Below are 72,089 nucleotides of genomic sequence, written 5' to 3' on the forward strand. Positions count from 1 at the left end.
TGTTTGCTGCATGTGCGACGACTCCACCAGTCCTACCGATGATATCATTTTAGAAGATTATACCTTTTTTAAACATTCTGTCAAAAAATAAAGTTTTTTTGTCAATTAGTATATTTGAATTTAACCACAATATTTGTTGCATTATTCGTTCTGTCGTTTCTGAAGGATTAAATTGAAATTGCAACCAACTTTCTATGGCTTGTTTTAGAAATAGTGATATTTGGGAGATGATTTCCTTTTCAAATAACTGCAAATGAGTTGTTGTAATCTGAATAAAGGGAAAAAGGCCTTTCTTGAACATTGGGTGAGACAATCTTACTAATTTGCTTGAGAACCAGTTCGGATTTAAGTATAACTTTTGTATGACTGAAGCTTTTAGTGATAGGTCTAATGCTTTAATATTTAATAATTTCTGTCCTCCGAATTCATATTCATTATATAAATATGCCCTTTTAATTTTGTCTGGCTTGCCGTTCCAAATAAATTGAATATTTTTTTCTCATATAATTTAAAAAACTGTTCGCTAGGCGTAGGCAAGACCATAAGCAAATAGGTAAACTGGGATAATACTAAACAGTTAATCAGGGTGATTTTTCCACAAATTGACAGGTATTTTCCTTTCCATGGTAGTAAGATCTTATCTATTTTTGCTAATTTTCTATTAAAATGTGTTGAAGTGAGATCATTTATTTCCTTTGGGATATGTATTCCGAGTATATCCACATCACCATCAGACCATTTTATTGGTAAACTACATGGTAATGTAAAAATTGTATTTTTTAGTGATCCAATATGTAATATAGTACATTTGTCATAATTTGGTTGTAATCCAGAGAGGTTAGAAAATGTATCTAGATCCTCTATGAGGCTGTGGAGGGATTCTAGTTGTGGATTTAAAAGAAAACATGAATCATCAGCGTACAATGACACCTTTGTTTTTAAGCCCTGGATTTCTAATCCTCTGATATTATTATTGGATCTGATTTTAATAGCTAACATCTCGATGGCCACAATAAATAGATATGCCGATAGTGGACAACCTTGTTTCACTCCTCTTGACAGTTTAAAACTTTCTGAGAAATAGCCATTATTTACTATCTTACACCTAGGGTTACTATACATTATTTTGACCCATTTTATAAGAGATTCTCCAAAATTGAAATCCTCCAGGCATTTATATATCAACCCCAGTCGAACTTGATCAAATGCCTTTTCGAAGTCTGCTATGAATAGCAGGCCTGGTTTCCCATATTTTCCATAGTGTTCTATTGTTTCCAATACTTGCCTTATATCATCTCCAATGTATCTTCCATGTAAAAAACCTGTCTGATTAGAATGAATAATATCCGACAATACCTTTTTAATTCTATGCGCTATACATTTTGCTAGGATTTTTGCATCACAACACTGAAGTGTAAGGGGCCTCCAATTTTGTCAATGGACTGGATCTTTATATTTTCCACTTGTATCCTGTTTCAGTAATAATGAGATCAGACCTTCTTCTTGAGTGTCAGATAATCTACCATTTACATAGGAGTGGTTAAAACATGCTAATAACGGTCCTCTTAGTATATCAAAAAAGGTTTGGTATACCTCGACTGGTATGCCATCCAACCCTGGAGTTTTCCCAGACTTAAAGTCTTTAATTGTATCCAGAAGTTCCTCCTCTGTAATTTCACCTTCACATGAGTCTTTCTGTGTGGGTGTTAATTTGACATTATCAATAGAAAAAAAATCTCTACAATTAGCTTCAGTTAGAGGAGATGGAGGCGACTGAAAAGAAAACATATGCTTAAAGTACTTTGTTTCTTCCTTCAAAATATCATTTGGTGAATTATGGGTGACTCCGTCAATTGTAACCAGTTTCATTAAGTTATTTTTGGTAGCATTCCTATGTTGAAGATTAAAAAAGAATTTTCTTGAGTGGTTTAACAAAGAGGCAGTGTGTGTGTGTGTGTCACAAGTCTATCTCAGCCTCCGCCCTAACGGTTCCTCACATTAGTCACAGCTTGTTATGTTAAACAATCTATATCAGTACAGCACAAACCTATTATGTTTAATCATTAATGTATTCTTTTTAAGCTAGGCATCACTTCTAGTTGTAAGAGAATAGACCCCCACAGAACACAGCCATTTTAAAAGAGCAGGGCTAGTGCAACGTGACATGCCTTCATTTTTCGTCTTACAGGCATGGGCGGTGTGTTCAATAGGGCGATATGGGCGACGCACTGCCAAACGGGAAAAGGAAGGGATTTTTTTTCTAATCAATTATATCATGGCAACAGTAGTTCAGTGTTCACGTCTGATCTGCCAGCCACTAAATGTCCAATCAGGCTAAAGTCGTGCTTCAAATGTCCCCGCCCGTTTTGGGGCGATTTCAGTCAGGTTGAAAATCGCCCAGAAGTCTCTCATAGCCTCTAATGTAAAATATTTTTTTTTCAAATTTCTGAGCTTTCAATACATTCTCTATGGGTGTCTGAGGGCTTGCACTTACGCGCTTTCGTCATACGTAACGTAACGTAACCATGAACGGCAGACAGCAACGCTTGGACAGCGACTGGTGTAACCGACATGCACCATCTTTCAGAAAAGATTAAGAAAAATGAGCTGTCAAAGACCCACATTGATAGCTGTTTGAGATTGTCTGCTTTGGTGAGAGTGAATATTGCCACTCAACTGGATGAGGGATACAGGCTAGCTGTCCGCCGCCACAACGATGAGGTTAGCAACAGCAGAGTCGTGAACACTGTCTACGAGAATCGAGACGACCTCATAGAATGTTTTGAAGCCATCCGGACGGGTTCATTGGGTTCATTTGACCAGCCCACCGTACCAGAAGCTACAGAATAAGGACATCGATGCTGTCTTTATCAAACGTGCCCTCGACAGCTTCGCAAGCAGTGTGCAGGCCATAAGGTAAGATAAAGATTAAACAATATCATTCGATCTTTCTCAAAGCAGAGCTTTATTTGAAAATGTATGCATGAAAGGAGACTGCATTTGTGTTTGAAATTACATTATTGTCATTATATATGGCCAGTGGTGTAATCTATCTTATTTTATATACTATGTGTACTGTACAGTGGTGCTCATAAGTGTATGAACACATTCTAAAGCTGACTAAAAAGAGGAATAAAAAAATCATCTTTTGGAAATTGATCTTAATGACTTAATTAAAAAAGTTGGAAAATCCAACCTTTAAGGACACCAATTTTCTTTTCTTTTTTATTCCTCTTTTTAGTCAACTTTAGCATGGGATCATAAGCTTATGAGCACCACTGTATACTGTGCTGAACATCCAGGCTATGTGAGACACAAAGGCTAACTTAAACACTAAAGACTTTATGCATCCCTGCCCATTTTAAGTGGAACTGAAGTATTTGTACTATACATGGATACATTGCATATACCTGTGCATCACATAGACAACAATACTGTACAAAGCCAACAAACACATTGGTCTGTTTGCCTTCAGGGACTCCTCTCAACAGCAGCTGCAAGAAGCAACAGGAGCCAAAAGACCCAGAACAGCTTTGAGAGAAGAGGAGAAGCAGAGGCTGTCTGAAGAGGTCTGCAACACCATCCTGGATCACACCAAAGAAAGGTTCTCTTTCTCTGGCCACCTTGTGAGTGCTACCTTACTGCAAGCAGACATGTTTGAAAGGTACTGCCATTCAAAAAAATAAAAAATCTGTTCATGTTCATTTTTACAAATCTATACAATTGGCCAGAATATGGTTGTTCATATTTACAAATCTATACAATTGGCCAGAATATGGTTGTTCATTTTTACAAAGCCATACATATTGTTTATGCAGTGTTGAGGAATGTGAAAGAACACCCTTGATTATTTTTACTGTGATAACTTATTTTGCTTTTGTAAGCCAACACTTTTGAGATCAGTCAATAAATGCTTCTGGTATTGACTTATATGCTGCCCCTGTCTTCATGTTGTTGCTGGACATATCTTTTTAAAAATGTGTGTAGGTCACCTAAATCATCAGAAAAATTGCCCCTCCTGAGAATTTTTTCAGGAGCCGCCACTGCTTACAGGAATGATATACATGAGGAGAAAGCTGAAGTCTACCTATCCATTGGTGTAAATGTCTGATTCCCAGTTCGTCCACTAGGAGCAGTATAAGATCACATGACATCTCTTGGCCACTTGAAACCAGTTGCCTGGTTTGGGTAGGGTTGCAAAATTCCGGGAACGTTCAATAAATTCCCTGGTTTTCCCGAAATCCTGGTTGGAGTATTCCCGGAATCAGGAGTGAGTAAGAAGGAAATCCGGAAACCTCCAACCAGGATTTCTGGAAAACCAGGGAATTTATTGAAAGTTCCCGGAATTTTGCAACCCTAGGTTTGAGTTGTGAGTCACTAGCTAGGTTTCCATCCAATTGGCAACAGATTTTCATGGCAATATTCTAAAATCCACATTAAAAACTATGCATATTTTCCCGCCAGAGATGTTTGCATCAAATTTCCTTCTTGCAAATAAAAAGTTGTGCGTGATGAGGTAGTGTACATTAAAATAACTTTTGCAGTTAAATTCCCATGTACTCAATAAAAAAATACAAGTTCAATGGGTTTCCATCACATTTTCAACTCTACTGATGGTTTTCTCACAAAAAATATTGCGTTATATAGCGAGTGTGCCCACTCTGGTATTGGCACATGCTTTCTACTAACAGCGCGCAGATAGGCCTACAGTATTGTATCTGCTCGATGGTGGCTAGAGCGCACATATAGCCTACATGATTTTATTATTTTGTGAGTATTTTTTTGTCAAACAGCAGCCAAGCATCGATGATCATGTCACCAGAATAAGACCTTTTGATATTTATTGGAAAGGAGCATCAAGCTCATCACCTTTCACTTTCACCCCCTGGGAAGTTCATCATAATTTATTTAATCTGTAGCCTAATAAACGGCATGCTTTCCTGAAGAGTTGTAGTGGGGAGGACTACACAACATGCCATCGCGTGACTCTAAAGCCCCGTTTCCATTGGCACTTAAAATGAGGGCAAATTAGGGCCAAATTAGAGCTGGAATTCTATTCTGAAATTTGAGCTGGGTTGAGGGAAACCCGGGCCAGCGCAGCCCAGTTTCACAACTGTTGCCAGCTCAATTAGAATTTGGGCTGGTGACGCCGTTACTATACAACCACCAAGCAGATCACTGCTGGATGCTGACACAACGTTAGCTAGCTCGTCTGGGCTTGTTGTTGTTAGCTAGCACATAGACAAGCGGTACTGCAGTAATCAGACATGACACGAATTATCACCATAGCTTGATCCTTCATTCATTTTTGCACTACACAATAAACTTTTATGAGAACAGTCAGCACTCAAATGCTAGCTACATAACGTTAGCTAGCAAATCAGAGTTGAAACAAGCTAGCTAGCTAGCTAGCTAACGTGAGCGAGCAGGAATTTTAGCTGGCCAGGTTGTATTGAAAACTAGCTAGCTACATCATATCAAACCTGTCGTCTGGTTTGCTTGGTAAGCTAGCTAGCTAATAGCCAATGCCATGGTAAGCAAGGTAGGAATTAGGGGGGGGGGGACATTGCCAGCAGTATGTCTCATGACATTGCCAGCAGTAAGATTTGAGTTCGATTTCCAAAAAGACAAGGAATGTAGCTTTCGAATAATGTCACTTTTCCCCCAAACTCACCTGAGTTTAACAGGTTAATGTGAGGTTCAGAAATAGTTGTGTAACATTACTCACATTTTTATGGAGGGCAGGTGCTAGCATCGACCTTACACAACCAGGTCAGAAGGAACAGAGTTGCCCCACTGGACTTAATTGGCCATTCTGATCCTCAGCTGGTCAATTTCCTTATGTGACACCTCCCCTCCCACCCCCAAGAGACAGACCATGTGTCTCAAGTCCCAGGCCAGAGGTCAGATAAACTAACTAGCCTAAATTTGTAAGGGACTTGGCAACATCATATAAGATAGCAGTCAATGAAATGGTGCAAAACAATAAAGTCTCCAACTCACCGTTAGTTTTTATTTTGTTGTCTGCCAGTTTCAGGCTCTCTGATCTTCACACTCTCTGTGTCTGCAGGATGAACAGCAGTGGTCAGTCATACCCGTTGTCCTCCCTGTACGTTGGGGACCTGCACCCTGACGTCACAGAGTCCATACTCTACCAGAAGTTCTCTCCTGCTGGGCCCATCATGTCCATCCGCGTCTGCCGTGATGTCATCACTCGCAGGTCCCCTAGGATACGCCTACATCAACTTCCAGCAGCTTTGATGGTAACATTTTTACTACGTATCAATCATGGACAAATAGACATAAGCTGATGGTAACTCACACCATATGAGAGCTTTGTCTCTCTTAATTAGAGCCACTCCAAAGGTCAACTACATTGAAGTAGATTTTGCTATTTGCTTTGATCAACTGGATGGCAAGATTAATCCTGCTAATTGATTAATATTCCAATGATTAAACCAATTAAATATTATATTAATTTATTCATGGACGTGTGTATGATGAGCAGATGTCTGATGTAGTGTATGTCTTTAGTCTTTTTCAGCGGAATGTGTTCTGGATACGATAAACTATGAGGTCCTCAAGGGTCGACCAATCAGAATAATGTGGTCTCAGCGCGACCCAGGGCTACGGAAGTCTGGAGCTGGAAACATTTTTATCAAGAACATGGACGAGTCCATTGACAACAATGCCCTGTATGACACATTCTCAGCCTTCAGGAATATTCTGTCTTGTAAGGTAGACATTAGACATTCTATTCTTGTCTGAGTGTCAGGGCATCATTTTTCTGCACCAACATGAACTTTTCAATTTCAGGTTGTGTGTGATGAGAATGGCTCCAAAGGCTACGGCTTTGTTCACTTTGACACTCAAGAGGCAGCCAATCGAGCCATTGATACCATGAATGGAATGCTGTTGAATGACCGGAAGTGTGAGTGAACAAATTCCTACCAAGAGCTATTTATTCTATCCATATGGTATTTGTATTTTATTTTATTTTTTACATTTCTTTCAACCAGTCTATAAACCACCTGGAATTGAATGAGATGTAAGTGGGGAAAGTGCAAAGAAAATCTGTAATGGTTTGGGAGGAGGAGGGAATATTGATTTGTTCAACGTTTATTCAGACCGTGATAAACGTTTTAGCAGATAATATTTTCATGTTCTTTGCTCAGGCTAGAGACATGTAGTGACTCTGGCAATGCACACCCAAAGGCCCATTTCCTGGGGGAAAAATGTCAGTTGTCCACGATTAGGTGAGGGGAAATAGTAGACAGTTGTTCCTGTCCTTTTTTTTTATTTGAATAAGGTTTGGTCTGATGGCCAAGTTGAGACTTGCAGGACTTTCTAAATCAAGCATTGAAAACATGCTTATGCTGAATGATAATCAACTGCCTGTCAAGAATGTGTAAAATCAAAGGTTGATATCAGAATCAATGTAAGTCTCCACACTTAAAACTACTCCACATCCCAGCATATGAGTTTGTTCTTTTGTATATATACATCATCCTCTGTTTTCTATTAAAGGATTTCTTTTTCTATATTTCTATCTCTCAACTGTCCCTGGTGATGGGTGTGGTGTTCAGTTTTGTTGGCCACTTTAAGTCCCGAAAGGAGCGACAGGCTGAGTTTGGGGCCAAAGCCATGAAGTTCACAAACGTGTACATCAAGAACTTTGGCGAAGACTATAGCGATGACAAACTCAAGGATGTCTTCTCAGCATTTGGTAAGAACATCCTGAAAGTAGGACATATGACTAGACTAGCTTTGACATGACTTAATATCCCTTTCTTTGGGCACTAGTATAAAGTGCTGGTTGATGTTGTATTTTATTGAAATGAACATTCTGGAACATCCATGTAATCAGATGTAGGGGGTGAATTGGCATGAAAGCTTATAATATATAGGCTCCTTGTCTTTTCTTGGTCTCCCAGGCAGGTCCCTCAGTGTGCGGTTGATGATGGACGAAAGGGTCTCGTGGATTTGGCTTTGTAAACTATGGAAACCACGAGGATGCACAAAGGGTTTGTATATGGGTTTTATGGGACTACTCTGAAGTTGCTCCCTTATGTGTCATCTCCTCATCAACCATTATAATGTGAAAATTGGGAACATGACATTTAAAATTGGGCTTTTTTAGTTGACCTTGACTGCTTTTAGGCAGTTGAGCAGATGAATGGGAAAAAACTCATTCCTGGTCGAGTTCTGTATGTGGGACATGCTCAGAAGAGGATCGAGCGACAGGGGAAGCTGAAACGCAAGTTTGAGCTGATGAAACAAGAACGCATCCACCGCTATCAGGTACTGTGGGGAAGTGCGCACACCTGTGGTATGAAGAAAAATGGCTTTAACGTAAGTTAATTGGAAGAAGTGTCTTGTGTTGATTCAGGGGGTCAATTTGTACGTCAAGAACTTGGATGATGGGTTAGACGACGAGAAACTCAGGAAGGAGTTTGCACCTTACGGCACCATCACCAGTGCCAAGGTGGTAATACCCAACTTTTTCATGAGTAGTCACATCTGCTATCCAATGATGTATCACAAAGGATCTGTGTACTATCTCTGTACCTCGTAACTTCTTGATCTTCCCTAACTCTTGCCTTCACTCAGGTGATGACGGACGGGGTCCACAGCAAGGGCTTTGGCTTTGTCTGTTTCTCATCGCCCGAGGAAGCCACCAAAGCGGTGACTGAGATGAACGGCCGCATCGTGGTCACCAAACCGCTGTACGTGGCTATAGCCCAGCGCAAGGAGGAACGTAATGCCATCCTCACCCCAACAAGTACATGCAGAGGCTGGGCACCGTCGGGACCAGACCACAGGGTGAGTTGGAGGCAGCGCTCACATAGAAAGCTTTTTAGATGAGATACTGGAGCTAAAGGCAAAGAATTAGAATTAAACGACTAAAGCGTTACTGCAACTCTAACATGTTTATTTGTTACACTAATGTGTTTGTTTGTGATGCCCTATTGACATGGCATGTGTTGTTTTGCTATCAGCCCCCTACTCAGGCCAGTTTGTTAGGTCTGCTGTTCCCCGACAAGCCTCCACCACCGTCAGAAAGGCCTCCACCCAGGGTCCACTCATCAACTACACACAGAGGATGGGTATGGGCTACATCCAAAAGCTTACTCAAAACACTTACTTACTAAACCAGTGTGTGCAAAAACCAAATAGTAACCAAGCGACACCCACCTCTCCAGCTAACATTGGCACACAGACAGCAGGAGGTCGTGCAGGCATGTCTGGTGATATGGTCTGAGGCATCCAGTATAAGCACTCCTCAGGGGTGCAGGACATTTCTAAGTTGCATCCTTTCCCCAATGAAATACAATGTAAAATAACTGCAGAATTGAATATGTATTTGTGTAGTTTATTGTTTTGACACAGAACATAATGATGCATACATTGTGGTGACTGATTGCTGGTATTTTACATCTGCCTTTAAGAGTTACATCCCAGTGGTAATTTGTATTGCATTGTGTTTAATATTTCCTGTTGTAAGGTTGTTACCCAGATGATGGCGCTAGCGGTGCACGTCAGTGGCCAGGAACCCCTCACTGCCTCCATGCTGGCTACAGCCCCTCTCATGGAGCAGAAAAAGCTGCTGGGTTGTGACTGGAATGGTATTGGTGAGTGTTCATTAATTGTGATGGCAGTCTCTCAATCTAATCTCATTCTCTCTTTCCCTTGGTTTGCAGGTGAGCGACTGTACCCGCCGATCCAGGGCCTTCACCCCAACCTGGCTGGTAAAATCACTGGGATGCTGCTGGAGATTGACAACTCTGAGCTGCTGCACATGCCGGAGTCACCAGAGTCCCTTCGCTCTAAGGTATGACATGCTTCCACTCTGTCCTTTCAGGTCAGCGAAGAGGAAGAAATTCTAAATGCATAAAGGAGGCCACTTATGAGCCCTGGGAGTTCCTTGGTGGTGGGTTATCATGGTTGTTATTGTGCTCTCTCTTCACTGTTCTCTCCAGGTGAAGGAGGTGGTGGCTGTGCTGCAAGCCCACCAGGCTAAGGAAAACTCTCCTAAGAAGTAAAGAACATAGTGAGTTAACAGTAGTTACTATGCCACAATTGACCACACAATTATTGTCTCAATGTGACTAAAGCAGTTCAGTTGCTGAATGTAATATTACTTGTGTTCCAGGACACTGCAAAGAATCGCTGAAGGACAAAGTTCAAACTAACACAAACATTTTTGAAAAGTGGGCAAAAAATAGATTTTTTTGGTAAATGGCACATTTGATTGAAATCTGTGAATTTGATAAATATATATCTGTGAAAATAAAACCATGCTTTTTGCAGTGGGTTGTTTATTCTACTTTTGTTTTTTTTAAAGAAAATGGCTTAGTATTTTTGTGCTTTAAACCTGTGTATCACGTCTCATTTGTTGTGGATCTGTGGAATGAAACCCCCTTCAATTTTTCTGTTACAGATCAGTGATTAGTTCAGAACTATAGAATATGCAGAGAGTGAAATAGTGGTAAAGATTTTGATGTAACTGTAATTCCTTGGAGAAGTATACAGTGTTGATAATACCCCAATGGGATCTTTAAAAGGTGAAAACAAACTAGAGGCAAGAGGGGATCATATTGAGATGGGAATAGTTTCTGGATGTTCCAATAATGGAGACATTCAAACTAACCGGTAGGTACAGGTACCAATCGAAACATCTTGGCTCATACTGAATCTAAAAGTAATACCTAGTACATTCATGGTCAGTAACACAATTTAATCAAATGTTCTGTATGTAAGCAATAAGCATGACCTGCTGTGCTTGAGTAAAGGCCAGTACCAGCTTGCAGAGCAGATGGTTTATTACTTAGGTGTGCAGTATAGCAACAATTGCTGTTATTGTACACGTTTAAGCTCAGACTACATTATTTCACTGTTGGCCCTTTCAGCTACAGGTATCATGCAACAAGTGTAGCACTGCACCCGACAACATTCATGTGCAGTTGAAGTCGGAAGTTTACATACACTTAGGTAATTAAAACTCATTTTTCAACCACTCCACAAATTTCTTGTTAACAAACTATAGTTTTGGCAAGTCGGTTAGGACATCTACTTTGTGCATGACACAAGTAAATTGTTTACAGATTATGTCACTTAATCACAATTCCAGTGGGTCAGAAGTTTACATACACTAAGTTGACTGTGCCTTTAAACAGCTTGGAAAATTCCAGAAAATGTCATGGCTTTAGAGGCTTCTGATTGGCTAATTGACATGAGTCAATTGGAGGTGTACCTGTGGATGTATTTCAAGGCCTACCTTCAAACTCAGTGCCTCTTTGCTTGACATCATGGGAAAATCAAAATAAATCAGCAAAGACCTCAGAAAAACAATTGTAGACCTCCACAAGTCTGGTTCATCCTTGGGAGCAATTTCCAAACGCCTGAAGGTACCATATTCATCCATACAAACAATAGTATGCAAGTATAAACACCATGGGACCACGCAGCCATCATACCGCTCAGGAAGGAGACGCGTTCTGTCTCCTAGAGATGAACTGGTGCGAATCAATCCCAGAACAACAGCAAAGGACCTTGTGAAGATGCTGGAGGAAACCGGTACAAAAGTATCTATATACACAGTAAAACGAGTCCTATATCGACATAACCTGAAAGGCCGCAAGGAAGAAGCCACCGCTCCAAAACCGCCATAAAAAAGCCAGACTACGGTTTGCAACTGCACATAGGGACAAAGATCATACTTTTTGGAGAAATGTCCTCTGGTCTGATGAAACAAAAATAGAACTGTTTGGCCATAATGACCATTGTTATGTTTGGAGGAAAAAGGGGGTTATTTGCAAGCCGAAGAACACCATCCCAACCGTGAAGCACAGGGGTGGCATTATCATGCTGTGGGGGTGCTTTGCTGCAGGAGGGACTGGTGCACTTCACAAAATAGATGGCATCATGAGGAAGGAAAATGATATATTTATATTGAAGCAACATCTCAAGACATCAGTCAGGAAGTTAAAGCTTGGCCACAAATGGGTCTTCGAAATGGACAATGACCCCAAGCATACTTCCAAAGTTGTGTCAAAATGGCTTAAGGACAACAAAGTCAAGAGTGGCCATCACAAAGCCTTGACCTCAATCCTATATAAAATGTGTGGGCAGAACTGAAAAAGCGTGTGCGAGCAAGGAGGCCTACAAACCTGACTCAGTTACACCAGCCCTGTCAGGAGGAACAGGCAAAAAGTCACCCAATTTATTGTGGGAAGCTTGTGGAAGGCTACCCGAAACATTTGACCCAAGTTAAACAATTTAAAGGCAATGCTACCAAATACTAATTGAGTTGGAGAAAAATTGTTCCAAGCACAAAACGTCTAACTCTATTGACCAGTTATGTACTGCTAAATGTATTGACTTATCAATCAGTACCATACCCGTGGTGTAAATAGTAGCAATACCATTTCTAATGGTACAATGAATACCTTGAAGTTGTAAAAAAAATTATCTGTTTGTAGGCATCGTTCTTTTAATTTAACACATTAACTGACAAAAACGTACATGGCAAATGAACATTTCTAAAAGCACAACTGACTGACTAAATGTACAATATAAATGTGGTAATGGGATGAGGACAGCATAGGGCAGACTGCAATTTGAGTCACAGGTTCATTTGTTTGGGCTGTCCCAAAAATTGGTTGTTCTTCTGGGGTCAGTTTCAACAGAAATATACGCAGTTCCCACTTCCCACTGTAAAACATCTGTATAACAACTCTGTACCCAGCGCGCCCCTACCCCCACCAAAACCCCCAACTGTAGTCTTACAATACAGGTTGAAACACACAACGTAATTTGCTCAAGTGCAGCTACAGAAATGTGTGGTTACAGAAGAACTCAAGCTTCTGATGGCTGTCAGACTGAACAATAAAACATTTTAAATCTCCTTCAAAACCTTTGTATTTCTAGATTAAGGTAGGGTGTACTGGTACAGTAATTCACTACTCTGTTCAATAAGAGCCCAACATATTAGCAAAAAAGTATGTACATTCTTGAAGCCAACAAGCGTTGTGACATCTACTCCATGCATGGCAGGCTCATCGCCGCACAGGCATCAATAACTGGGCGGCCGTTACCGAATCAGGGAATAGGTTGTGGTAGGTTGGGAGGGGTACGTACGCTGCAGTGATCATTTTACCTACGGAGAGAGAGAGAAAAAAAAAAACATCAATACTTGTCAAATACATATGAATTAGTCATTTATTAAATGTAGAAACCTGAGAGTTCTAAAGAACATAATCGAGCTATAGATTACAAATCAGCAGCAGAAATTCCCTAAACATGGTACTATTTAATTTTGGTTAGTTCCCACCATCCCTAGCCACAAACATAACTGATCTAAATGCAAGGTATATAAATATCAAAGAATGACCATACATAATCCATTGGTACAAGGATACCCACCTGCAAACCACCGCCCATGTAGCGCATTCACTGCAGCCAGTGCTGTTGGGATTGTGGGGCATTTTACGTACACGTTGCCCTATAAAGGAAAGAAGTAATGAGGTAAGGGCAATAAGACAACGTTCAATTTGCAACAGACTATTTGATGGGTAAAATGGTATAATTGACAATAAAGAAATGGTGAATGCATTTATAATTTATTTACAAAGTGCGCAATTTGCTGGACCACCTTAGACCTATTCACTTCTTTAAAGTGCATTTCAAAAGCGGTTTACCTGAGGGGAGTTCTTGTCGACGTATATGTGGACAATTCCACCGTGTTTGTTGCACTCCTCAATGACGTCATCTTGAATCTCGACGTCCCAGCCGGGTTCATTTTCCCTGGAAAAGAGGCTGGTAATTTCAAGCCATTCATCAAACTCATCTGACCTAACCCAGCTTCAGGAAATGACCAGTTACATTTACATTGAAAGTAAATACTTTTTGGCTCCCAGAAACAAATTAATTAGTTTACAATCGTTCAGTATCTTCTAATTCTATCCTAATCTTATATTTGGGGATGCATTTGTGAACTTAGTTCAGTGAATTTTATTAAAACTCTAAAACAATGCTTCCTTTCATCATGAAATGAAAAGGTTAAAGTAGTGTCTTACGACTGTGGGTTGAACATGTTGGACAGCTGTAGGCAGTGAGTAGCCAGTGGCTGCGTTGTGAGGTTCATGGCCTGGTTCATGCTTGGAGCCAGGTTCAGTGAAGGGGTCCAGGCAGGAGCTGTAAAAGGAGATGACAGTATCATTAACAGAGGTCCTTCTCACCAGAGCTGGAGTCAAGTGCAGATCAATTCCTGTCTGAGGAATTGATCAGTTCCTTAACTGACTGGAATTTCAATGGCATTAACTGACCCCAACCCTGCTTCTAACTGAGAACATCAAGCTGACCATCCTTTCCATTCCCTGCCCCCTTTACCAAGACAATCAATGAATACATCTCAAAGTACAGGACTGGTTTTTCCTCTGTGTTGTTTCAATGCACGTTTGGACACAATGTAGTTACACACAAGAAAACCAGAGATAATAACAGACAGCTTGAGAATCTTATAATGTGGCTTAAACAAAAATAAATGTGGGTATGCATGACCGCAATGATTTCAGACCAATACAAGAAAAAATGACCATGGGGGATTTCTCTCCGGTTTGAAACATGAGAACTTGAAACGAAATGATTTATTTTAGATGAGCATTAAATCATGTGCAGATTTGAGAAGCTGTACACTTTCTTTCACATTCACCTTCAGGGGGTGGGTTCAGCCTGGCTTGTATGTCTAAAAGATTAGAAGAAGAGAAATTAAAGACTTGCACTTCAGTTAGAAAAGGTTGTGAGGATGGAACGATGCACAATGGATGAAGACCATGGACTTACTACGCTGCACATCAAACCATTAGGCCTAGGTGCTAGAAGAGGACAGCCATAGCATATGGCAAACAATGTGAGAGAAGCAAAGGTTATCCTGTTTCTGCATGCTACTTCAATATCAGCATTCACATCTAACATGGTACTGTGATATTGTAGTGTGTTACATAAGTTTGAAGAGTCCCTTCACTTAGCAAGACAAACTGCTGGCTTTGGCAAGTCAAAACAACACACGGGTTGACTTGAATGATGTAAACTCATTCTGGGTTTCATACCAGTTGCCCATGATATTCAATGTGCTCTTTTCAAGCAGGGCCACGGTGAGTGAAAAAACAGCTTTCACATAGACATCTCAGAGACCAACTCTTTCATCAGAGGCTGACAACGTCATGGCAGGTTGTTGCAGGGATGTGATCAGAAGTGATTAACATACCTCATAATGAGTGTTGGTGGCAATGCCGGATTGGCCTTTAGTGTTTACATGTGGATCTATTGGATAAATGTGGAAGAGATCATTAAAGGAGAAATGATAGTGAGAAAAGATGAGAAGTCTTATGGCGGTTCATTTGAGATGATCATATACAGTGGTTCCTCAATCAAAAGTTTTGAGCTTATGCCGCTACCATTTGTGGCAGATTGTGCTAAATTGCGTAATTCTGTCATTGCACCACACTATCACAAGGGGGAGTTAGAACGCTGATCTATCGGTAGTCTGAACTGTGGCACAAATTGACAATCTTTTCCTAAATTAATGGAGGTGTGAATGTTTCAGTCCAAGAGTCTCCTCTTTGGCACTTGAGTCCTGCATCAGGCAACAACAACAACAAAGAAGCTGACGGGTGGTTCCAGAGTTGAGAGAACTTGGGTAAATACAATAGCGTAATTACACTTGTGGACTGACTTTTTATTTTTTTACAAAAGGATAGTCTAATTGCTTGGCTAGGTGTGAAAAATCCCCCAATTTGTGCCACAGTTTAGACTACCGATAGATGCTGCGGTCAGTCAGAGTTGAGTCTTATTTAACCCTGCATTATAACTTCTTTTGAACGAAAGCCAGGAATGAGTGAGTCATTCAGCCCTATGCTGTTCCTGCTTCTATTGCCTATTTGAGTGTTTGTTTTATATCCTACTGATTCTGTGATCACCAAGCCTCATGCAACCGCAAAATGTAGGATAAAGCAATTTCATAAATCCGTCTGTTTTTAAAATTTGCTATGCTGTATTAAAGGCTTTACACATTTTTCATTAGAACAGACTCTCTGGTATTACTTATACTTTATTTAGTATTGTTTACACTGTTCCAAACTGGCAGATAAATTATTGTAATCTAACAGCACCTGTTTGTCATGCAATAGTATCTCTTGCACCTTTGACAATGATTTTACATGAGGCCTAATTCACAATATGCCTAAAATACTTATATCCACTAGGCTAATAAATAAATCACATTTTTCCTTTTGATTATTTAATTAACCTATATCATATTATTTCAAGTTATCCCTTTAGAGCACATGCAAAATCAATTTGGAGTTGTTGAACAGGAGTGACAAAATGTATTACAATTCTATTTGAATTAATGGAATGATGAGGATGAAGAAGAGTTATTGAATTTAGAACAATAGTGTAAGATTTGCTCTTCCTTTGTTTCTACTTTGTCAGAAGAAGCTTTAACTGGACTGTAGCTTATTACTTATTAAAATGGTTGTTACACTGTAAGGTTTTTATTCTAAGAGAAACAAAAATGGTCTGTTAAATACCATTATTTCTTAAAATATGTGTTGACTGAGGGTGTGGAAATTGTAGGATTATTTTGCTCTTCACTCGCAGTCGCTTAGAAGCCTAGGTCTACTCCTGACCAGTCACGTTGTACAGCGCCATATTTTCCTAACGGAAACACTGAGGCCTACATAGCCTACTGTAAAATGCATTTTCGTTTTTCTTGGAATAGAAACACCATAATATTAATCCATTTAATTAAGCTACATTTCTAACAGTATAAAAAGCACAACAAATACAATAATAATTTACAAACAAATTATCAATCCCATATAGTCTGTTCTAAAAAAAAAAAAAAAAGGTTTTAAAGTCTCTAGTACAGCCAATATTAAAAACAGTCAAATGCATTTGTGAATTCAATCGCTTTAGCCGACATGTTGCAGTTTATTAATTGTTTAATTATTCAAGGCTCCCTTTGTTATTTCATTTTATAACTAAAACGCATGACTGTATTTAAAGACATGGATGACTTGTATGCTGTGTGATGACATGCACAAATGAATTAATGATAACCTGTATATTGAAGTAGGCCTTTATGCCAATAAGTAAGTTACGCTAAAACAGCTACAGTAAACAGGACTCTTAGGCCTACAGCTCCATGTCATTTCAATAACTTAGCTTCTCAAAGATGCCCTCTGGTGGTCAAACTAACATTAAATGGCAACAATGGCTGACAGTAAAATATTATGACGTCATGCTCTCCAACAGTGCCATACCATTCCGCAGCACACCGCAAGCTGTGCTGCAGTATGACACAACTTTTAAAGGAAGAACCGCTGTACTGGTGGTCATGGATGCAGATAATGTTAACACATTTAGTCTCCAGATAATGTTAACCCTCTTTGCATGTTTTTATAGATTTATAAATAAACCCCAAATCCCTGCCGATGAAAAACATCCCCACAGCATGATGCTGCCACCACCATGCTTCACTGTGGGGATGGTGTTCTCGGGGTGATGAGAGGTGTTGGGTTTGCGCCAGACATAGTGTTTTCTTTGATGGCCAAAAAGCACAATTTGAGTCTCATCTGACCGGAGTACCTTCTTCCATATGTTTGGGGAGTCTCCCACATGCCTTTTGGCGAACACCAAACGTGTTTGCTTATTTTTTTCTTTAAGCAATGGCTTTTTTCTGGCCACTCTTCTATAAAGCCCAGCTTTGTGGAGTGTACGGCTTAAAGTGGTCCTATGGACAGATACTCCAATCTCCGCGGTGGAGCTTTGCAGCACCTTCAGGGTTATCTTTGGTCTCTTTGTTGCCCTCTGATTAATGCCCTCCTTGCCTGGTCCGTGAGTTTTGGTGGGCGGCCATCTCTTGGCAGGTTTGTTGTGGTGCCATATTCTTTCAATTTTTTAATAATGGATTTAATGGTGCTCCGTGGGATGTTCAAAGTTACGGATATTTTTTTGTAACCCAACCCTGATCTGTACTTCTCCACAACTTTGTCCCTAACCTGTTTGGAGAGCTCCTTGGTCTTCATGGTGCCGCTTGCTTAGTGGTGTTGCAGACTCTGGGGCCTTTCAGAACAGGTGTATATATACACACACTGAGATCATGTGACACTTAAATAAAGTCCACCTGTGTGCAATCTAACTAATTATGTGACTTCTGAAGGTAATTGGTTGCACCAGATCTTATTTAGGAGCTTCATAGCAAAGGGGGTGAATACATATGCATTCACCACTTTTCCGTTATTTATTATTTCAAATTTTTTGAAACAAGTTATTTCTTTCATTTTACTTCACAAATCTGGACTATTTTGTGTATGTCCATTACATGAAATCCAAAGAAAAATATATTTAAATTACAGGTTGTTATGTAACAAAATAGGAAAAACGCCAAAGGGGATGAATACTTTTGCAAGGCTTCTTAACACCCGCCCGCTTATCCCGTAAGCCAGCTGCACCAATGTGTCGGAGGTTTGGCGGGTCATGTTTCAGAGGACGCATGACTCGACCTTCGCCTCTCCCGAGCCCGTTGGGGAGTTGCAGCGATGAGACAAGATCGCAATTAGATATCACGAAATTGGGGAGAAAAAGGGGGCATAAAAAAAAGACAACTTGCAAAGAGGGTTCACATTATCTGGAGACTAAATGGGTTAACATTATGTGCATCCATGACCGCCAGTACAGGCGCCCGGCCCACCACAAGGAGTCGCTAGAACGTGATGAGCCAAGTAAAGCCCACCCGGCCAAACCCTCCCCTAACCCGGACGACGCTGGGCCAATTGTGTGCCGCCCTATGGGACTCCCGGTCACGGCCGATTGTGACACAGCCTGGGATCGAACCCGGGTCTGCAGTGCCTTAGACCACTGCGATGCAGTGCCTTAGACCGCTGCGCCACTCGGGAGGCTTTGCATCGTTTTCTGATACATCACAGACCAAATTAAGGGAGGAGCAAAAAGGTCACTGGAAATCATACTGCCAAAGCATGTCTGACAGCTTTCCTTTGCTACCTACCTTTAGAATGAGTTTTATGATTAATAGCCAAAGCAAACTTAGTGGTGCATTTTGACATTTGCATGAGGTATCAATAAGCTCAAACTTCAAATGTCCTTAGATGAGTAGTTCCTTCCACAATATGCAGTATGATACGTTCCACATGGATAACGAGCCTACCTGTACCAGCTGCCATGTTGCTGAAGTGGATTGGAGTAGAGTGGCTGGAACCACTCATCTGTAGAGCCTGCTGTGCAGCTGGAGGGATCTGAAGACCAGTACCTGAGGGAAACAAACTATTCATTAGCATCAAGTCTGTTCAATGCTATTCAAAACAACTTGAGCACACATACTGGAACGATTATAGAAGTCAACTGGGGTATCAACACCTTGGTTGACCAATTAGTTTTACATTTAAGCACAACAGGTAGAGATATCGAATACTAAGCTCAACTTTCACTTACGGCTGACAAATAAACCTAATGGCAATTATGAGCGCCAAAAAGACCAAATCTCACCCTCAGCCAGCCGGGCCATGAGCTGCAGGCGCCCAGTGGTGCCCAGGTCGATGCCCGTCCTCTCCAGCTCGTCGTTGTCCAGGAAGGAGCTGGCGGTGGAGGAGTCGGTGCGTTCCGTCACGTGACCAACCTTCATGGGCCGTCCGGCCAGCTCAAAGCCATTCAGCTGCTCCAGGGCCTTCTTAGCGCACTCTGCATCTGCAAACTACAATAACACAGTGTGAATCAGCTAACTAAAATGGCACACAGCCCAATCTATTGTAAGTCTAAATCAGGAACTTACTGAGATGAAACCATATCCTTTGGATCGTCCAGTTTCACTGTCATTCATCAGTTGTATGCTCTCAATCTGTTTATGAAAACAGTTATATATATAAAGAGAGTTAGTGTAGATGGAGGTTAAAATGTAATTGATAAGTAATGGTGTTTCCTCCTTACCCTTCCGAAAGGGTCAAAGACGCCTCGCAGCATCTCCTCTGTGATGTTGAAGTGCAGAGAGCCCACATACAGCCGCATGGGGCCAGCATTACCCTTCTGAAGGTTGTTGGCCATTGCTGCAGCTCTGTTCTTCTCAGCCTGCACACACACAAAATGGTGAGTCTATGCCATCTGCCAAGTAAGCGGTGAAAGGTGACATCACATTTACTAATTCCATCAATGCTAAATGTTATAGTTAAATCAACTACCTGAGAGGCCTGCACGATGATGGGCACTCCTAGAAGTCTCTGACCAGTCAAGCCAATAGCCAGCGGGACTGAATTCACTTCCAGAAACTCAATGTAGGCAATGCCCTTTGACCTCCTGGAGTTTCTGTCGGAGATCATCCTCACGTCTCTCACCTACAGGGGATAAAATAGTAATCGTGTATCAAGAGTGAGCACCTTCCTAAAGACCAGTAGTTAAATAAAGTCTTGATGTTGAATTATTTCATGCGTCAAAGAGATAATGCAATATACTTTTAAGTTTGTAAACTGCGAATACTGACTTTCCCCACGGCTGAGAAGAAGTCCTCTAGGTCTCGTGGTCTGATTCTGGCTGCCAGCTGCATACAAAAAACAGTACGGGCATCCCTCTCCTCTGGGGTCAGGTTGTCAATTGGTTGCCTTGAAAAAGAGAAAAAACTGAGTAACATAGATCATTTTCATGAATGGTGAGCAAAGAGTCCTGTTCACAAAACTTGTCTGAAACCATGATAGCGCTTCTAAATCACATCAAAGTTTATTGGTCGCGTACACAGATTTGATCGTAGGTGCAGCGAAATGCTTACGTCTAGCTCCAACAAAGCAGGAATATCTAGCAATACAACAACACACACAATCTCAAAATTAAAAAAACGAAATAAATTAAGACGTCTCAGTACGATGTCCAGAATATAAATATGTATATAAATGGTGTATATAGCAGTAGTTATATAGGATAAGTCATGACTAGAATACAGTATATACACATTTAAAGTGGGTAAAACAGTATGTAAACATTTAAAGTGACCAGTGTTCAATTACTATGTACATAGGGCAGCAGTCTAAGGTTCAGGGCAGGGTACCAGCTTGCTTGTGATAGCTGTTTAACAGTCTGATGGACTGGAGATAGAAACTGTTTATCAGTCTCTCGGTCCCAGCTTTGATGCACCTGTACGGTCTCCATCTTCTTAATGATCTTATTGGCCTTCCTGTGACACTGGGTGCTGTAGATGTCCTGGCGGGCAGGCAGTGTGCCCCCGATAATGCGCTGGCTGACCGCACCACCCTCTGGAGAGCCCTGTGGTTGCGGCCGGTGAAGTTGCCGCACCAGGCGGTGATACAGCCTGACAAAATGCTCTCGATGGTGCATCTGTAGAAGTTTGTGAGGGTCTTGGGGGCCAAGACAAATTTCTTCAGCCTCCGGAGGTTGAAGAGGCGCTGTTGCAACCTCTTCACCACGCTGTCGGTGTGGAGGGACCATTTCAGGTCCTCCGTGATGTGCATGCTAAGGAACTTGAAGCTTTTTACCCTCTCCACTGCGGCTTCTACCTAGACAATCCGGCTGTGTATCTCACCTTACTGGACTCTTGTCTTTCTTGAAGGGGCTATGACTTCTTGAGCGTCTCCAACTGAAAAAAAGTACAATCACAACGTTTAGTTCTTACCCAGACTTCACATACATACTTTATTGACAAGACATCCAAAAGGCAACCACCAACAATTCACAAAGAATTTAATCATAAAAACCTTAGTTTGTTGGCATGTGGTGGACCAATCTTCCCTCCCGGACCACCATAAAATTTCAGCCCTAAACTAGGGTGTAAAACAAGGTTCAGCTCAGTATGTATGCCTCCTACTGATTAAGGTTATATGCCAAACTGTATAGGTTTTTAATAGATAAGTATTATTCTATTCAACTTAGTTCCCCCCCCTCATTTGGGCCTACTTTGTGTACTCTACTTCTCTTGAAACACATCAGCCCGGTCACATAAACAGGGAGGGGGTTGACCTGAGGACACAAACCCCAGGGCTATGGCTTCAGTTATCCGTCTCATGCGTGAACTTCAACATAGAAGGCAACAAACTACACCGCTTTTAAATACAAAACCCGGTTTCATTTCATCATCATCACCACAAAGTTTCTATAGACAACAGCTTTCACGGTGGAAACCACAAATTACGTCCAACGAGGAGATATAGCAGATTAATCCAACCCATTTTTGTCTGCAGACAACACAGACAGAACACAAGACATAAGGAAGCCCAAAAATTGTGACACAGGAAAAATACTCTATACATAAGCATTTCCCAAACTCGGTCCTCAGGAACCCAAGGGGTGCCCGTTTTGGTTTTTTGACCTTACACTACACAGCTGACTCAAATGATCAAAGCATGATGATCAGTTGATTCTTTGAAATCAGCTGTGTAGTGCTAGGGCAAAAACCAAAACGTGCACTGAGTTTGGAAAACCATGCTATACATACAAGGGGCTCCGGTGTCCTCTGTAGCATACAGCATGTTCGCTGCTACGGGAGCCACTGCGGCGCCGCTCTTTACTGCGGCTCCGTTTCTTCTCCCGACTCTTGCTCCTCTTCCGATCCCGGCTCTTCTTCCCGTCTTTGCTCTTGCTTCTGCGCTTGTCAGAGCTCGGGCTCCTCTTTTTCCTGGAACACAGGATGACATTATCAGGGTGCAGTCACCGAATACAATTGTAAACAGACACTTCAGACATCTCCTATCCATCACTGATGCAGTTTCCAAAAGGTTACATGATTGAAGCATGACTAGTAGCAACTAACTGACACGATAATGTGGAGATGGTTTAGCAAAGAGTTTAAAATCAGTACTTACTTCTTCCTACTGCGCTCTTCATGTCCGTTAGCACTAGAGGACTTTCTCTCATCCTAAGCAGGGTTGATAGAAGAACATCATGAGGATGTAGAGGAAACATTGCAAGTCGTCAGGGGTAAGGGAACAAGAAAATACAGAATATATTAATATAGTAAAAATACTGTTAACATTATTAATATGTTTGGACAAGTATCTAAGGCGGTACTTCTACAGCCCCGGTAGAGTTCCACTCCCATTACTCCCCCCGCTGTTATAACTACATATTGTACAGTCGTGGTCAAAAGGTTTTGAGAATGACACAAGTATTGGTCTTCACAAAGTTCGCTGCTTCAGTGTTATGAGATATTTTTGTCAGATGTTACTATGGTATACTGAAGTATAATTACAAGCATTCCATAAGTGTCAAAGGCTTTTATTGACAATTACATTAAGTTTACGCAAAGAGTCAATATTTGCAGTGTTGTTCTTTTTCAAGACCTCTGCAATCCGCCCTGGCATGCTGTCAATTAACTTCTGGGCCACATCCTGACTGATGGCAGCCCATTCTTGCATAATCAATGCTTGAAGTTTGTCAGAATTTGTGGGGTTTTGTTTGTCCACCCGCCTCTTGAGGATCGACCACAAGTTCTCAATGGGATTAAGGTCTGGGGAGTTTCCTGGCCATGGACCCAAAATGTAGACGTTTTGTTCCCCGAGCCACTTAGTTATCACTTTTGCCTCATGGCAAGGTGCTCCATCATGCTGGAAAAGGCATTGGTCATCACCAACCTGTTCTTGGATGGTTGGGAGAAGTTGCTCTCTGAGGATGTGTTGGTACCATTCTTTATTCATGGCTGTGTTCTTAGGCAAAATTGTGAGTGAGCCCACTCCCTTGGCTGAGAAGCAATCCCACACATGAATGGTCTCAGGATGCTTTACCGTTGGCATGACACAGGACTGATGGTAGCGCTCACCTTGTCTTCTCCGGACAAGGTGTTTTCCGGATGCCCCAAACAATCGGAAAGGGGATTAATCAGAGAAAATGACTTTACAGCAGTCCAATCCCTGTACCTTTTGCAGAATATCAGTCTGTCCCTGATGTTTTTCCTGGAGATAAGTGGCTTCTTTGCTGCCCTTCTTGACACCAGGCCATCCTCCAAAAGTCTTCGCCTCACTGTGCGTGCAGATGCACTCACACCTGCCTGCTGCCATTCGTGAGCAAGCTCTGCACTGGTGGTGCCCCGATCCCGCAGCTGAATCAACTTTAGGAGACGGTCCTGGCGCTTGCTGAACTTTCTTGGGCGCCCCGACGCCTTCTTCACAACAATTGAACCTCTCTCCTTGAAGTTCTTGATTATCCGATAAATGGTTGATTTAGGTGCAATCTTACTAGCAGCAATATTTGTGCAAAGCAATGATGACGGCACGTGTTTCCTTGCAGGCAACCATGGTTAACAGAGGAAGAACAATGATTTCAAGCACCACCCTCCTTTTAAAGCTTCCAGTCTGTTATTCTAACTCAATCAGCACTCTCACCTGTGTTAACAAGAGAATCACTGACATGATGTCAGCTGGTCCTTTTGTGGCAGGGCTGAAATGCAGTGGAAATGCTTTTTTAAAATTAAGATCATTTTCATGGCAAAGAAGGACTTTGCAATTAATTGCAATTCATCTGACCACTCTTCATGACATTCTGGAGTATATGCAAATTGCCATAATCAAAACTGAGGCAGCAGACTTTGTGAAAAATAGTATGTGTCATTCTCAAAACTTTTGACCACGACTGTACAGTACTCAATCCAACCAAAAGTCTAGGTCTATGGGGAAATAAGACTATTTTGGAATGCTACAGTAAGCCATGGGAACAGTTTGGTCACCTCAACCCCACCCCTCCTTTGTCGTACCAATACCACTATCTGTTCCTAAGCCCACTGAGGCCATGCTTGGCCCACAGCCGCTAAAAAGAGATCCTGTGGTTGATGTCAGTCCAGTGATCTTCACCCATTTTCGTTCTTGGACTGTAAGAGTTCGATGCCACCTCTGTCACACATCTCGCTCGGAAGCAAACAGGGATTCACACTGCTTAGTAATATGGACTCCCAAGTAAAACTGAAGAAAAAAAATATCCACTAGTTCAGCCTCATGTTAAATGTCCTATTTATTTATTTGTATTTTGTGCCAGCTGAATGGATGTGTTTGTATTTGAATGGCTTGTATTTATTAGGGGGGAAATACTCATACTGGTGAAATCATTAACTACATTTATAATAGAAATGAAATTTTTAAATAAATCTTACAAATAAATTGTAGTAAGAAAATAAACGAAAATTACTGGTGTTAAAAGGCATGCAAAGTCAAGATGCTGATTTACAAAATCGGAAACCATCACAATAGACTTGGGCAGGGAGACACTATTCATATTTTAAAATAATCAATAGCTTGTTTTGTTGACCTTGGTAAAATCGTGACTACACATTTAAGCCTTATCAATGATTTGTTAAAGTGTACTATAGAGTAGACGAATCTACTAAAGCCAAATGTAAGGGTAAAATAGGTACTAATACATGTAAGGCCTATTTCAGGTCAGACTTACTTGACTGACACTGATGCATAACAAAGTCAATGCATATAAATAGAACATGTGCCAGAACTACTGGTGTCACAGTAATTATATTTCTATGGGTCAATCAAACTGTAACGTTAGGTGTAAACATGGTGAAAATGCCTTTAGCTACCATGTCAACAGAAAATGTGAATACTGTCTCCTTTGCATGCGAGGTAAAAATGATTATCACTCCTTTGCATTCACCTTGTTGTAACCAAACAGGTGATAGGATGTTCAAAGATGAGGCTCTTTTTGTCCTAGGGGGATCACAGTACATCAATACATTGCGCAATTACTACCTTACTTTTTTTCCACAGTTCACACTTGAATCAAAAGGTGAGAGAAGAGGTGAGATATCATTAGGCAAGTCTACAAAGAGAGATAGATGGGCGTTTATTCCGAATTTTGGAGTTGTCTGAATGAATCACACACACCACATTCAAACATTTTGAGAGAAGCACACACAATCCTTTAACCATAAATAATAGCTACACATCTGAGCAGCAGAGATGATACAAGACCAGCAAATAGTGAATGCACAAAAAAACATTGCTACAAGCCTGGCAATTCTAGCTACCCACCTTTCTGTATGGAGCCTCTAGCATAGCCTCAATGTCAAAGTCGTCTGACATGGTCTCCTGAAAGAGAAAACATGATACAATCAAGTCAAAACATCAGTCATGCGATAAAAGCAAGACATTTGAGAAGAAATATGTCTAGCTAGATAGCTAGTTACTACAACCGGCACAGAATAGATGGGTTACAATGCATTTCTCATCCCTGGATTGAGGTTAATTTTCTGAATGTGCCGGCTCTGCGGTGTCTTAATCTAAACAAGAAGCCTAAGGTGTTAGGTGACACGACAAACAATGGACGCTATGCGAGAATTCAAAAAAAATATGCAGTAAACAAATCTATTTTCACTAAATGTCAATCATGTGGTCAAAATACATAAATCCTTTGAAAACATGAATGTGGCAGTTGTTACCTATGTCTTAATATTCCAATACTGTACGTTAATATATATATGCGATATGAGCCCAAATGTAAAGCAAGTGCTGTGTTAAGAACGTTCAAATCTGAGGGACAGCCTTTTTTGTGAAACCCGCAAAATCACGTGTTCATATTTGCTCTTTATGATGGGTATTCCTCAGAGTAAGATCGATGTTACATTGTATCGCCAAGTATGTATGGGAAATCCTGAGGGTGTTTCACGGTCATCTGACAACTTTTGACTGAAATATAAGGTAAGAAGTTGATTTTGCTTCTGTCACAAGAAAAAAAAACAGCAGGCTACAAAGTAGAGCTTCGTAGCTACATTTTGATGTATGGGTTATCAGGGATTGGTCCAAATTGATGTTTTGCCACACCCATTTCCACGATGAGTGCTAGCTGTGTGGGAGTGCCTGATGCAGTTCGCTGAGGTAACAAGCCGGGCAAGAGGCAGCGTTGCATGGCATTGGCTGTATTGTGCCAGCGTCAAATTCAGTGTAAAATCCCAGTTTTGCATAAATATGTCAACAATATAACCACCTTACTTTAAATGAATGGGCGTAACATGCTGTATATTTTTTTTATTCCGTAGACTAATTACCATATTAAGTATCTAATTTACATAAAGTAGTATAACAAGTTTTATTCTAATTTCATAAATTGTTTCAAATTGTTATAAACTCAGTTTTGCATAAAGCATTTTGATTTGTTAATAATATCACCACCCTACCTTAAATGATTGGTCTTAAATTACTGTAATTGTGTATTAATGTGCATATTACGTGCATACTTTGAATAATATTGCATTTTACATTTATTTGAATCATCTGTGTTCTACATCAGTTCTGAAAATGGCAAAACAATATGACCACCCTATCTTGAGATATTGGACAAAACGTGTTGAATTTTTGAGTCGAGAGCGGTGATTTGGTGCCATTATTGACTAGGGATTAACATTGACCTGCCCGCAACCTTTTCTGATAACTTCAAAATAAGATCTCAGCAATGGTAAATCCTATCCTCATGAAATAAACTGTTATGTGATACTATAACATGGAATACAACTTTTACCATCAGAACCAAAGTTTCATTTTGTCCCCTTACACCCTAGGAAGCCTGTCCGACCCCAGTGCAGCTGTAAACAAGCGTAGGGTCGGAATCTATTCTGGATAAAATTATACCAAAAAGTACGAAAAACAGTACAGTTTGAAGATAGGCCCAAACTGCTTCTCCAATAGAAATCCCCGATCACACTTATAGGCGAGGTAATGGCGACGTCGTTGGCTAGCTAAACTCATACGTAGTAACACGTCATGTGCAAGCCGGCACTCTTTCGATATAAAGTTGCTTTTGACGAAAATTAAAACGTGTCAGTATGTCACTTTCACGAGGCTGGAGAAATAACATGTTCAACTACTTAAGACATTGGCTCGAATCTAGGTTGTGCCTTTAGATTTTGAGAAGACTAACAACTAAGGAAGAATATCATTGCCTTCTCAAACCCCGGCCTGGTCTGTGTCGCAAGCGTTCTCGGAAGTCTCGCCTCTAGGTTTAGAAACTCTGACAGTCCTGAGCGTCACATAAGCTCTTTACAATCTGCTAGCTAGCGCATTACTGTCCCTTTTTTTGACCAACACTCCTGCAGCTTCCAACAAGCTAGAGCAAGAACCACATGGAACTTGACTTGCGTAAAATTAGCTAGCTACCTGGCTTACTACCAATATGTTTACTAGTAACGTAGCTAGCCTAGTTAGACAACGTTAGCCAAAACCCATCTGAGGAAGATGTGCCTGTGGCGATTTGTAATAGTAGTCGCTAACTTACCGCAGGGATTTGTCCCAACGTCTGCTTCTTCTGTGCGCAGAAACAATTCAGTTAGCTAGCAAACTTATCAATCAGCCAGTGAGCTAGCCAGCTAACGTTCCTTCAGGATAAAATTGGCCCAATTTGACCTTCCCAACAGCTTGAAAAGAAAAAAAAAGCTCCCGTTCCGCTCTAACGTAATGTATTAGCTAGCTAACGAAATTATTAATAGCAGCCCGTAAGGTATTTAGCCTTATAATAGCTAGCTATAATGTGTATCACCTTTTTTAGCGATTGAAGTTGTTTCACAAAACAACTTAATTAGCTTCTCTAAAATTGCGTTCTCTCGTCTGATCAACACGCGACTTGCGATGAGGGTGGTCCTATCTAAAACGGTGCAATGCTGGGTCCTTAGGACGTCCCTAACCTTAACCCCTACTACTACTTCTTCTTCTATGGTATATTGGTGATCACACAATTTAATGTGCATCCCGCCACCTACGATGCAGGATGGAAACAGGACCCCCCCCCCAAAACGGAACTACCAAAAAAATACTAGAAAAAAATAAAATAAAACAACTGTTCTCTTAAAAATAAATAAATAAAACAGATCTGATCCCTACACAGGCTCAAGTTGAACCTGGGAGGGCGGGTCTTCCGATGTAAAATCCCTGAGTCCCAAAAACGTTTCTGCTGCAGCCACAATAATGTCTAGTTTCTTTGAGACTTGTGGTCTACAGTTTATAACTATGGAAATGAACGCAACAAAATCCACAGGGTATCTTTTGTCTGGCAGCAAACATTTATACAGGCTGTGGTGTATCCACTACCATCTCTTCACTAGCATCACTTGTTTTCTCAATTATTTTAATCGCCTCTGCATCGGAGATTTGATTGACCACTAACTTTTGCAACTGCAATTTCCTTCACCCTTACAAGATCATGATACCCACCACAATTGCAACACCGTCGTCCTTCTACACACCTTTCTTCAGTATACTCTGTTCGTCAGCACACACTTGAAACATGGCCAAATCCTTTACAATTCTTACACTGTAATGGTTTGGAAACGAAAGCTCTTAAGGCGTATCTTATATAACCAAGCTTCACATGCGTGGGTATTTGTACTTTATCAAAAAACAACAGGACAGACTTTCTTATTTTTCTCTATTCACCCAGCGGGTCAGACGCCGGGCACCAACCACGCAAGGAATTATCTTCAGGTATTCAACCTGAACTTCCGTCGTCACCCCTGAGATTACTTATTTGACGGGTGGTCTACTCCGATGTTCAAAACACAAAACTTCTGTTGTCCGGATTGTTTTGAGGCCCACTGCAATCTTCCTCTGCTCTTCAGAAATACAATTAATCAAAGTAAGACCACTCTTGGTCACTCTGGCAGACTCCACTTTTCAAAGCGCATACTTCACAATTTTCAACACCTCAAACGGGATTCCCACATATGCATCCTTACTCAACAAACGCATCCAAACAAGAAGCGATTCATTTTCATTTACACATGTATCCACCAATCCAATTTTAGACAATTTCCTTGTTGTTCCAGTTTTCGATATTACTGTTGTCCACTCAGAACATTGTTCTTCACCAAATTTACTAGACGCGCTGCTTAATTCGAACTCATCAACCACTTCTGCCATCTTCCTCCCTTAACCCAACCCCTACGCTAACCATAACCACCTTTAACCCTCACCATTTTACATGTCAACTTCAATAGGGTAGGGACATCCCAAGGATCCCTGATAGCAAGGATCTGATAAAACAGGGTACTCCACCGCCTCACTCTATGCTCATTTACATTTTAGTCATTTAGCAGAAGCTCTTATCCAGAGCGACTTACAGTTAGTGAATGCATAGGTTTTATTTTTTTTATTTTTTTCATACTGGCCCCCGGTGGAAAACGAACCCACATCCCTGCCGGCCAAACCCTCCCCTACCTTGGAAGACGCTGGACCAATTGGCACTGCATCACCGCCCTTGGGTCTCCCGGTTGCGACAGAGCCTGGACTCGAACCAGGATCTCTAGTGGCACAGCTAGCACTGCGATGCAGTGCCTTAGACCACTGCGCCACTCAGGAATCAAATAAAATTATATTGCCACATGTGCCGAATACAACAGGTGTAGATGTTACAGTGAAATGCTTACTTACAAGCCCTTAACCAACCATGCAGTTTTAAGAAAAATAAGATTTTTTTTTATTTTTATTTTTAATCATCTTTGAAATGCAAGAGAAAGGCCACAATATAATATTGCAGTTTAGGCGCAATTTAGATTTTGGCCACTAGATGGAAGGAGTGTGTGTGCAAAGTTTCAGATTGATCCAGTGAAGCATTGCAATACTGGACTATTTTGTATCAAGTCTGCCCAAATGTGCCAAATTGGTCAATTGATACAATTTCAAGTACGTAACTGTAGAGAACATACAAAAAAGATATGGTAATACAAAATGTAAGTTTACACACTCCCAGGAATGTCATACATGATGGATCATTAGCTTATACTCTAACTTTCACACATCTAGATGGCCGGGCGGGGTGGGTGTGGAGCCAGAGGCAGCAGGGGTTCAAACTGTAGAACCCAGTTCCTACATTTGAATATAAAAATGGATTTTATGAAACAAAACTATACTACGTTTTGTCTCTGGGGCTCTTAGGATGACAAATCAGAGCAAGACTAGTGAAGTAAGTACATTATTTACCTTCAGAGGTGAATGTATCAAACCAGTTGCCGTGACAGGTTTTTTGTTGTTGTGCACTCTCCTCAAACAATAGCATGGTATTTTCTCACTGTAATAGCTACTGTAAATTGGACAGTGCAGAAAAGACTAACAATAATTTAAGCTTTCTGCCCATATAAGACATGTCTATGTCCTGGAAAGTTTGCTGTTACTTACAGCAGTCATGCTAATCACATTAGCACACGTTAGCTCAACCGTCACGTATACAGGACACCGATCTCGTAGAGGTTAAACAGCAGTAAAATTAAATAACAGTAGGGAGGCTATATACAGGGGGTACCGGTACAGAATCAATGTGTCAATAGGTTGGTCGAGGAAATTAGGTAATACAGTTGAAGTCGGAAGTTTACATACACCTTAGCCAAATACATTTAAACTCAGTCTTTCACAATTCCTGACATTTAATCCTAGTAAAAATGCCCTGTCAGGTCAGTTAGGGTCACCACTTTATTTTAAGAATGTGAAATGTCAGAATAATAGTAGAGAGAATGATTTATTTCAGCTTTTATTTATTTCATCACATTCCCAGTGGGTCAGAAGTTTAAATACACTCAATTAGTATTTGGTAGCATTTCCTTTAAATTGTTTAACTTGGGTCAAACGTTTCGGGTAGCCTTCCACAAGCTTCCCACAATAAGTTGGGTGAATTTTGGCCCATTCCTCCTGACAGAGCTGGTGTAACTGAGTCAGGTTTGTAGGCCTCATTGCTCTCACGCGCTTTTTCAGTTCTGCCCCCACATTTTCTATAGGATTGAGGTCAGGGCTTTGTGATGGCCACTCCAATACCTTGACTTTGTTGTCCTTAAACCATTTTGCCACAACTTTGGCTGTATGCTTGGGGTCATTGTCCATTTGGAAGACCCATTTGCGACCAAGCTTTAACTTCCTGACTGATGTCTTGAGATGTTGGTTCAAAATATCCACACAATTTTCCTTCCTCATGATGCCATCTATTTTCTGAAGTGCACCAGTCCCTCCTGCAGCAAAGCACCCCCACAGCATGATGCTGCCACCTCCGTGCTTCACGGTTGGGATGGTGTTCTTCGGCTTGCAAGCGTTCCCCCTTTTTCCTGCAAACATAACGATGGTCATTATGGCCAAACAGTTTTATTTTTGATTCATCAGACCAGAGGACATTTCTCCAAAAAGTAAGATCTTTGTCCCCATGTGCAGTTGCAAACCGTAGTCTGGCTTTTTTATGGCGGTTTTGGAGCAGTGGTTTCTTCCTTGTTGAGCGGCCTTTCAGGTTATGTCGATATAGGACTTGTTTTACTGTGGATATAGATACTTTTGTACCGGTTTCCTCCAGCATCTTCACAAGGTCCTTTGCTGTTGTTCTGGGATTGATTTGCACTTTTCGCACCAAAGTACGTTAATCTCTAGGAGATAGAACGCGTCTCCTTCCTGAGCGGTATGATGGCTGCGTGGTCCCATGGTGTTTATACTTGCATACTATTGTTTGTACAGATGAACGTACCTTCAGGCGTTTGGAAATTGCTCCCAAGGATGAACCAGACTTGTGGAGGTCTACAATATTTTTTCTGAGGTCTTGGCTGATTTCTTTTGATTTTCCCATGATGTTAAGCAAAGAGGCACTGAATTTGAAGGTAGGCCTTGAAATACATCTACAGGTACACATCCAATTGACTAAAATGATGTCAATTAGCCCATCAAAAGCTTCTAAAGCCATGACATCATTTTCTGGAATTTCCTAAGCTGTTTAAAGGCACAGTCAACTTAGTGTATGTAAACTTCTGACCCACTGGAATTGTGATACAGTGAATTATAAGTGATATAATCTGTCTGTAAACAATTGTTGGAAAAACTACTTGTGTCATGCACAAAGTAGATGTCCTAACCGGCTTGCCAAAACTATAGTTTGTTAACAATACATTTGTGGAGTGGTTGAAAAACAAGTTTTAATGACTCCAACCTAAGTGTATGTAAACTTCCGACTTCAACTGTATATTGTCGGGCGCATTAAGTGATGCTATGTTTTCTGTTATTTTCTAGATATTTTTGTTTGATACAACGTATTGGAAGATTTTGGGTCCCTTTGAAGGCCCAGGTCCTATAGTCACGATTCGCCACTGTGACTACCTCATCTCTGTACCCCACACATACAATTATCTGTAAGGTCCCTCAGTCGAGCAGTGAATTTCAAACACAGATTCAACCACAAAGACCAAGGAGGTTTTCCAATGCCTCACAAAGAAGGGCACCAATTGGTAGATGGGTAAAAAAATTAAAAGAAGGGCTGATTTCAAATGATAGCCATGTGATCAATAATCAGTTTAAAATGTTTACTTTGATTTATATCACACTGAAGCCTCTGGAGATTCCCCATTGACAGACACTTTCCTCTCAAGTTTACCAATACCGAAGCGAAACGACAAAGTGAGAATGGATCTTGATAAACCACTTATAACTTCAGAAATTTTACAAGCCATAAAGTCCTTAAAGAATGGCAAAACACCGGGACCAGACAGGTTCTCAGCTGAATTTTTTAAGACATTTGCTAAAGAACTCGTACCGCTTTTAGCCTCAGCCTTCTCCCACTCGTTTGATACGAAATTTCTACCCCAGACTTTTTACCAAGTCACTATATCAATAATTCTAAAGAAAGATAAGGATCCCCCCCGAGTGTGCCTCCAATAGTCCTATTTCGCTTCTGGATGTAGACTATAAAATATTAGCTAAAACCCTTCTCCTTGAGACTGCCTTACGTTCTATAATCAACCCCGAACAAACAGGGTTTATTAAAAACAGACATTCTTTAAAAAAAATTGAGACGCCTGTTTAATATTATATATACTCCACCCTCTGCAAACTTAGAAATAGTTATTTTGATGGATGCAAAAAAAGCATTTGACCATATAGAATGGGATTATTTATTCCAAGCATTAAAAGGCTTTGGTTTTGGAGATGCATTTATTTCATGCGTTAAAATAATCTACAAATCTCCACTGGCTTCAGTTCGAACTAATGCCATCCTTTCTGAATACTTTCCTTTACAACATTCCACTAGGTAGGGTTATTCGATGTCTCCATTCCTTTTTTCTATAGCCAAAGAGCCACTAGCCATCGCTCTACGTAGCAGTGAGGTAGTGAAAGGGGTGATAAGAGGAGGTCTCGAACACAAAATCTCACTTCATGCTGATGATATACTTTTATTTATCTCTAATCCAATGTTATCTGCACCAATGGTTTTGAATACTCTTGAAACCTTTGGGAAAATATCTGGCTATAAACTAAATCTGCATAAATGTGAAATGTTTTCTATTCTCCTGCATGATGGGTCCACCAGTTTGGCTACACTTCCATCCATCCATTTTAAAGACTTCCTAAAGGCAAACTTTACAAAGCTACTAGAACATACTAAATTTGACTTTGAGCGTTGGTTTCTTCTCCCCCTTTCGTTATCTGGAGGCATAAATACTGTGAAAATGAATGTCTTGCCAAGGTTTACCCACCTATTTCAATGTGTTTTCTGAGATCTTTTTTTTCTGCTCATGAAATATGGGACCAACACTTTACATGTTGCGTTTATATATATATATTTTCTATCTATCTATCTATCTATCTATCTATCTATCTATCTATCTATCTATCTATCTATCTATCTATCTATCTATCTATCTATCTATCTATCTATCTATCTATCTATCTATCTATCTATCTATCTATCTATCTATCTATCTATCTATCTATCTATCTATCTATCTATCTATCTATCTATCTATCTATCTATCTATTGTAGTATCTAGACAATTTATGACTTTGCTGACGTTTGCAAATGGTGTCTTAGAGGATGTTGACTCAGCTTGAGGAAGCATCTGGAGAGCATTTCTATAGGGGAACCCTAAAACAGAGGAAGTCTGTTATGTGGCGTCCTGGGATTGGTCTGTAGGGGAAAACACCCATTTCAGGTTACATAGGATATATATACCTTGGTTGGGACAAAGGACTGGGAGAACAACATATTAAGAGATTGGGACGGTTGTTCTCCAGATGTCTGCAGAAGTCTGTAAATTGGCGCTGAAATCTTCAATGTAATAAATTATTATAATCAAGGACAGTGTCAGAGGATTCCTTGTCATCACAGCATCTCAGCATCGTTCTCGACACTATATTAATGGCGACGAGGGTGCCCACCCAAGGACGCTACATTAATGGCGACGAGGTATTTGGGCCGTGTTGCGTCTTTTCTCAGCGTTCCATTCATGTGCGCCGAGCTGACTCTCGCTCCAGAGTCCGGCAGATAAGGGTGAGTTTTCTCACCACTTTGGGCACTGGTCAGTTCGTGTGTCCGTGTGTGTGCGTTGAATGAATGCACCGTTAAGAACTTGCGTGTGCGCTTTGCTGTTATTTGCTGCCGTTCTAAATTTCTACATTTGTTTGCGTTGAAAACAACGCAAACAGGGGGGAGTGTCTATAAGAACTGATAATATTGGACACAGGGATATTTTTGCTTGAATAAAATTAAAAAAGAATAGAAGGAAGGAGAAAGGCCAGGAACTAAGGAAAAATGTATACAAATTAGGACGTCGTTGATCTATGGTAAGCCCTCAAACGAGGCGATCATTAGGATGGGCCGAAAATCCTGAAAACTCACTAGGTTGTTTTTAGGTCAGTTCCGGGGACTGGAGTTTGTGGTAGATACATTCGGTTGCAAGTTACCGCTCGACTTATAGTTGACGAGGTATATGTTCGATGTAACCTCTCATTTGGATATCTGCAAACTTGAGGTAGCATAAATTTAGGAAGGAATAATGAGAAATAAGGAGCGACGGTAGCATGCTTTAGAGGTCCGTAGGAACGGATACAAGCCTCTTGAATTGTGTGTGTGTGAGGAAAAAATGGAGGTCTCTGCAGTGTGTCGACTAGGGCTATGAGAACAGGGGTTTTTGTTTTTGTAAAGAAATATGTAAGTTAAAGTTAAAATCTTATGAGTCTCTATAAAAAGAGAACGTTTAATAACTGTTAGAAGACTAGGAGCCTACATGGAGGATTTTAAGAGTGTATAGAGATGTTTTGTAATGGATAAGAAAATAACTATAAATCTGCAGATCAGGATAAGTGAAGTTAAGAAACTTCAAAGTAGGATTTGTGTTCTATGTTTTGTGTTGGTTTGTGAGTTCTGTTAAGTGTTACTGTTTGTCTGTGTTGGGGAAATAACGGAGGGACAGCTGGTCTGTCTACTTTCTGTTGTTTAGCTTGGAGAGAGCTGCTTGGGAGCTCTTACTCTGAAATCGCATTGGTGAATGAACTGCGCATGTGTGGGATTTTATGAGTTTAGAGTTACGTAGAGCATATATGCCACTCCCCTGCCTGCACTGAGCTGCTGGGAGACGCAGACTCAGAGCTGAAAGAGAAGAAGGGGGAGACTTACACACGAATAAAGTATTCTGTTTGTTAAATCGGCTGTTGCTTAATGATGAAACTATTTGATTGAGATCTATTGAATTGATAAATGAGAGATATGTTGACGGAATAAAAATAAATAAAATAAAATGTTATTGAGCTATTTATAATATTCCTGAGTTAAGCTGTTTGCTTATTTCTTAGCGCGAATGTGAACAGAGGAGTATTGAATGGTTGAAATAACCCAGTGAGTGCATAAAATACTAAATTCTTGTCTGTTCTTTGTTCTTCTGTGATATGAGAGACGATAAGGAGGAGACAGAGAGAGAGAGGAGGTGCTGACGAGTGCATCACGCGACAGGGTGTGCTGCAACGGATCAAGTCAAATCAAGGCTAGTACTGTTCTATTCACAAAACTTACCTTCCATAGAGGATATTTTGTGTGCCTAGCATATTTCATGTTGTGACAACTTGACAAGGACTTGGCAACAGACTGATCAATTGATGTAATTAAAGAATTGCACATTTGAGTTTTTGTGAATGAGTTGGTTTGATTAGAGTTGTGTTGGAAATCCAGCACTGACATTATTCTGTAAAATTAAGGTAATTGGGTGCTTATTAGGCGATTGGTTTGTGGGTGCTGTAGTGTTGCTGGATTAGAGGTCTTTCTTTTTTGGATTGCTTTGAAGTTGACTACTTTCATTTACTTTCCCTGATCGGATGTGGTAAGACTGCCACTAATCAATCATTTGGTAAAAAAAAAAAAAAAAAAATGAATAAATAAATACATTGATGAATAAATAAATAAATCAATTGATTAATTAATTAATTTTTAAAAAAAATTGGGGGGGGGAAGAAAAAAAAGGAAGGGAACCATAAGCTACATAGTCTAAAATAAAAATAAAAATTCACAATAAAGGAATATAAAAGAGTTGTTACAATGGGGAAAAAGGACATCAAAACTATGAAAGTAATTACTCCTGTTAATGTAGTAGAAAATAGTAATCCTCTAGTTAATGGTATTGCAAGGTTATCTGGAAAATGGAATAAACGTTGGCCTGACATTGAACAACCATGGCCAGTGGAAGGGACGCTTAACCCAGACGTCATCAACATAATGAAAGTGCTTGAATAATAGAGAGAGGACAAGCAGAAACGACCATAAAGATGAATCCAAACTCCAAAAGTAAGAAGAAAACGAGATGTCTGGAAACTAAGGGTGGAGTGAGGTTCAGGAGGATGGAACTTGAAGATGATGATGATGATGATCAGAGTGATTCAGAAGAGATCATGGGTGGATATGACCCTGTGATCAGAAGGAGGTTGGCCAGAGTGGAAAGAAGGGGTGATGGATGTTTGAAGGAGAAGGATACAAGATATTCGAGTTCTGATGAAAGTAAAGATGAAGACAGCGATAAAGATTTGGAGATTAAAGGTGCTTCATATTCATGAGGATTTTATCCTACAATGATTAGCACAAAATAAATAGAAAGAGATATAGACCGATGCATATCATGCCTGGATAAAGCGAATAATTTAGAAGAAGTAAGAGAACTGGAAGAACAACTCAAGAAGCTGAAGATACAGGAGAAAAAACTGCTGAGAAAAGGATCCCAAGAATTGGAGAAGAAGTATACATTGAGGCCAAGGAAAGAGAGCACAAGTAAGAAGATGATGCCAGTGATAATTCGAGGACAGAACCTAGAGTATAAGCCTTTGCAGAATACCGATATGTCAGATATATTTGAGAAGCTGCCTACTCTTCAAGATGGAGCATATCCTTGGATTTCAAAATTGGAAGAAATTACGGTGGGAACACAGTCTGCCATAGGAGATATTAAGAGACTTTTGGCTAATCTCCTTGGGATTCCAGATATGGAAGACATTTTTCAGAGAGCTGGACTTGATAGATATGTGGGGACTGCGGTGAATGACCCTGAATTGTTGGCTGCAAGTAGAAATCGGCTGTGGAGAGCACTGAAAGATACGTTTCCAACAAATGTGCATCCTGACAACATTCTGATTGACCCACTAGGACAACAAGAAAATCCGAGAGCCTATGTGTCAAGAGTTCATCAAGTGTGGAGAAATTTTACCGGAAATGATCCAGATGTGAGTCAAATTGAGCAATCAATTTTGAGAGCTAAACTGCAGATGGGACTGCCCTCACCAGTAAGGAGCAAACTGGCAGATGTGGTTGGACTTGGAAGCATGACAAAAGGTGTCTATATAGATCATATAGCCCATCAAGTGGATCTGTACAGGAAAAGGGAACACAACCAGAAAGAACAGGACCAACTCTCAGAAAACTCAATGAAATACAACTGGTGGAGAATAAGAAGGAGAAGAAACAAGCTTTCGTTATGAAGAATCAGTGTGCACCAAATCAACAATCACTGCCACAGCTTCAACTGGACCAGTTCCAACCGCAATTGTACCAGCCACCAATAGCGGTACCAGTTGTTTCATATCCACAGCCAGTCGCTGGACAGACACAGAATTGGAGAGGAAGAGGACGAGAAGACTTAGGAAGAGGAAGAGGAGGAAGATTTAAGCCATACTTCCAGCAATCTTCAGAAGTGTGTTATGATTGTGGACAGGTTGGTGACTTTGCTGTGAGTGTAATGGGCCAGAAGGAAACACAAGAGGGAATTTCAGAGGAAGATACAGGGGCAAGTCAAGATCATCTGGAGGACAGATGAACCCTTATAGGGGCCAGGAGGAAGGATTCTAGGGGTGCCCAGAAGATCCGAAAGGGGGGTGTCAGCTGGTAGCATCAGGACCGGAAAAAGATCCAACAATTGAGGTGAAAATAAACAACCGACCATTGGAAGTGATGGTGGATAGCGGAGTTGCTTTTATCTGTGTTCAGCCTGAAGATGTTACACATCTCACTATGTCCAATCAACTAATTAGGACAGGGATTTGAGGGAGTGAAACAGTTGATTCCTCTTATGGAACCAATTGAGCTCTGCTATGAAAATCAGAAAATTATAATACCCATACTGGTATCAGAACTTACACCTATTGCATTGTTGGGAAGAGATGCATTGTGTAAGTTGAACTATAAAATAAAATGTACACCAGACGGCTGTCTGGTAGAAGTGCCAAAGGAAAAGGTTTACCAATTGTTGATGATGACAGAGATGGATTCGTCTTTAGTATTCTGGATTGGAAATCTCAGTGAAGATTTTTTGAAGCAGGCTAAGATATGGGAGAAATTCATTGGGGAAAAATATGCCAGATGCGAGGCTTCTGGAATATCCATTTCAACTCAGCTAAAGTATTTCAAGAATGCTTCCCAATCGAATTCAGAGGAATGGTTGAGTAATCAACCAAAGAAAGTTCAACTCAGCTTTTGTTGAATAATTTTAGGACCACAAGGAGCAGCTATGAAGATAAACACAGACGATTATCTGGATAAAGAATTGGAGATTGAGAAGAGTGTGCCACATGTGACCTTGTTGGTTTCTGAAGGCTATGAGCAGAAGCAAATAGGAGAAATGAAGACAGAAGCAGAGAAAGCTGTTTTTGTACCGATGAAAGAGAATTTGGGTATTTGGAGGAGTGAAGTTCAGCGATTTCTTAAAAATAATGATTTTGGCTCAAGGACAAGGAGAGTCATAAGCTGTACGGATGACACATGAATCTATTTGCAGTGTGAAGATGGATTAAGACCCTATGAAAGAGGAGATGTTGCAAAAAGTTCAAGAATGTTTGTGGTCTCAAAGTAGTACCGATATTGGACTTGTGAAATCAGCCCAATTGAGGTGAAAGTTGAACTTCGACGAGGAGCCAGACCTCCTTGGAAGAATCAGTATCCATTGAAAGATGAAGCAATCCAAGGGATTGAACCATAAATTGAAGGACTTTCGAAAGCAGGTGTTTTAAGGACAAGAAAAAATCCTCAGACTAACAATCCTTTGTTGTCTTTGGAGAAACCATGAGGGGTTGATAGTAGCGCCTCTAGACCTAATAGGTCTGATGATTCAGGAAGCTATGGGTTAGCTAATGTTGAAAGGGGGGAGGTTAGGAGAAAGATCACAAAGGAGTATGGTTTTTGGGAACCATATTTGCTTGAACAGGTTGACTATGTCATAGGAAGGTGCACAATCTGTCTGAAAAATAATGTTCGCAGGGGTGTGTCTGTTATTCTTGGTTACATTCCTACACCAAGAGGTGCATAGGATGTCCAACTAAGCTAAAATATGCTCAATCGTTTGCCAAGTTTTTGTGTAAAGAAGTCATAAGCAGGTGGGGACTTCCCGATCAAATATCCTCAAATTAGTGGGAAAGGAATTTGTGGATAAATCAGTGAAATGGTTTTTGAAAAAATAGGAGACAAGTCAGACTAAAACGTTACGAAAACTAGGGTTGAAGTAACTTTAGGACAGTCAGCTCAGCTTCAATGTAAGTACACGAGAGAGAGAACAGTGATGAAGGGAAATTTAGAGTTCAGTGGGAAGATAGATATGGCAGGAGTTTAGATCTGTTAGGAGCAGTTGCATTGAGAAAGTATGCGTTGCTGAATGATAAGAGAAGACTGAAGATTGAGGGTGATTGTAGTCTATGTGTATAATTCCCAGCAGGAGGATCAAGGTGATTATAAATGTATTTTTTATAATCAACAGTTTGAAAGTGAGGGATTAGAGTTGGGACTGAGAGTTAATGTAGTGACACTAGTGGTGATAGATGGAAATATAAGTAAAGAGTTCAAAGCTTTAGGGAAAATAGATGAATCAACAACAATGACATCAACACTTCAGCCTATTACAACAACAGTGAGAAGCAATTCAACTCTTTCAACATTGACAGTTATTAAAGCTATAAATGTATCACATTTGATTACAATGGAGCCAATCGCTCCAACACCAATTTTAGAGGAAAAGACTGTCATTAGGGTTAGGATGGGTGGTACAGCTCATCTTCCTTGTAGATGTGAGAGAAGGAGTGGGGGTGGTGACATTCCTCCCATGTGGAGAGATAATTATGGAGAAGAAGTGTTGTTATCAGGACCAGAAGTAGAAGCTGTTTCACCTAGTCAAAGGAAGTATATTTTGTACAACGATATGAAGTGGAAGAGGGTTATGAGTGATTGCTCACTTATTTTGGGTAATGTTACATGGGGTTCAATCTTAGAGACGGTGGCTCAACCTCTATCAAGTATGTGTCAATCTTATGCTTTATCATTGCTGTTGTATCAGCAACAATAATTAACAGATATAATAATGTCATTGTAGAAGCATTTGTTTAGGCCTAGGTTTAAGTGTTCTTGGTTAAATGAATTACCCTATGTGAATTTGTTAGATAGGAAGGAAAATCAGTTAACAGCACTTCATGAAGCATTGGAGGTGAAACCCGTGAGGGCTAAAAGCTGTTTTTGTTAAAATAACACATATGATGGAAAGAGTATGTTTAGGGGAATATCAGATTGTGATGATTATATGATGACTTTGGGTAAGCATGAACATAAGGTTAGTAATGATGAATATAATGTAACTTTTTATGTTCCAGCTAGTAAGAAGAGCATGACTTTGATGGTGAAAGATCAGCTTTTGCATGGTAATGTGACTATTGGGAATTTTAGAGATATTTAGGGGGTTTGTGGTGAGAGAGCATACAGTGGGGAAAAAAAGTATTTAGTCAGCCACCAATTGTGCAAGTTCTCCCACTTAAAAAGATGACAGAGGCCTGTAATTTTCATCATAGGTACACGTCAACTATGACAGACAAAATGAGAAAAAAAATTCCAGAAAATCACATTGTAGGATTTTTTATGGATTTATTGGCATATGATGGTGGAAAATAAGTATTTGGTCAATAACAAAAGTTTCTCAATACTTTGTTATATACCCTTTGTTGGCAATGACACAGGTCAAACGTTTTCTGTAAGTCTTCACAAGGTTTTCACACACTGTTGCTGGTGTTTTGGCCCATTCCTCCATGCAGATCTCCTCTAGAGCAGTGATGTTTTGGGGCTGTCGCTGGGCAACACAGACTTTCAACTCCCTCCAAAGATTTTCTATGGGGTTGAGATCTGGAGACTGGCTAGGCCACTCCAGGACCTTGAAATGCTTCTTACGAAGCCACTCCTTCGTTGCCCGGGCGGTGTGTTTGGGATCATTGTCATGCTGAAAGACCCAGCCACGTTTCATCTTCAATGCCCTTGCTGATGGAAGGAGGATTTCACTCAAAATCTCACGATACATGGCCCCATTCATTCTTTCCTTTACACGGATTAGTCGTCCTGGTCCCTTTGCAGAAAAACAGCCCCAAAGCATGATGTTTGCAACGCCATGCTTCACAGTAGGTATGGTGTTCTTTGGATGCAACTCAGCATTCTTTGTCCTCCAAACATGACGAGTTGAGTTTTTACCAAAAAGTTATATTTTGGTTTCATCTGACCGTATGACATTCTCCCAATCCTCTTCTGGATCATCCAAATGCACTTCAGACGGGCCTGGACATGTACTGGCTTAAGCAGGGGGACACGTCTCGCACTGCAGGATTTGAGTCCCTGGCGGCGTAGTGTGTTACTGATGGTAGGCTTTGTTACTTTGGTCCCAGCTCTCTGCAGGTCATTCACTAGGTCCCCCCGTGTGGTTCTGGGATTTTTGCTCACCGTTCTTGTGATCATTTTGACCCCACGGGGTGAGATCTTGCGTGGAGCCCCAGATCGAGGGAGATTATCAGTGGTCTTGTATGTCTTCCATTTCCTAATAATTGCTCCCACAGTTGATTTCTTCAAACCAAGCTGCTTACCTATTGCAGATTCAGTCTTCCCAGCCTGGTGCAGGTCTACAATTTTGTTTTTGGTGTCCTTTGACAGCTCTTTGGTCTTGGCCATTGTGGAGTTTGGAGTGTGACTGTTTGAGGTTGTGGACAGGTATCTTTTATACTGATAACAAGTTCAAACAGGTGCCATTAATACAGGTAACGAGTGGAGGACAGAGGAGCCTCTTAAAGAAGAAGTTACAGGTCTGTGAGAGCCAGAAATCTTGCTTGTTTGTAGGTGACCAAATACTTATTTTCCACCATAATTTGCAAATAAATTCATTAAAAATCCTACAATGGGATTTTCTGGATTTTTTTTTCTCAATTTGTCTGTCATAGTTGACGTGTACCTATGATGAAAATTACAGGCCTCTCTCATCTTTTTAAGTGGGAGAACTTGCACAATTGGTGGCCGACTAAATACTTTTTTCCCCCACTGTATATATTCTTACCCTATGGATGGACAGGATGTTGTTATATGTCGACGTTGAAGCTTCCATATTAGGTTTTTACCATTAAAAGAGGGGAAGCACCGGAAACAGATAAATCTGATTCTAGGTTTGGAAATAGGGTGAAAAGAGACATGGTGAAATTTCATAGTCTGGAAGCCTACCATTGGAAGATAAGTCTAGGAGAGAAGTGGGGACTTGGACTTTTTCCATGGTATGGTGTAACATTTTTGGTAGATCACATTGATAATATTACCTATACTTTGCAGGGTTTTGCAAATGAAATGATAAGAGGGTTTAACCTTCTGTCAATACTCAAAGGAGTATTGATGGATAGACAGTGGCGGCTCCTGAAAAAATTCTCAGGAGGGGCAATTTTTCTGATGATTTAGGTGACCTACACACGTGCACGAGTCCGTGCACGCGATTCCAGATATCTTTACCTCTGAATAAACTGCCTTTATTATACCATATCCACCCTGTCCAAAGTCTCTACTTGGTCTCAGTTCTCCAGTAAACTTGTGATTATCAACAGTACACAATGGTAACAAACAATTGGGGGAACTCACGGGGCAGATAGTAACCACTTAAAAGGAAGCGATTCCCAAACCTTCCATAACAAAGCCATCACCTACAGAGAGATGAACTTGGAGAAGAGTCCCCTAAGTAAGCTTGTCCTGGGCCTCTGTTCACAAACACAAACAGACCCCACACAGCCCCAGGACAACAACAACAACAACAACACAATTAGACCCAACCAAATCATGAGAAAACAAAAAGAGAATTACTTGACACATTGGAAAGAACAAACAAAAAAACAGAGCAAACTAGAATGCTATTTGGCCCTAAACAGAGAGTACACAGTGGCAGAATACCTGACCACTGTGACTGACCCAAACTTAATGAAAGCTTTGACTATGTACAGACTCAGTGACCATAGCCTTGCTATTGAGAAAGGCCGCCGTAGGCAGACCTGGCTCTCAAGAGAAGACAGGCTATGTGCACACTGCCCACAAAATGAGGTGGAAACTGAGCTGCACTTCCTAACCTCCTGCCAAATGTATGACCATATTAGAGACACATATTTCCCTCAGATTACAGCGATCCACAAAGAATTCGAAAACAAACCCAATTTTGATAAACTCCCTTATCTACTGGGTGAAAAACCACAGTGTGCCATCACAGCTGCAAGATTTGTGACCTGTTGCCACAAGAAAAGGGCAACCAGTGAAGAACAAACACCATTGTAAATACAACCCATATTTATGTTTATTTATTTTCCCATTTGTACTTTAACTATTTGCACATTGTAACAACACTGTATATATACATAATATGACATTTGAAATGTCTTTATTCTTTTGAAACTTCTGAGTGTAATGTTTACTGTTAATATTTATTGTTTATTTCACTTTTGTTTACTATCTACTTCCCTTGCTTTGGCAATGTTAACACACGTTTCCCATGCCAATAAAGCCCTTAAATTGAATTGAATTGATAGTAAGGTCGCAATGACACAGAAAGCAGTTCAATGTCGGGGTACAGAGTCGCTCTCTTACCAGGATCGCGGTCCGCTCTGACCAGGGTGAAGGTGGCCGGCTCCACTTCTCTGTCCGGGACTCATCCAGCCAAGTCTCCCAGCTGTATTGGGATTCAGCTGCCAGCAGCGTTTTCATTATTTAGTCCGTTCGTAGCGGGTATGTACACGATCAACAAGATCAGTCCAAAACCAACCACTGGAAATCCATGGTTGGCAGAATGTTTGTAAACTAAGTCTACAAATTAAAAACATAAAATAACGCCGCACTGCAGGTCGCAACAGAGACGCTTCTAGCCGCCATTGTCTTAGTTACGTTCAACGTTACGTCACGTATGACGAAAGCGCGTAAGTGCAAGCCCACAGACACCCATAGAGAATGTATTGAAAGCTTTGAAATGTGAAAAAAATTGATTTTACATGACAGGCTATGAGAGACTTCTGGGCGATTTTCAACTTGACTGAAATCGCCCCAAAAACGGGCGGGGCCATTTGAAGCACGACTTTAGCCTGATTTGACATTTAGTGGCTGGCAGATCAGACGTGAACACTGATAACTGCTGTTGCCGTGATATAATTGATTAGAAAAAAAATCCCTTCCTTTTCCCGTTTGGCAGTGCGTCGCCCATATCGCCCTATTGAACAAGCCGTCCCTGTGGATAGATATCAATTTTGAATATCCGATCAATTTCCACATGTTTTTACATATTATTGTGATATTTAGTATTTTGTGATGAATCAAAGGGGGGAAATGTATTGTGATTCATTTTATATATCATTTTTATATTATTGTTGATATTGATGTTTTAATTTGCATGTGTTGTTTTGCAAAAGATACTGTTTGGTCTTTTCTTTTCTTCCAGAAGCATATGGGGGAATGTGTAGAGGGGATTCAAATACTCAAACATGGACAATATGAATGGACAATATGAATGGACTGGAGGAAGTGGAACAAGGAAGGTGTGGAAATGTTCAGATTCCATCATCGACGTTTCATTGAAAGTCGACACTGCTGAGGAGATTAAGTGTAGTGGACTACATTCCAGTGTCTGCAATGATATATAGACATATTTGCATGTGTAATACATAATTTGTGTCATATTCTTTCTGTATAAATGTTTGAAGAATGATATTTTCTGTAGTTGGGTACATGTGGGGATCTCAGATGTTTTTGTTTATTTTGTGGATGCTTAGGGATATTGGGTCTAGGCAGGGACAGAGAGAATCCACAGGAGGGTCCGATGGGTCGACTAGCCTGAATGTGGACAAATTTGATTGTATTTTGTTTTCTGAGGCTTTCAGGTGTATTCAATTGTATCATAGTTTAATTTAAAATGCATTGATAAAGATTTATGAATTGATCTGGAGTACTTAAGTGGTTGCCTGGGGCAGAGGGGCCGTGAGAGAATTTTACTGTCTTGATTGATTGATGGATATTTGGAAAGAAAGCTGCCAGACAGGTTTTTCGCTCTCACACTCCATAAAGATTTGTTCATATTTCATAGAAATTTATTTACACTCCATAGAAAAAGGTGTTTACTCTCCATACATTTTGGTTTATTGCTAAAGTTACTCAATAAGATTAATTGTTATTTGTCATAATCCTATTCTTTTTGTTTTTAAGACTTAGTTAGTCTCGAAGGGGGGAAATATGTAGTATCTAGACAATTTATGACTTTGCTGACGTTAGCAAATGGTGTCTTAGAGGATGTTGACTCAGCTTGAGGAAGCATCTGGAGAGCATTTCTATAGGGGCACCCTAAAACAGAGGAAGTCTGTTATGTGGCGTCCTGAGATTGGTCTGTAGGGGAAAACACCCATATCAGGTTACATAGGATATATATACCTTGGTTGGGACAAAGGACTGGGAGAACAACATATTAAGAGATTGGGCCGGTTGTTCTCCAGATGTCTGCAGAAGTCTGTAAATTGGCGCTGAAATCTTCAATGTAATAAATTATTATAATCGAGGACAGTGTCAGCGGATTCCTTGTCATCACAGCATCTCAGCATCGTTCTCGACACTACACTATCTATCTATAAAGCAGACATTGAATATCCCTTTGAGCATATCGAAGTTATTAATTACACTTTGGATGGTGTATCAATACACCCAGTCACTACAAAGATACATACATGCTTCCTAACTCAGTTGCCGGAGAGGAAGGAAACAACTCAGGGATTTCAGCATGAGGCCAATGGTGACTTTAAAACAGTTACATAGTTTAATGGCTGTAATAGGAGAAAACTGAGGATGGATCAACAACATTGTAATTACTCCACAATACTAACTTAATTGACAGAGTGAAAAGAAGGAAGCTTGTACAGAATACACATTTTCCAAAATATGCATCCTGTTTGTAATAAGGCACTAAAGTAGAAATGAACTTTATGTCCTTAATACAAAGCTTTATGTTTGGGGGCAAATCCAACACAACTCATCACTCTTCATATTTTAGCAATGATCAACAACCAACTTGACAGAGCTTGAAGTATTAATAAAAGAATGATGTGCAAATATTGTACAATCCAGGTGTGCAAAGCTCTTAGAAAGACACAGCTTACTCAGAAAGACTCAAAGCTGTAATTGCTGCCAAAGGTGATTCTAACACTCAGGAGTGTGAATATTATCTACATTTCATTTTCAATACATTTGCATTAATTTCTAAAAACATGTTTTCACTTTGTCGTTATGAGGTATTGTGTGTAGATGGGTGAGAGAAATCAATTTTTGAATTCAGGCTGTAACAACAATGTGCAATAAGTCAAAGGGTATAAATACTTTCTGAAGGCACTGTAGCTTAATTACTCGTTGAATTACATGTAGTGGAACTTCTCCTCACTATCAGCATATTTGTTGCAATTTTACAACCCAATGCAGGCTCCAATAAAATTATATCATATCATGAGAACAGTGTATACACCTGACTTCAGGATGATCATTCAACTTCAGAGAAGACGGGTCTCGTTGTTGGATCTCAGTGTGTGTATGTTTGCATTCTTACTGTCCATGGGAGCGAGGGGCGTCATGCACCCCAAAAATCTGAGGGGACACAAAGTTGGCTGGGGGGGTGGAAGTTGGAGAATTTTGCATTTTCAAACACCTGAAACAGCTTTTCCCTGCAATCTAGAGCCATAATCATTATGCCTAATTCTATGTAAAAATAATAATATAACATGTTTATTTTTCTGAATATCTAAGCATACCCCTTCTTTGCATCTCTGCTAAAATCTGGGTAAAAGATTGAAAGGAATGTGAGTCTTATTCAGTACATTTAGTATCCTATTTACCTATCCTATGAACGAAAGTTTACAACGTAGGTGCACACAGGTCAAGAGAAAGATTTGAGGTGATAGCCAGTGACACATGGACAGACAGTGACACATTCACCACCTTGCACACTCTTGCCTTCATCTAGCTAGGGTGTAATCATTAGGCCAACAGTTGCAAACGAGAGTTAATCAAGGATTATCAAAAGCTGTGCTATAAATTTTCAGTCAACCCAAAGATTCCTAGATGCCCTTCCAGACTCCCTCCACCTACCCAAGGACGTCGGAGTTCAACAATCTGTTAACCACCTAACCGAGGGTCTAAATTTAACCTTGCATAATACCCTAGATGCAGTCGCACCTCTAAAAACCAAATAACATTTGTCACAAGAAATTAGCTCCCTGGTATAAAGAAAATACCCGAGCCCTGAAGCAAGCTTCCAGAAAATTGGAACGGAAATGGCGCTCTACCAAACTGGAAGTCTTCCGACTAGCTTGGAAAGACAGTACCATGCAATATCAAAGAGCACTCACTGTTGCTCGATCAGCCTACTTTCACAGATGTATTATTGACACTGTCAGAAAGCTAACTAAAATGCAGCATTATAAAGCCCTTTTTACATCAGCAGATGTCACAGTAATGTGGAATAATTTGGTCATTGAGCAAGTTGAGGAGACTAAACTGCTTGGAGTAACCCTGGAGTGTAAACTGTCATGATCATTAAGGCCAGATCATTCTTCAAGATGTTCATAGATGACCAGCAGGGTCAAATAATAATCACAGTGGTTGTAGAGGGTGGAACAGGTCAGCACTTCAGGAGTAAATTTCAGTTGGCTTTTCATAGCCGAGCATTCAGAGGCCGAGACAGCAGGTGCGGTAGAGAGAGAGAGAGAGAGAGAGCGAGCGAGAGCGAGAGAGGGGGTCGAAAACAGCAGGTCCGGGGCAAGGTAGCACGTCCGGTGAACAGGTCAGGGTTCCATAGCTGCAGGCAGAAAAGTTGAAACTGGATCAGCAGCACTACCAGGTGGACTGGGGACAGCCAGGAGTCATCAGGCCAGGTAGTCATGAGGCATGGTCCTAGGGCTCAGGTCCTCAGAGAGAGAGAGAGAGATAGAGAGAATATGATACAAAATGTTGGTTCTAGTCAAGATTCTAGCAGCCGTATTTAGCACTAACTGAAGTTTATTTAATGCTTTATTCGGGTAGCCAGAGAGTAGAGCATTGCAGTAGTCTAATCTAGAAGTGACAAAAGCATTGATTAGCTTTTCTGCATAATTTTTGGATAAACAGTTTCTGATTTTAGCAATGTTACGAAGATGGAAAAAGCTACCCTTGAAATATTCTTGAAATGTTCGTCAAAAGAGGGATCAGGGTCCCGAGCAACGCCGAGGTCCTTCACAGTTTTATTTGAGACGACTGTACAACCATCAAGATTAATTGTCAGATCAATCAGCAGATCTCTAGCATCTTTGTTTTGTCCAATTTTTTAAGTAAAATGTTTGCCACCATCCACTTCCTTATGTCTGAAACACAGGCTTCCAGGGTAGGCAATTTTGGGGCTTCACCACGTTTCATCACAATGTACAGCTGTGTGTCATCCGCATAGCAGTAAAAGTTGACATTGTGTTTCCGAATGACATCACCAAGAGGTAGAATACAGTGCATTCGGAAATTATTCAGACCGCTTGACTTTTTCTACATTTGTTACGTTACAGCCTTATTCTAAAATGGATTAAATGAATGTTTTTCCTCATCAATCTACACACAATACCCCATAATGACAAAGCAAAAACAGGTTTTTAGAAATGTTTGCACATTTATGAAACTGAAAAACTGAAATATTACATTTACATAAGTATTCAGACCCTTTACTCAGTACCTTATTGAAGCACCTTTGGCAGCGATTACTGCCTCGAGTCTTCTTGGGTATGACACTACAAGCTTGGCTCACCTGTATTTGGGGAGTTTCTCCCATTCTTCTCTGCAGATCCTCTCAAGCTCTGTCAGGTTGGATGGGGAGCGTCGCTGCATAGCTGGGCCACTCAAGGACATTCAGAGACTTGTCCCGAAGCCATTCCTGCATTGTCTTGGCTGTGAGCTTAGGGTCGTTGTCCTGTTGGAAGGTGAACCTTCGCCCCAGTCTGAGGTCCTGAGCGCTCTGGAGCAGGTTTTCATCAAGGAGCTCTCTGTACTTTGCTCAGTTCATCTTTCCCTCAAACCTGACTTGTCTCCCAGTCGCTGCCACTGAAAAACATCCCCACAGAATGATGCTGCCACCAGCATGCTTCACTGTAGGGATGTTGCAAGGTTTCCTCTAGACATCACACTTGGCTTTATGGTTTCATCAGACCAGAGAATCTTGTTTCTCATGGTCTGAGAGTGCTTTCGGTGCCTTTTGGCAAACTTCAAGAGAGCTGTCATGTGCCTTTTACTGAGGAGTGGCTTCCGTCTGGCCACTCTACCATAATGGCCTCATTGATGGATTGCTGCAGAGATGGTTGTCCTTCTGGAAGGTTCTCCCATCTGCACAGAGGAACTCTGCATCTCTGTCAGAGTGACCATTGGGTTCTTGGTCACCTCCCTGACCAAGGCCCTTCTCCCTCGATTTCTCAGTTTGGCCGGGCTGCCAGCTCTAGGAAGAGTCTTGGTGGTTCCAAACTTCTTCCATTTAAGAATGATGGAGGCCACTGTGTTCTTGGGGACCTTTAATGCTGCAGGCATTTTTTGGTACGCTTCCCCAGATGTGTGCCTCGACACAATCCTGTCTTGGAGCTCTACAGAGAATTCATTTGACCTTGTTCTTTTGCTCTGACATGCACTGTCAACTGTGAGACCTTTTATAGACAGTTGTGTACCTTTCCAAATCATGTCCAATCAATTTGAATTTACCACAGGTGGACACCAATCAAGTTGTAGAAACATCTCAAGGATGATCAATGGAAACAGGATGCACCTGAGCAGAATTTCGAGTCTCATAGCAAAGGGTCTGAATACTTATGTAAATAAGGTATTTCTGTTTTTTACTTTGAATAAATTAGCAAAATTTTCTAAAAACCTGTTTTTGCTTTGTCATTATGTGGTATTGTGTGTAGCTTGATGAGGATTTTTATTTATTTAATCCATTTTATAATAAGGCTGTAATGTAACAAAAGGTGGAAAAAGTCAAGGGTTCTGAATATTTTCAGAATGCACTGTATATAGTGAAAACAATAGTGGTCCTAAAACGGAACCTTGAGGAACCCCGAAACGTACAATTGATTTGTCAGAGGACAAACCATCCACAGAGACGAACTGATATCTTTCCGACAGATAAGATCTAAACCAGGCAAGAACTTGTCGTATAGACAAATTAGGGTTTCCAATCTGTCCAAAAGAATGTGGTGATCGATGGTGTCGAAGGCAGCACTAAGGTCTAAGACCACGAGAACAGATGCAGAGCTTTGGTCTGACGTCATTAAAAGGTTATTTACCACCTTCATGAGTTCAGCCTCAGTACAATGATGGGGTCTAAAACCAGACTGGAGCATTTCGTATACATTATTTGTCTTCAGGAAGGCAGTGAGTTTCTGCGCAACAGCTTTTCCTAAAAATGTTTAGAGGAATGGGAGATTTGATATAGGCCAATAGTTAAACTTTTCTGGGTCAATGTTTGGCTTTTTATGGAGAGGCTTTATTACTGCCACTTTTAGTGAGTTTGGTACACATCTGGAGGATAGGGAGCTGTTTATTATGTTCAACATAGGAGGGCCAAGCACAGGAAATAGCTCTTTCAGTAGTTTAGTTGGAATGTGGTGTAGTAGGCAGCTGGAAGGTTTAGAGGCCATGACTATTATCGTGAATGTTTCGAGAGATACAGGATTTAAAAACTTGAGTATCTCCATTGATCTTAGGTCCTGGCAGTTCTGTGCAGATTCAGGACAACTGAGTTTTGGAAATACACGCAGATTCAAAGAGGAGTCCGTAATCTGCTTTCTAATGATCATCATCTTTTCATCAAAGAAATTCATGAATGATCTGGCCTTAAGAACGATCTGGCCTTAATGATAATGGCAGTTTACAATCCAGGGTTACTTGAAACAGTTTAGTCTCCTTAACTTGCTCAATTACCACATTATTCCACATTACTGTGACATCTGCTGATGTAAAAAGGGCTTTATAAATACACTGCTCAAAAAAATAAAGGGAACACTTAAACAACACAATGTAACTCCAAGTCAATCACACTTCTGTGAAATCAGTCTGTGAAAACTGTCCACTTAGGAAGCAACACTGATTGACAATACATTTCACATGCTGTTGTGCAAATGGAATAGACAACAGGTGGAAATTATAGGCAATTAGCAAGACACCCCCAATAAAGGACTGGTTTTGCAGGTGGTGACCACAGACCACTTCTCAGTTCCTATGCTTCATGGCTGATGTTTTGGTCACTTTTGAATGCTGGTGGTGCTTTCACTCTAGTGGTAGCATGAGACGGAGTCTACAACCCACACAAGTGGCTCAGGTAGTGCAGCTCATCCAGGATGGCACATCAATGCGAGCTGTGGCAAGAAGGTTTGCTGTGTCTGTCAGCGTAGTGTCCAGAGCATGGAGGCGCTACCAGGAGACAGGCCAGTACATCAGGAGACGTGGAGGAGGCCGTAGGAGGGCAACAACCCAGCAGCAGGACTGCTACCTCTGCCTTTGTGCAAGGAGGAGCAGGAGGAGCACTGCCAGAGCCCTGCAAAATGACTTCCAGCAGGCCACAAATGTGCATGTGTCTGCTCAAACGGTCAGAAACAGACTCCATGAGGGTGGTATGAGGGCCCGACGTCCACAGGTGGGGGTTGTGCTTACAGCCCAACACCGTGCAGGACGTTTGGCATTTGCCAGAGAACACCAAGATTGACAAATTCGCCACTGGTGCCCTGTGCTCTTCACAGATGAAAGCAGGTTCACACTGAGCACGTGACAGACGTGACAGAGTCTGGAGATGCCGTGGAGAACATTCTGCTGCCTGCAACATCCTCCAGCATGACCGGTTTGGTGGTGGGTCAGTCATGGTGTGGGGTGGGATTTCTTTGGGGGGCCGCACAGCCCTCCATGTGCTCGCCAGAGGTAGCCTGACTGCCATTAGGTACCGAGATGAGATCCTCAGACCCCTTGTGAGACCATATGCTGGTGCGGTTGGCCCTGGGTTCCTCCTAATGAAAGACAATGCTAGACCTCATGTGGCTGGAGTGTGTCAGCAGTTCCTGCAAGAGGAAGGCATTGATGCTATGGACCGCCCATTCCCCAGACCTGAATCCAATTGAGCACATCTGGGACATCATGTCTCGCTCCGTCCACCAACGCCACGTTGCACCACAGACTGTTTTTTTTGAGCAGTGTACATTTGATTGATTCTATTGGACTTATTTAGGTATGTTTATCCAGGTTTTGATCCATTTGCTTCTGTTCAAGAAAAGTTTTTCAACATAATAGGTGGAATGAATGCACCCCTGATCACACGCAAACCTTCATATCATAACCGCTACACACAGCCTACATCGTTGTCACCATATTAGCTAAAGTAAAGTCATAGTCAACATAGCTAATAGAACTAACGACTTAGTAAACCCACTACAAATCATGCAGTACAGTCAGTAAACAGTTTAGCAGTTAAACCAGTGGACACCGGTGGCAATACATTAGTAAAACCAAAAGCTTACCTTGACTTCGAAGAGTTCCAGTGTTGGATAGTCATAGCTAGCTAGCTAACATAGCATCCCTCTGTTTGAGCTGGGTTATTAAGTAGGCTAAACTAGCTAGCTGCATTTGCTACTTAAGAAAGTGAAAGTGGAAAGAAAATGATGAAATATAGCTAGCGCTCTCTCTCTCTCTCTTGCTCCTTCATTTTTGAAGAAATTAATTTGTTCAAAACTGTTCAACTATTGTTTTTCTCTCTCTTTGAGTGAACTACTCAACAGATTTTACGTACTGCTGCGCTAGCTGTACATTTTTAGTCATTTAGCAGACGTTCTTATCCAGAGCGACTTACAGTTAGTGAGTGCATACATTTTCATACTGGCCCCCCGTGGGAAACGGACCCACAACCCTGGCATACCAAGCACCATGCTCTACCAACTGAGCTACACGGGGCCCTATAGCTTTCAGTACTAGATTAATGATCTTATCCTTTGATTGGGTGGACAACATGTCAGTTCATGCTGCAAGAGCTCTGATAGGTTGGAGGATGTCCTCCGGAATTTGTTATAATTACTTTGTAAGTCTATGGAAGGGGGTGAGTGGTAGGCCACACAAGCATACAGAAATGGTTTGTCGAGATCGGTATGGAAGAACTTAACTGGCCTGCACAGAGCCCTGACCTTAACCCCATCAAACACCTTTGGGATGAATTGGAACGCTGACTGCGAGCCAGGCCTAATTGCCCAACATCAGTGCCCGACCTCACCAATGCTCTTGTTGCTGAATGTAAGAAAGTCCCTGCAGCAATGTTCCAACATCTAGTGGAATGCCTTCCCAGAAGAGTGGAGGCTGTTATAGCAGCAAAGGGGGGACCAACCCCATATTAATGCCCATGATTTTGGAAGGAGATGTTCGACGAGGACGTGTCCACATACTTTTGGTCATGTGGTGTATACACACACACACGTGTGTATGTGTGTATATATTAATATGTTCCTGTTGTGTTCCTTAATCGGTGCTGCAAAACCTATCCATGGTTAGTTTTAAATGACACCAATGCTCACCTGACTACCTTTAATCTTTAGACAAGTCTATGAAAACAAATACTGTTCAGATCCCTTCAAAAGTTTGTGTTGCTGTGAATAACTTTTCTGAGTCAGGCATGATATCACAAAACACTCTAAATTGGAGACTGATATGGTTAGTGTTGACAGTTGGACATGTTTTACCAGATGGCAGTGCTTGTGGGGGGGATACTGTACAATATACGTGTCAAAACATAAAATCTGAAATCATACAAGCAAAACAATTTGCAGATGGCATTTGGAAGGAATTAGTGTTTAATTCAAAACCACAGTGGTACAGTATGAGAATCATGAAGAACATAGACATCTTATTTTTTCCCTACTGACTTTGACAAACCTCAAATTGATACAACACTTGTTAAATGAGAACTGGTTTGGCATGTATGTGTTTAAATGTATGCCAGTAAATAGTGTGCTGAAAAATAAGAAAATAAATGTAATGTCTTCTCATTCTTTGAAAAAGCCTTCTAAACCTCTTATATAGCACTACAACAGCTGTCCAAGTCTGATGTGTGAGAAGATGGGAAAATAAGAATGGATGAGACAAACATGGAGAGGCACCGGCGCCGTTTTGGCAACTCCTAATTGGGGCTTTTAAAGGTGTAATGAGATTATATAAACATGTCCGGAAACCAGGATCAGTATCAGGTCTTTATGCTTGTTGTCACATATCGCTGAGTGCTGGAACCTTTGTCCATCTGAAGATCTATAAAGACACAAAACATTTCATTAAACACTTATCCAGGCCTTGTGTTAGGCCTGTAGAAGTGTTATGCCTTGTGTTAGCCTTATGAAAGCCTACAGTATTTTATAACTTACCTAGGCATTTTGGCAATAGAATAAGTTTTGAAATGATGCCCACCTGACCCAGATTGCAATCTATAATGGACCGTTTTTGGATTGCGTAAACAACAGTAATTGTGTAATGGCGAGGATATAGGGCTATGTTCCAAGCTTCAGTTAATCAATGGAAAAGCTAGGAGAGCTAAAAAAATAAAAAATAAAATAATAATTGAAAGCTCTTTCCTTGAGTCATACGATTTAATTATTGACAAATGCTGTGAAAAGTACAGTAAATGTAAAATGCACATAAAATCTAGTGTAATGTCTGGATTCAGTCGTGTCAGGTGAACTGTTGTCCTCCCCTTTGGTCTGATAATTTTGCCATAATCTCCAAAGTGTTCCCTTTCAATTACTACCATGGTTATGCATATGCTTCTCATATTTATTCTGCTAGAACATTTTCAATTTAGCCCTATCCATATACATTTACATGCATACCCATATCCTGTTATTATTCAAGATCATCAAGTATTCCGTTTTTGAGTTGACGCATATAAACATCACGTCCCGTATAGAATAATCCGGATAAACCCGTATTTTGGTTATGAGAAATCCGTCTAGAATGCCTGGGTTATGTTGATCTTAGATGGGATACTGTGGAATGTAAACATCTTATCCCATTTACTGTTGTTTTTCGCGGTCTGCACAGGCTCAGTTTCGCATAGTATGCTGTCATGGGTGTTGTGTGATGATTTCATCTGCTTTTCTACAGTTAGATACATGCAGCTTCCTCTTGTCATAACTTGTTGCCCTAGAAAACTAAATAAAGATGCCATAAATCGAGTACATGCATCAGTAGCCTACACTAATCTAGTTGACACCGGTAAAGTTATCTATTCCACTTCAGCTTCTCTCACTGAGCAAGGATGTTTAGGGACCGGGAGAAAACACACTAATTCCAAAAAAATGGAAAGATTGTTGAGAGTGGCCCGCCGGCTCTCTGGAATCAGCAGCTGCATTTAAGAGAGAGGGAGATAGAGAGAGAGATGGAAGAATTATTGTGCTACCCAACGATGTAATCAGGACAATATAATCAGTCAAAGCAATAGGCCTATAGGGTTGGGAAAATGGTCCATGGGATTCTGGGGACAGTGGCAAAGTTGTTAGCAGACTGCTATGGCACACCAGGCCCAACTGCTAACAACATGCTATGACTTACATCACTGATTGAGACACTAATGAAGCTAGAATTTTGCGCAGCACAACTGCCATTCACTGCCTGTACTCTCCTGAAAACGTCTAAAGAAGTGGAAACCATGTGGAAAAGGCATGGATTATAGCACCACTGTCTTTCAGTGTGTTTGTCTCAGTGTGTGTGTGTGTGTGTGTGTGTGTGTGTGTGTGTGTGTGTGTGTGTGTGTGTGTGTGTGTGTGTGTGTGTGTGTGTGTGTGTGTGTGTGTGTATGTGTACTCCTCGGGATAAGAGTGCATCTGTCTGCTCCAGGGTGGTAAGTTCCGAATGGTACTGTTTGTTCAGGGGGGCTTGTTCAGGGGTCCAACCAGCTTCTCTGAGAGTTGCCCTGTATCCAGACTTCCAATGCCAAAGGTTTTCCACTTTAATTTTGAGGGTGACTCCAAATCCAGACCTCCATGGGTTGATAAATTTGATTTCCATTGATAATTTTTGTGTGATTTTGTTGTCAGCACATTCAACTATGTAAAGAAAAAAGAATTTAATACGATTATTTCATTCATTCAGATCTAGGATGTGTTGTTTAAGTGTTCCCTTTATTTTTTTTAGCAGCGTATATCAGTGGAGGCTCCTCAGAGGAGGAAGGGGAGGACAATCCTCCTCAGTGAATTTCATAAAAAGTAAATTTTTTAAAACATTTAAAAACGTATCCAAATAATTGATTAAAACACACTATTCTGCAAAGAAGGTCTACAGTATCCTCAACAGCACTCTGTAGGGTAGCACCATGGTGTAGCCGGAGGACAGCTAGCTTCCGTCCTCCTCTGAGTACATTGACTTCAGTACAAAACCTAGGAGGCTCATGGTTCTCACCCCCTTCCATAGACTTACTGAGTAATTATGACAACTTCCGGAGGACGTCCTCCAACCTATCAGAGCTCTTGCAGCATGAACTGACATGTCGTCCACACAATCAAAGGATCACAGAATTAATCTAGTATTGAAAGCATAAGCTACAGCTACCTAGCACTGCAGTGTATAAAATGTGGTGAGTAGTTGACTCATAGAGAGAGAAAGAAAATAGTTGAACGGTTTTTAACAAATCAATTTCTTCTTAAATGAAGGAGAAACAAGAGATAAGTAGAGAGAGAGAGAGTATCATTTGTTTTCACTTTCAGTTTCTATACTTAGCTAGCAAATGCAGCTAGCTAGTTTAGCCTACTGAAACACCCTGCTCAAACAGAGGAATGTTATGTTGGCTATGACTATCAATGCTATGTTGGCTATGTCTGTCTGTCTGTCTGTCTGTCTGGCTGTCTGGCTGTCGGTCTATCTATCTATCGTTAGTCGATTAGAATATAGACAATCCGCTAACAGCATAAAGGTCTCAGGGAAAAAAATCTTATTTTAAAGTATTTTAAATACCTCTCAGAAAAAGCAGCAGAAACAACAGATCACATACTATTTCACTGTCCATTCCATTTAATAGGATTTCATAATAATAAGGATAATACGTTTTCATCAAGTCATAATTAGAGTTGCAAAGGGAGGGTATGATGAACATATCATCTTCAGATTGCAAAGATATACAGTACCAGTCAAAAGTTTGGACACACCTACTCATTCCAGGGCTTTTCTTAATTTGTACTATTTTCTACATTGTATAATAATAGTGATGACATCAAAACTATGAAATAACACATATGGAATCATGTAGTAACCAAAAAAGTGTTAAACAAATCAAAATATATTTTATATTTGAGATTCTTCAAATAGCCACCCTTTGCCTTGACGACAGCTTTGCACACTCTTGGCATTCTTTGCACACTTGTTTATTTTGTGAGAAGGTAATGTGATGACATTGGCAATAATGACCAATCTATTACATCGGGATTGGTTGTGGTTAGGTAGGTAATGTGTTTGCTGGGCATTTCTCCGATCAAATAGCCTAACCTAAATGGCACCGATCAAATATAAATTGCGCTGACATCTTCACAAATACCATATCCTAAAAACAGCAAGTCAAAGTAAAATGGAGAATATGGAATTGAGACTACTCACAACTGCTGTCCAGGAGTTTCACCCCATGGGCTAAAATGTCATGATTAGTGGTTTCAAGTTTGTAGGCCTATTGAAGAGCTGATCATAGCGAAAAAGAAAATACTCATACATTTTCCACTGTGTAAACACATTGATTTTCTTTGCAAAGATTTTCCTATGCACTTGTGATTTGAAACAATCCACAGCAAAAACAACAAAGAAGCTAATGATCCTCTGTGGCTAAGTCAAGCTCTCTGGTAAAGTATTTTGAATGATTTTATTTAGAAAGGAGTAATTATATAATTTTGGCAAAACATACATTTACTTTAGGGGAAGTCAGCATCCGAACCGTGCACTGTGCAACATATGCACTCCCTACTGTAAGTCGCTCTGGATAAGAGCGTCTGCTAAATTACTAAAATGTAAATCTCTTTGCCCTAACAATGTGAGTTGTTGTCCCAAAGGCGGAATTTAGGCGACAAGCTTAGGTCTGCAAATTATTTTCATAGAAATGCATTGGGCTTATTCAGGACAGATTTTCGTGGAGAGTTAGCTCTCTTGGTTCGCCTCTTCCGCTCTGCTGAAACTAGCGAGCGAAACAGCGCCCTTCTGTCTTACTATATGTAGCCCATGTATCTGATGCTGTCTGGATAGAAAAGGTATGACATGCCATACTCTTTTTGTCCAGACAGCATCAGATACATGGTCTACACACACGGAGACAGATGGGCGTTGTTTTGCTCGCTTGGATACTTTACCTGAGATTGATGCGTCTTTCTGTCAGCGTGCATCTCTCAAATAAATTATCAATATTTTATTTGGACGGGGAAGGAGGTATGGTAGGGCGGGCCAGGCCCCCTAGGGCCGCCCATAACGCTGGCCCTGTTTGAAATAATCTTTGCCTGTCTATATAGGGTCCCACAGTTGACAGTGCAAGTCAGAGCAGAAACTATACCATGAAGTCCAAGGAAATGTCCATAGATCTCCGAGATAGAATTGTGATGAGGCATATATCTAGGAAAGGGTATAAAACAATTTCTAGAGTGTTGAAAGTCTCCAAGAGCACAGTGGTTTTCATCATTGGGAAATTGAAAATATATGGAACTACCCAGACTCTTCTTAGAGCTGGCCGTCCGACCAAACTGAGCAACCGGGTAAGAAGGACCTTGGTCAGGGAGGTGACCAAGAACCCAATGACCACTCTGACAGAACTACAGAGTTCCTTGGCTGAGATGGGAGAACCTGCCAGAAGGACAACAGTCTCTACAGCCTCACCAATCTGGGCTTTATGTGAGAGTGACCAGACGGAAGCCACTCCTGAGAAAAAGGCAGCACGCCTGGAGTTTGCGAAAAGTCACATGAAAGACTCTGAGAGCATAAGGTAAAATATTCTGTGGTCTGATGAGACAAAAATGTAAATATTTGGCCTGAATGCAAAGCACTATGTCTGGAGAAAACCAGGCACAGCTCATCACCTGTCTAACACCATGCCTACCATGAAGCATGGTGGTGGCAGCATCATGCTATGGGGATGCTTTTCAGCAGCAGGGAGTGGGAGATTGGTAAGGATAGAGGGAACAATGAATGGAGCCAAATACAGGCAAATCCATGATGCGAACCTGCTTCAGAGTGCGAATGACCTTTGGTACGGATTTACGTTCCAACAGGACAATGACCCCAAGCATACAGCCAAAGCAATGCTTAAATGGCTTCAGAACAAGAATGTGAAAATCATTGAGTGGCCAGGCCAAAGCCCAGACTTGAATCCCATAGAAAATCTGTGGAAAGACTTGAAGATTGCTGTTCACCGACGCTCCCATCTAACTTAACAGAGCTTGAGGAAATCTGCAAGGAAGAAAGGGAGAAAATCCCCAAATCCAGATGAGCAAAGCTGATACAGACATACCCAAGATGACTGACTAAAAGCTATAATCGCTGCCAAAGGTGCTTTCTATACCAAGTTGAGAGTCTCATCTTTCAGATGCAATTGGAACTGAGTTGATAGCCCATTGCGTTCCAAAGTCTTAATAAAAACACAATTACCCACCACAAAGCTAGGTGTCGCTAACAGTGTTCAGCCAATCAGGTGGCCCCTAACAAAGAGAGTCAAGTCCATGTCCGTTTGTACAATGTGCAATGATTGGCTGACATACAGTGAGGGAAAAAAGTATTTGATCCCCTGCTGATTTTGTACGTTTGCCCACTAACAAAGACATGATCAGTCTATCATTTTAATGGTAGGTTTATTTGAACAGTGAGAGACAGAAAAACAACAACAAAAATCCAGAAAAACACATGTCAAAATTTTTATAATTAAATAAGTATTTGACCCCTCTGCAAAACATGACTTAGTACTTGGTGGCAAAACCCTTGTTGGCAATCACAGAGGTCAGACTTTTCTTGTAGTTGGCCACCAGGTTTGCACACATCTCAGGAGGGATTTTGTTCCACTCCTCTTTGCAGAACTTCTCCAAGTCATTAAGGTTTCAAGGCTGACGTTTGGCAACTCGAACCTTCAGCTCCCTCCACAGATTTTCTATGGGATTAAGGTCTGGAGACAGGCTAGGCCACTCCAGGACCTTAATGTGCTTCTTCTTGAGCCACTCCTTTGTTGCCTTGGCCGTGTGTTTTGGGTCATTGTCATGCTGGAATACCCATCCACGACCCATTTTCAATGCCCTGGCTGAGGGAAGGAGGTTCTCACCCAAGATTTGACGGTACATGGCCCCGTCCATCGTCCCTTTGATGCGGTGAAGTTCTCCTGTCCCCTTAGCAGAAAAACACCCCCAAAGCGTAATGTTTCCACCTCCTTGTTTGACGGTGGGGATGGTGTTCTTGAGGTCAAAGGCAGCATTCCTCCTCCTCCAAACACGGCGAGTTGAGTTGATACCAAAGAGCTCGATTTTGGTCTCATCTGACCACAACACTTTCACCCAGTTCTCCTCTGAATCATTCAGATGTTCATTGGCAAACTTCAGACTGGCCTGTATATGTGCTTTCTTGAGCAGGGGGACCTTGCGGACGCTGCAGGATTTCAGTCCTTCACGGCGTAGTGTGTTACCAATTGTTTTCTTGGTGACTATGGTCCCAGCTGCCTCCCGTGTAGTTCTGGACTGATTCCTCACCGTTCTCATGATCATTGCAACTCCACGAGGTGAGATCTTGCATGGAGCCCCAGGCCGAGGGAGATTGACAGTTATTTTGTGTTTCTTCCATTTGCGAATAATCGCACCAACTGTTGTCACCTTCTCACCAAGCTGCTTGGCGATGGTCTTGTAGCCCATTCCAGCCTTGTGTAGGTCTACAATCTTGTCCCTGACATCCTTGGAGAGCTCTTTGGTCTTGGCCATGGTGGAGAGTTTGGAATCTGATTGATTGATTGCTTCTGTGAACAGGTGTCTTTTATACAGGTAACAAGCTGAGATTAGGAGCACTCCCTTTAAGAGTGTGCTCCTAATCTCAGCTCGTTACCTGTATAAAAGACACCTGGGAGCCAGAAATCTTTCTGATTGAGAGGGGGTCAAATACTTATTTCCCTCATTAAAATGCAAATCAATTTATATCATTTTTGACATGCGTTTTTCTGGATTTTTTTGTTGTTATTCTGTCTCTTACTGTTCAAATAAACCTACCATTAAAATTATAGACTGATCATTTCTTTGTCAGTGGGCAAACGTACAAAATCAGCAGGGGATCAAATACCTTTTTCCCTCACTGTAGTATGCTACTTCCTGGTATAGCACTAGCATGATGGTGGAAAAGACGGTAGGCATATTTTCTCAGTTTCTTAAAAAAAAACTTCTAACTTTAAGTTAATTTTAGCCTACAGTTCAGGAATATTTTATTTTTTCCCTTTAGTTAAAACATTGCCATATTGTATTTCTTTATTTGAGATTTTGCAGGATGAATTCTCTTGAGATGCACCATCTCATTTTCAAGAGTGTCCAAATGAAAAAACTAAATATACAAACAATACTTAGTACCAATAATATAATGGCAACAATTATATTAACATATAAATCATAATAATTAATAATGAAAACTTACATTAACAGCAAAAATACATAGATTTGCCGTGGTAAACGAGGAAATAGGCTACTTCATCTCAATTGTAGGCCTACGGAATGATTGTGAAATATATACTATGGCAATATAGCTAGCCTGCCTTACACATTTTATGAATGGAAAAGTCATGTTAGTGTACTACTATTCGTTGTTCATTTCTTATTTATGTAATCTATTAATGATTTTACTTCTCTAAATAAAATTGTTGTAGCAGTAGTTTTATTAGCTATATGCCTATTAGTAGTTGTACAAACAACTATATTGAATAATCACCCTTAGACTGCTAAAATAGCAGGGTTAATTTGTTCCAATGATGATACCCAACAGATGGTTAACATATCAATAAAGATTTTGGCAGCAATCGGGACTACAAGTTAAAACTGATATCAACTTTAAGGAGCGGCAATTCGGTTGCAATTGAGATCAGCTGTGGGGGTGCTTTTAGCACGTATTGATGGTTTAATGATAGATTACCTCATGTTAGTACGCATGCCAATGCTGATTGCAATTGACCTCTGAGTTTAAAGAGTCCAGTGTCTGCCCAACCTGCTTTCGCTATTTCACTATAGTTTCAAACAACTCTATGATCAAGCTTTAATCTATGACAGTATATATTTTTTGGAGCAATTATTGGTTTTCAGATCATAAACAAGTTAACTCACTCTTTTAAGCTAGAGGGGACTGTTAACAGTGGACTGTAAAATATGCATGCTCCTGACAATTATCCTTTGGGCTAAACAAGCGAATCACCAGTCAACTAACTTCTGCCTTGATAGCCCCTGCTTCATAGCACAAGTCAAAGTATTTCTCTGTCTAGGAAATGTCACTGGACCAAAGATGAGCATTTTTAGTATTTAGTGAGACCCTCAATAGTTTGATAATAAACAAAGAATACACCTGCAAGCAAAGTTGTAATAAAATTACTTTAGTTTATTGCTTTTTTTACAGACAAATCTATAAAATGGTTTGAGGAAACCATTAGCCATTGTTGATGTATAAGCCTTTGACATGGTAAAACAAAATGGTAAAACTACTGTTTTATATAATTATTGAACACAATAGATAATACATATGTCTATATCTGTAAAATATTCAACTTGCATTGACACACAAATTAAACATCTAAGTTCTACCTTGATAGTTATTGATGTATGTACAGATGTCCTGTCTTTATCCTTTCCTTAAAGGTACATACACTGTCCTCTCTAACACAAACACATGCATACAGACGCACAGATGCACACACACACACACACACACACACACACACACACACACACACACACACACACACACACACACACACACACACACACACACACACACACACACACACACACACACACACACACACACACACACACACACACACACACACACACACACACACACACACACACACACACACACACACACACACACACACTCTAGTGGAGGCTGCTGAGGGGAGAACGTCTCATAACAATGGCCAGAACGGAGCAAATGGAATGGCATCAAACACCTGGAAACCATGTGTTTGATGTATTTGATACCATTCCACTGATTCTGCTCCAGTCATTACCACGAGCCCGTTCTCCCCAATTAAGGTGTCACCAACCTCCTGTGACACACACACACAGGCATGCACATACTCAGACAGGCATGCATGCGCACACACACACACACGCACACATATCTGAACACGTCACTACATTTTTACTCTACATCATCACTTTTGTTCCTAGGAGAGTGAAAATAAAATTGTGAACACAAAACACCTACTAATCAAGATAGCTATCCTTAGATCTACATCAATTTCTACCTTTAAAAATGCATTACAATGCTCCTATGGACCAAGTATAAATACAGTATCATAAGTGAAGATATAGAAACACTAGCTTTTGTTTTTCTTTCTTGCTCGCGTTAAGTGCTCACATTTCTCGAGATGATGACGGAATCATGAGGGTTGCACAAAAATTCTACCTTCTAAAAAAAGGAGGCTTATTCAACATTAATACAATGTGTTGAGGTTTACTTTACAGTCATGGAAACGACACACCTACATGCATATACTAGGTTCTAAAGTCTCAAGGAACCATAATAGTGAACACACAGGAGTCCATTCTCAGTAAAAGCTACAAAATCCCTCTCACGCTATGTATCGTCCTCAGTGAAAACAACAAAAAAGTTCCTTGCTTAATCAAGAATCGGTCTGTATGAAAAACAATTGCTATTTTAGAAGAATATGGGGTGGTTGTGCAGTACAGCAGTTGGAATTAGTACTTAAAATGGGAGCATGGGGTTTATTTCAAATGACACCCCATTCACCACATAGTGCACACATTTTGACCAAGTCCAAATATGCACAACATTGCAAATAAAGAGTGTCATTTGAGACACAGATATGGAGGAACGTTCTACAAAAATAATTATGTGTCTAGATTTCCTTGGACTGAGTAGCGCTTCACAAGGGATATAATTGATTTAAGTTTTATTTCCCCTGTGACTTTAATGGTTACACTACACTGGAAGCAGCTGACGTATGCAACCTAACATAATTGTTTTTGGGGGGCAAAAAATCTGTGTTTCAGTTAAATAATTTTATAATAATACATTTTCAATCTAAATCAACATGTATAAACAGGTAGGCCTACTGAGAAAATATGCACAGTAGGACCATTGTATTTATATGACCCCTGTGATTAGTTTCACACTGTTAATGAAATACTTGTGGCCAAATTCTTTATCTAAATTGTAAAATAAATAAATAAATACATTAATATTACATTGCAGAAAAAAACTGTGGTATGCACTGAGTGTACAAAACATTAAGAACACCTGCTCTTTCCATGACATAGAGTGGCCAGGTGAATCCAGGTGAAAGCTATGATCCCTTATTGATGTCACTTGTTAAGTCCACTTCAATCAGTGTAGATGAAGGGGAGGAGACAGGTTAAAGAATGATTTTAAAGACTTAAGACAATTGAGACATGGATTGTGTATGTGTGTCATTCAGAGGGTGAATGGACAAGACAAAATATTTAAGTGCCTTTGAACGGGGTATGGTAGAAGGTACCAGGCACACCGGTTTGTGTCAAGAACTGCAACGCTGCTGGGTTTATCACGCTAAACAGTTTCCCGTGTGTATCAAAAATGGTCCACCACCCAAAGGACATCCAGCCAACTTGACATAACTGTGGGAAACATTGATGTCAACATGGTCCGGGGGGGGGGGGGGGGGGTTGCAACTCAATATTAGGAAGGTATTCTTAATGTTTTGTACACTCGGTGTACATTACTTGCATGCATTGAACAAATCACAATTATTCACACTGTGCACATATGCGATAGAACTATCACAGTGAAATGCCTGTACCTGCTTTGGACTGACACAAATAGCCTCTCAGCAATATAACATGTTGAATTCTACATTAATTAAGCGGTGGTCTAATTAAATTGGCTGAGTTTATTCAAGTTATTTTACAGTGTGGTAAACAGAAGTGCATTCCTGATTAACACTTTCATATCTCATAGTTTCAATGTAGTCAGCGCAAGGCAAGGTCCAATGTAACAGGGTAAGAATACATGGATTCAAGAGCCCTTTTCATACCCTGTTGAAAAATGTAAATTATCTGACATCTTTTTTTGCTGTAGAGAAGGATTCTAATGTATATTGGGACATGATACTTGGGAAACACCTGAAGGATGGCAGCTTTACTGCAGCAATTCTGTCACTGACATCCCTCTCACTTCTAGAGATGGAGTCATCAAACGTGAATATGATACCATTCTGTAAAGGTCTCTCTGACCTCTGCCAATGGTGGAAGCCCTGGTTTTGTTGTCTTTGATAATATTAATAACTACAGTCACACTGCTGGTGGATCAGTAGATTGGTAGGTTATAGGGGAAATCGTATGTGTCTTTAGAAACCACATATCTAAGAGCCATGCTGTAGCAAAACAAACACATGATCTGCACAACATACATCTGTGTACCAACACACAGTCATTTTCCAACCAAAGATATTTAAGCTTTATAGTTAAATGGCTCTAACACTCGCTATCTCATGTACCCAATAACTCCACACACAACAATTGATGGATCTACTTGATTCAGAAGATTGCAGCAATTTAAACATCAGCCTCATGCAATAACAGTAGGCTCATTAGTGTACTCCCAAGGCTTTCATCCATGTCAAACCGTTGATATGGGGATGGAAACAGCTGAACTGCTATTCTGACATAATTTCCATGTCCAATAAATATATATGTCCAAGAAATGTCTTATGTTTTAGGTTTACAGTAGGTTTGTATTGCATATGTACCAGAGTTTCAACACTAAAATCATATTCCACAGTTCCAAATCTCCATATCTTTTCATGTTCTCTGTAGTTAAATGATGACTGAGGCCAAACATATTTAATCAATTACTAGTCTCCCTAGGCAGACAGGTTGCCTCCCACAATGTAAACAATGTTCCAGCTGTTGCCCTAGGTCTGGGATATCTGAGACTAATCAATTACCTATTTTGATCTCAAAATATTAACTTTGGACAATTTACTTTATGCATTAATTTATCCAAATAAAAACAGTTGAGTGAGAATAAAAGCGACAAAACTGTGTGCTAAGTGTCTTGTCCTCCATGACAACTAACCAACTCCTGTCTAAAAGGATACCATATGAAACTACTGTTACAAACACCATGCAAACAGGAATATAAATAAATGTTCAACCATCAACTTTGAAACAAGTCATTTCATATTCAAATGTCCAGTTACTGTATATACGATATAGTATTTTTTATTTTACTTCAATACTTATATAGACTGTATAGTTAAATATTTCCAATATTATATTATTTTGATTGTAGGTAGTATTTGTGTGACACTTAATAAGTGTGCTGACTGAGGATAACTATTTACCACTATCTAATAGACAGACCCCAGACGTTATCACCTCTCCCTCAGCTAAGAGCTGTCAACAAAACCGGAGTGTCTTACTGGGATCTATGGGACCAGTTAAAAATAGGTCTGTCCCCGCACTGATTTCAGCATACTTTAAAATCAATTTGGGAAACAACTGAATATTTAATAATATCTCAAATAAACTCCATGAAGGATTCTATATATTTTTATCTGCCCATAGACCTGTATAGTTTTGTGGCATGAATCTAAACTTGATATTGAGCATTAGATGTCAATGTTGGTCCAGTAGGCTACATTTGCTCCAACTATATAATGCTCAGTGGAGATGTTGGTTGACTAATGTCAGCCATGATTTCTTTAATCTTTTTTCACAAAGAAAACTGCATCATGTCCACATCAATAGTCAGTTAACAACTTCATGAACTATGTGATTTGTTGGAGCAAATTGTAGCTGACTGTTGAACCTCAAAGACAGTGTTGAAAACCACTGACTAGTGTCAAACATCCTTGCCTTGCCACTCAAGTAACTCACACCCTGTATACCCTTCCTACTCCCCAATCTGATATATAGATTTCTTTGCATTTTAGTTTTTGGTTCAATATTTACACATTAATCAGAATAGCAGCTTTTAAAAATGTTAGAACATCTATAATATGTCATAATATGTTAGATAAACAATATGCTTCACAAAATACAGTGCACATCACACACAAAATATCTTGTTTTTACGTAAACTATTCAATAAATTAAATTAAATAATTTTATTTTGAAACAATATCATACAAAACATTATTTTGTTATTTATTTAGATAGAATGTATATTATATATCCTATGTTTCTATCATGTGTTGAACAGTGCCATCCATTGCACAGAAACTAACTGTATGTACATATATCTATATAATATTTGCTTACAAAAATAATTAATATGATTAATGTATTATTCCAGGGTTGATTCTTTAGACATGCCCTTGTAAATATGCAGAAGGTAGGGATTCACAGTCATATTATATTTAGCAAATAAATGGCTGTGCCACATTGAAAATAAATTGTTTCTTTCCATCCTAGTACAAGGTTGTGAAGATTTGCAGTGATGATGGGTTCAAAACTATCCATTCAAAATAGTTGTAATTTCACTGCTAATTTTCAGCTAAAGCATAGTTTGTTCATTCACCACACAGTTTTGCCTTTGTACTAAAAAGAGGTTTGTATCAAAAAGTTATTTATTTTCCTATGGCACAATTTGTATATTTGTATTTGGCAAGAATTGTAGAATTCACATTTCTAGACTGGAATTAGTGTAAACCAAATGATGATAAAGAGAAACAGATGTATTTACTAAAATACTAAAATATATCAATGTTCACAAACATTATATATTTCTGAGTGTCTCTATATTAGCAATTTACATTTTCTAATGTAGACTACATTGTAATATATTCAAATTGTTGCCATTTGTTATGACTGTATCAAACACATGGAATTCTGTTTTAGATTATAACACAGTAGTTTCATGACATCCATATCTACTTTATATCAATATTTCAGGGTTTCTCTTTACAGTTGTATAACTGTATTAACAATAGTTTATGCCACCTAAAAGTCTTGTCAGCACTGGGCCCTGATCAAGAGGAGCATCAGGTACAGCAGGTACTAATATGTATTAAATGATCGGACAAATCACACTATTTACAGGAATCAACTTGGGGGTCAACACCAACTCCATCAGAATTCAGTCAGTCCGTAAACTGACTGGTATGAAGATGACCTCAACCCTGACAACAGCATCCTGGTAGCAGTTTGCCTGTCTCCTCCACACATGTCACTGTGTGCTGTGCCTATGCATGCAGTTATCCTTCCTTCCTTCCTTCAGATTGATATAGACTGGGCTGCTGCTCAGGAGTCCTCAACTGACCTTGTCCCCAAGGTGACAATCCATTGGAAGACATGTCGATGATGATTGATGAATTCTCGACCCATCCCCTTCCCTCAATGCCTTCAACACATCATATCGTACATTACATAAAAAAACAAATGCACAACAACAAAAAGATAAAAAGATATGTGTATCCTCTAAATAAATTAACAGATTAATAATACAAGTAAAAATAAAATAGACGAGCAATGAAACGATATCCATCCCTCTCTTGCAAGTAACCCACATACCTACAAAAAGAAGAAGAAAAGCAACAATATTGACAGACAGGTCAAGTAAAACACAAGGACTAACAGAACAAAAACGTCTGGTCTACCAAACAGAAATTACGTTTAGTTTGGGGAATAATTTGTCTTTGGGATATGTCCACTCCTCAGTATAAGAAGAAACTCATGTGCCATTTGACATCTAGTGATCTGATAGCCATAGAAGAACCTAAACAGGTTGATGCCACAGCTTTCTAGATGATGAAAGGAGCAGACATAATGCTGGTAGGGGTGACTGATATTCAATTAGAATTTAGCCAGTGCCTTTAGGGGGCTCAAGGGGATGATACTAACTATTTTGTGCAAAGTGAGCTGATATGTTATGAGTGTGTGTGTGTGTGTGAGTGTGTGTGTGTGTGTGTGGAGGGGTGTTGGTGGGATGTGAGGGATGTGACTGGAGTAGAAGTGTAGGGTCAATGGAAGCACGGGCCATAAACCATTAAGATGCTAGGTGAGTGGGTGGTGAGGGGGTGTTGTTTTGATTTGAGGTTGTTTTCTCAGGAATAGATGGTGATGACCTCGCGTCCACCCCCACGTACTAGGAGGACCCGGTTGAGGCCCTCAGTGAGGACCTCCAGGAACTCCATATCTGACAGAGGATTAGAGTAAAGGAATATGTAAGTTTTCACAACTGGCTTTCATAGCCTATTCATGCTAGCTATTTGCTATCCTGTTTAGCCCTTTGGTTTCACTTACATATATGACAGTATAAGCCACATATTGTTATAATATCATATAATATAATATGGTAGGCTATAATATGACACATCATGCCAAAGAAGTGATAGGATACAGTTTTCCTCTCCCATGCGGTTCTTGGGTGGTCCGGGCATGTTCAGCAGAACCAGCTTGGCATCCTTGGACTTCTTCATGATGACCTCGTTGAGCCTCAGAGCTGTGTGCATGCGCCTCACGTTGGACTGGTTCCTGATGGGACAGACAGGAGGTGAGGAAGGAATACAGTACAGGATGGATGTTGTGTCATTACTGCTATTTTTGCATGGAATTTTTTTTAAACATCATGACAATATAATACTTACAGGCTCTCCCACTCCCTGCAGCATGGTAGGAAGAGAAAGACAATGCAGAGATGACTCTTTACAATACTGAAGATACATTGAGAGGTTGTGCTGTGTGGATGACACTAAAAGCCTTTCAAACATTTGGGCCATTACTCCTGAAACTAGCTTTTCAACCGCTGCCACTCCCCGACAGCAACAACCTATAAATACATTCTCCTTATCTTCTGTTTACTTTAGAAGTAGCTGAAGTCCACATAAGCCTTTGGACACAATGTGATTGAAAGTGAAAGTGAAAGCAGACTCACGGCTTCATGTTGAAGATGTCTTTGACCCCGCCCTGCTCTGGGTGGGCTGCTGCGGCCTGGTGCTCAGCCTTGTCTGTCCAGGTCATCTGCACCTCCGACCCGGGGGTGGTAACTCCCCCTGCAGGTGTGATGGGGGACGTGGGGCTGGTGGGGGTAGCGTTCTTATTGTGGATCAGCTGCACCTGTTTAGGGCGGGAGACAGCCACAGACTAAGAGAAGGACAACGTGACAGGGTGAAGGAAAGAAAGAGACACCTGTCAGTTGGGGTGACACATCAAAAACACCAGACCACCACTGGGCAGTGAGTTGAAAGCACAATTGGGGCACTTTAGCAAAGCATCTACGTAACATACTGCTCTGTCATATCCCTTCATTATGCAGCAGAGGAAAAGGTCCCCTTAAAATGCTACACG

The 72,089-nt window shown here is 40.5% G+C and overlaps 2 protein-coding genes and 1 pseudogene across 6 annotated transcripts in view; 1 reads left to right on the forward strand and 2 right to left on the reverse strand.

Annotated features, from left to right (window-relative positions):
* Window positions 1–6,071: 6,071 nt before the first annotated feature.
* LOC311147584 (embryonic polyadenylate-binding protein-like) lies at window positions 6,072–10,223 on the forward strand (annotated as a pseudogene). Its single transcript has 12 exons — window positions 6,072–6,263; window positions 6,545–6,738; window positions 6,817–6,935; window positions 7,587–7,726; window positions 7,935–8,024; window positions 8,161–8,301; window positions 8,390–8,485; window positions 8,611–8,823; window positions 9,000–9,107; window positions 9,450–9,832; window positions 9,981–10,051; window positions 10,154–10,223. The product of its transcript is annotated as an embryonic polyadenylate-binding protein-like (transcript).
* Window positions 10,224–12,414: 2,191 nt separating this feature from the next.
* LOC311147652 (RNA-binding protein 39-like) lies at window positions 12,415–28,702 on the reverse strand. Of its 3 annotated transcripts, XM_084184383.1 has the most exons (17): window positions 28,282–28,642; window positions 26,046–26,102; window positions 22,881–22,933; window positions 22,514–22,693; window positions 21,777–21,842; window positions 21,605–21,658; window positions 20,555–20,672; window positions 20,256–20,408; window positions 20,008–20,145; window positions 19,853–19,918; window positions 19,570–19,774; window positions 19,232–19,333; window positions 14,714–14,746; window positions 14,079–14,196; window positions 13,701–13,806; window positions 13,426–13,504; window positions 12,415–13,159 (listed from the first exon to the last, which is right to left on the reverse strand). In XM_084184383.1, the coding sequence occupies exons 2-17, from the start codon at window positions 26,094–26,096 to the stop codon at window positions 13,059–13,061; spliced, it is 1,623 nt and encodes a 540-aa protein (XP_084040509.1). In that variant the 5' UTR covers window positions 26,097–26,102; window positions 28,282–28,642; the 3' UTR covers window positions 12,415–13,058. The 3 variants fall into 3 exon arrangements, with proteins under 3 accessions (XP_084040509.1, XP_084040507.1, XP_084040508.1); XM_084184381.1 differs by lacking the exon at window positions 14,714–14,746 and having other exon boundaries at window positions 12,416–13,159; window positions 28,282–28,702; XM_084184382.1 differs by lacking the exons at window positions 14,714–14,746; window positions 22,514–22,693; window positions 22,881–22,933; window positions 26,046–26,102; window positions 28,282–28,642 and adding an exon at window positions 21,976–22,491 and having other exon boundaries at window positions 12,417–13,159.
* Window positions 28,703–70,846: 42,144 nt separating this feature from the next.
* LOC311147327 (solute carrier family 12 member 5-like) overlaps window positions 70,847–72,089 on the reverse strand; it is a gene marked incomplete at both ends in the record, with an annotated part of 75,007 nt that continues 73,764 nt past the window's right edge. The window contains 4 exons of one of the 2 annotated variants that reach the window (XM_084184015.1): window positions 70,847–70,938; window positions 71,143–71,276; window positions 71,390–71,404; window positions 71,677–71,858. In XM_084184015.1, coding sequence (XP_084040141.1) covers window positions 70,847–70,938; window positions 71,143–71,276; window positions 71,390–71,404; window positions 71,677–71,858 — 423 coding nt within the window. Of the gene's footprint in view, window positions 70,939–71,142; window positions 71,277–71,389; window positions 71,405–71,676; window positions 71,886–72,089 lie in introns of both variants that reach the window. The other variant, XM_084184014.1, reaches the window with a different exon arrangement.

Source organism: Coregonus lavaretus (genome assembly GCF_964263955.1).
Source record: "Coregonus lavaretus genome assembly, chromosome: 20".
Taxonomy (NCBI): Eukaryota; Metazoa; Chordata; class Actinopteri; order Salmoniformes; family Salmonidae; genus Coregonus; species Coregonus lavaretus.

Bases quoted from the DNA above. Each gene is read 5' to 3' on its own strand.
- LOC311147652 (XM_084184383.1), bottom strand. From the start codon at position 26,096: ATGTCAGACGACTTTGACATTGAGGCTATGCTAGAGGCTCCATACAGA. The intron at 20,409-20,554 runs GTCAGTATTCGC...TATCCCCTGTAG, and splicing joins TCTTCTCAGCCGTGGGGAAA to GTGAGAGACGTGAGGATGAT. The intron at 13,160-13,425 runs GTGGGTATCCTT...CTCTCTCCGTAG, and splicing joins ACATGGGCGGTGGTTTGCAG to GTAAAATGATCACTGCAGCG.